The sequence below is a fragment of the Heteronotia binoei genome, chromosome 15 (genome assembly GCF_032191835.1).
Source record: "Heteronotia binoei isolate CCM8104 ecotype False Entrance Well chromosome 15, APGP_CSIRO_Hbin_v1, whole genome shotgun sequence".
NCBI lineage: Eukaryota > Metazoa > Chordata > Lepidosauria > Squamata > Gekkonidae > Heteronotia > Heteronotia binoei.
Genome location: NC_083237.1, coordinates 12677349 through 12747287, shown reverse-complemented (window position 1 = coordinate 12747287; position 69939 = coordinate 12677349). Strand labels below are relative to the sequence as shown.

The 69939-nt window shown below is 51.4% G+C and overlaps 3 protein-coding genes across 3 annotated transcripts; 2 read left to right on the top strand and 1 right to left on the bottom strand.

Annotated features, from left to right (window-relative positions):
* Nucleotides 1–4174: 4174 nt before the first annotated feature.
* On the bottom strand, nt 4175–5194 carry LOC132583066 (ovarian cancer G-protein coupled receptor 1-like). Its single transcript, XM_060254732.1, has one exon. It carries the CDS (start codon nt 5192–5194, stop codon nt 4175–4177), a length of 1020 nt encoding a protein of 339 aa, XP_060110715.1.
* A 17905-nt stretch (nt 5195–23099) lies between these two features.
* LOC132583065 (protein fantom-like) lies at nt 23100–36566 on the top strand. Its single transcript, XM_060254731.1, has 4 exons — nt 23100–23127; nt 24408–24546; nt 27971–28278; nt 36444–36566. The coding sequence occupies exons 1-4, from the start codon at nt 23100–23102 to the stop codon at nt 36545–36547; spliced, it is 579 nt and encodes a 192-aa protein (XP_060110714.1). The 3' UTR covers nt 36548–36566.
* Nucleotides 36567–38042: 1476 nt separating this feature from the next.
* On the top strand, nt 38043–64372 carry RPGRIP1 (RPGR interacting protein 1). Its single transcript, XM_060254730.1, is given in 16 exon segments — nt 38043–38190; nt 40808–40913; nt 42838–42861; nt 43949–44095; nt 47150–47223; nt 47663–47793; nt 49785–49957; nt 51647–51817; nt 52990–53107; nt 55978–56180; nt 56182–56283; nt 56285–56429; nt 56850–56998; nt 58676–59009; nt 60556–60737; nt 64118–64372. Coding segments are annotated over 16 exon segments (2409 nt in total). The 5' UTR covers nt 38043–38095.
* The last annotated feature ends 5567 nt before the right edge of the window (nt 64373–69939 follow it).

The window sequence follows — 69939 nt, the reverse complement described above, 5'->3', positions numbered from 1 at the left end:
CACCAAGGCTGATCAGGAGTGTGAAATAGAGGCAGAGATTGTTGGGGTTGCATCTGAAACATCTGGACAATTTGTGAGTAGGGTGTCAGTATCAAAGAGTTACAGGTGAAATACAGGGGGGAGGATGGATTTCTGGGTAAATTTAGGGCAGGGCTACAAAATGGAGGGTTGAGAGCCAGTTTGGTGTAGTGGTTAAGTGCGTGGACTCTTATTTGGGAGAACCGGATTTGATTTCCCACTCCTCCATTTGCAATTGCTGGAATGGTCTTGGGTCAGCCATAACTCTTGCAGGAATTGTCCTTGAAAGGGCAGCTGCTGTGAGAGCTCTCTCAGCCCCACTTACCTCACAGCGTGTCGGTTATAAGGGAGGAAGGTAAAGGAGATTTTAAGCTGCTCTGAGACTCTGATTCAGAGAGAAGGGTGGGGTATAAATCTATAGTCTTCTCTTCTTCCTCCTCCAAAGTGATGCTCAAGGACCCCATTTTCCAAAACTCTGCTGAAGTCCACCATTCCCAGCACTCATCCAAGACAATATCCCGGACCCAGGTGAGAAAAAGAACATAATAACATAAGAGAAGTCATGTTGGAACAGGCCAATGGCCCATCCAGTCCAACACTCTGTGTCACAAAGTGGCCAATATATGTGTGTATGTGTGTGTCTGATGCTGTATGGGAGTCTTCACAGTCCCAAGACCGGATAGATGGTAGGTAGATAGATAGATAGATAGATAGATAGATAGATAGATAGATAGATAGATAGATAGATAGATAGATAGATAGATAGATAGATAGATAGATAGATAGATAATCCATCTTGCTCATGCAAGGAACTTTCTGTAAGATCACCTGAAGAAGCCACAAAATGACTTAACTTGCAAGTTGAGGCCATTTCAACAGCAGTGGATTTACTTGTGAGTAAGCAAGTCAGCCTGTCAGTTGTGGACTTAGGGTTGCCAACCTCCAGGTGGTGGCTGGAGATCTCATAAGAACGTAAGGAGAGGAGAAGGAAGAGATTGGATTTATACCCTTCCCTTCCCTCGGAGTCTCAGAGTGGCTTACAAACTCCTTCCCTTCCTCTCCCCACAACAGACACCCTGTGAGGTAGGCGGGGCTGAGAGAGCTCTGCCAGAACTGCTCCTGAGAGAACAGCTCTGAGAGGACTGTGACTGACCCACGGTCACCCAGCAGCTGCATGTGGAGGCTTGGGGAATCAAACCCACTTCTCCAGACTAGAGTCTGCCCCTCATAACCACTACAGCACACTGGTTGTCAGCTAGATCAGACCAATGGTCCATCTAGTCCAGCATTCTGTCTCACGCAATGGCCAACCAGTTCCTCTGGAGGGCCAACAGCAGGGCATAGAGACCGAGGCCTTCCTTTGATGTTGCCTCCTGGCTCTGGGATTCAGAGATGCAGTGCCTCTAAATGTGGAGAACATCTCTGAGAAGATCAGAAAAGAGCTGCTGGATCAGACCAGCACCCTGTCTCACACAGTGGCCAACCAGTGCCTCTGGAGGACCAACAACAGGGCATAGAGACCAAGGCCTTGCTTTGACGTTGCCTCCTGGCTCTGGGATTCAGAGGTTCCCCTCAGTCACCATGGCGAGTAGCCATGGATAGACTTTATCTCCATGAATCAATCTGGTCCCCTTTTAAAGCTGTTTATTCCATCCCCCACTGTTAGAACTTATCCCCAAGCGATGAAGATCAGGTCACCTAGAGAAAATGGCTGCTTTGGAAGGTGGAATCTCTGGCATTATACCCATTGAAATCCCTCCCCCCCCCCATGTCTCCTCAGGCTGCACCCCCCCAGATCTCCAGGTACTTCTCAATCTTAACTGTGGCTGCCTGGTCCTGGCCTGAAAATTATTGCATTCTGGTGGGTCACGGTAAGGTTCCAAACTGTGGGTTCAGAAATTCCTGGAGACTGACAAATGGAGCTTTGAAAGGGACCTCAGCAGGAGATAATGCCACAGAGTCCCCCTTCCAAAACAGCCATTTTCCTCCGGAGGAGCTGTTCTCCATCATATGCAGACGATCAATTATAATTCCAAGTGATCTCCAGGCCTCATCTGGAGGTTAAGTAACAGGAAAAAGGGGTGAACACAGTAAATGGGATAGGCAATAGAAGTTAAACAACTACTGTGACAGTAAACAAAGAATATAATAACCAATTAAAAAGACTCTCATATATTTTAATGCTCAACATTGTAAAATTTACAAACCTCATATCATAATAAATATTCATTCATATGTTTCATATTATAAATTAGGCATACTTCATATTCCAATAGAGGTCCAATATTAACATTTCCATATTGCAAAAAAGTCATGTTTCGTATTGTAAATCAGGCACGCTTCATGTTGTTAAAGAAGTCCAATGTTAACATATCCATATTGCAAAAAAGGTCAATAAGGATATGTTAATATTGGAATTCTTTAACAACATGAAGCGTGCCTGACTTACAATACGAAACATGACTTTTTTGCAATATGGAAAGGTTAATATTGGACCTCTATTGGAATATGAAGTATGCCTAATTTATAATATGAAATATATGAATGAATATTTATTATGATATGAAGTTTGTAAATTTTAAAATGCGGAGCATTAAAATATATGAGAGTCTTTTTAATTGGTTATTATATTCTTTGTTTACCATCACAGTAGTTGTTTAAGTTCTATTGCCTATCCCACCTGGAGGTTGGCAACCAGGGTATGACCCCCCCACGCTTGCTGTAGGATGCCCATTCTAAAAAAAACAAGCCGAAGCGCCAACGGTCTCCCATTCCACCTCCGAGAGAGCACAGTGTGCCAATCTTCCCTAGTCGACTGGTCAAGTCAACTTCCTGTACGTCTGAACTCCTTTTTACAAGAAGTTTGATACTCGCTGTATATTATTGTTTCACCATTATTGTTATAAATATAGCACGGTTAATTGGTCACTATAATCTATTGGTTGTTTTTTTTTTATATTGTCCTGTGGTGACCTCTCTCTATTTTTTCCCACCTGGAGGTTGGCAACCGGGTATGACCCCACACTTGCTGTAGGATGCCTATTCTTAAAAACCAAGCTGAAGCACCAATGGTCTCCCATTCCACCTCCGAGAGAGCACAGTGTGCAAACTTCCCTAGAAGCATTCTCCTGGGCCAACAGGAAAGAAGAGAAAGCAATATCTGTTCCCTCAGCTATTCCCACACACAAAAACACGAACCTTGAACTTTTAGCTATTTTACTAACAATAGTCTCTTTTACTCACACACCCTCTCACTCAGAGGCATTCAGGTGAGACTGAAAAAGTGTCCCATTTATGTCTCCAGTAATTTCCCTCTCTGGGTTCAATGGTAAACTGAAAAGTCCCAGATTCTCCAGCCTTTCCTCATAAGGAAAGGGGCAGATGCACTGTTGACTTTTTCCCAGCTCTGCAATATTGGTTTTGACAGATGGTGACTACGGTTGCCAATCCCCAGGTGGGGGCAGGGGATCTCTCAGTTTGGAAGCCCTCCCCCTGCTTCAGGGTGATCAGAAAGCGGGGGGGGGGGGAAATATCTGCTGGGCACTCCATTATTCCCTATGGAGACAGATTCCCAGAGGGTGTAATGGAAAACTGATCTGCTGGTATCTGGGGCTCTAGGGGGGGCTGTTGTTTTTTAGGTAAAGGCATCAAATTTGCAGAATAGCATCCAATGCCTCTCTTCAAAACACCCTCCAAGTTTCAAAAAGATTGGACTTGGGAGTCCAATTCTATGAGCCTTGAAAGAACGTGCCCCTGTCCTTTATTTCCAATGGAGGGAAGGCTTTTAAAAAGGTGTGCAGTCCCTTTAAATGTGACCGCCAGAACTTCCTTTGGAGTTCAACTATGCTTGCCACAACCTGGCTCCACCCCCAAAGTCTCCTGGCTCCTCCTCCAAAGTCTCCTGGCTCCACCACAAAGTTTCCTGGCTCCAGCCCCAAAATCTCCTGGCTCCACTCCAAAGTCCCCAGATATTTCTCGAATTGGACCTGGCAACCCTAACGGTGGCTGGAGCCAAGCATGAGATTCTAAATCAGGCCACACCACAGCTTTTGAGGCTGCATCATACATGCAGGAATGGTCAGAGCTGGTCCAGCAGGAGCATCTGTTTCACAAAGCTCAAAGTTGAGTGGAGAGGATTAATCATGCACACCCAGAGTCAATAGGTAATTTCTTGTGACTCAAGGTGGTCATGCGCCCCTTCCGTGGCTGTCTGTGGAGGGAGATTCCGCTCTTCCAACCGGTATGAGCTTCCTGTCTTCTGACCCTTGAACCGAAAGAGACCTTTGAGGTCATCCCGGATGTCTTTGAGGAGCAGGCCATAAAGAAGGGGATCAAAGATGTTGCTCAAAGTGGCCAGACACAAAGTTATGTTTGTGTAGTTGAAGATGGAGCTCTCAAACGGGCATATCTCTCCGTCTGTCAGCCTCAGTTCCCAGAAGAACTTGTAATAAGAAGTCACTTGGTAAGGAACGCAGGTGAAGAAAAAGGAGGCGACGATGAGGGAGATGAAAACATAGATCTGCTTTTTGGCTCGCTTCTCCAGAGACTCCACCTTTCGGAGCTCAAATAGAACCCTGAAGTAGAAGAAGCCCATGAGGACGCAAGGGAGAAAGAAGGAGAGGCTCATGGTGGCCAGCTTGAAGTGCGCGTAGAGCGTTTCCACATGGGTGCCGTCCAGACAGCTCTTATGCCAAACTTCTGACTGATCGGTCTCCAGGAGGACGCCAACGACACATAAAACAGCCACCACAAGCCAAGTGGTGACGCTCAACGCGATGGTGCTCGCCATGCTCTGCAGCCTATGGAAACTGAGAGGGTGGATAAGACCGAAGTACCGTTCCATGGCGATGAGGCACAAGAAGGCGTTCTTGGCATAGAAGTTGGTGCGGAAGGCCAGCCGGACGGCCAGGCATGCCGCCACGCCCAGGTCCCACACGTGATCATTGCAACTGAAGTAGATCCAGAAGGGGAGCGTCGAGATCTGCAAGAGGTTGGCCAAGGTCAGGTTCAGGATGTAGACGGAGAGGACGACGGATCTCTTCATCTGGGAGATTAAGGCCCAGAAGGCCAGGCAGTTCAGGGGCAGCCCGGCAGCGATCACTAGGCAGTAAGCAGGGGTTTTGAAATATTTGGTGGTGTTGTAAGCCAAGGGACAGGAAAGGTTGTTGAGAGTCATGGCGGGGACGAGGTTTTAGAAGTGGGGATGAGGTCTTAGAAGCGAGGATGAGGTCTTAGAAGTGGGGATGAGGTCTTAGAAGCGGGGATAAGGTCTTAGAAGCGGGGATGAGGTCTTTGAAGCGGGGATGAGGTCTTAGAAGCGGGGATGAAGTCTTAGAAGCTTCCCCGCAATGTCCTCTTCTTCGTCTTCACTTTCCACATCTTATTGCCATCGCAAAGAGGGCAGAGGTTATTCGGAATGGCTGGACTTTGAACGTGTCTGTGGCAAGTGAAGGGGAAAATAGGACGTGCTCAGGAGACAGTAAATCCCTTGATTCTACTTCCCTCATTTAGCAGAGATGGCTCACCCCTTCTAATCGAAATCGGCTTTTCATTTTTTTTTAAAAGGGTCTTGTCTAGACCTGAAGGGAAACAATAGCAGAATGGATGAAGCAAGTGTCAGAGTTTGAGTACGCTGTATGTATTTTCCCCTACCTACCTACCTACACAAAACTCAGCACAATAATGAGCATTGTTGAAATAGGGAAGGAGTGTGGTTTTCAAATAAATTTTTCCAGTGTGGCTTTTACAGAGGTTTCCTCTATAGGGGTGTGAAAAGAGAGAGGCGAAGAGAAGGGTTAAAGTAGCAGACTTGGAGTAGGCGGACCTGGATTCAAATCCTCCACTCAGAGCCAAACTAGTTTGGGAAGGTAGGGTTGCCAAGTCCTTCTGCTGCTGCGGCGGGGGACTTGTTCTTCACACGTGCAAGGCACGGGGGGGGGGGGGGGGGCACGATGACGTCACCCGGAAGTGATGTCATCACAATGGGGACATTGCTCGGGAACGCTCTAGGTCTTGCACTAAAGACTCTGTGGTACTTTAGAGTTGTTGGCTTGAGTCCGAGAACATATGAACATATGAAGCTGTCTTATACTGAATCAGACCCTCAGTCCATGAAAGTCAGTATTGTCTACTCAGACTGGAAGTGGCTCTCCAGGGTCTCAGGCTGAGGGTTTTTCACACCTACTTGCCCGGACCCTTTTTAGTTGGAGATGCCGGGGATTGAACCTGAGACCTTCTGCTTACCAAGCAGATGCTCTACCACTGAGCCACCGTCCCTCCCACATATGAAACTGCCTTCTACTGAATCAGACCCTGGGTCCATCAAAGTCTACTCAGACTGGCAGCAGCTCTCCAGGGTCTCAAGCTGAGGTTTTCCATACCTATGTGCCTGGACCCTTTTTAGTCGGAGATGCTGGGCATTGAACCTGGGACCGTCTGCTTACCATGCAGATGCTCTACCACCGAGCCACTGTCCCTACTCAGACTGGCAGCAGCTCTCCAGGGTCTCAAGCTGCGGTTTTTCACACCTACTTGCCTGGACCCTTTTTAGTTGGAGATGCCAGGGATTGAACCTGGGACCTTCTGCTTACCAAGCAGATGCTCTACCACTGAGCCACCATCCCTCCTGTTGCAATGGCATCACTTCTGGGTGATGTCATTGTGCCGACAGGGCTCTTCAGAGGTGGGGATTCCCCTGGAGGTCTGCTCCTTCAATGCCAGTGGGTTGGGGCCCTCCTGGGCAGGGGACCCCCCACCCTTGGCGGGAGCTTGGCAGCCCTATGGGGAGGGGAGGGGGCCTCAGCATGGTACAATACCATAAAGTCCACGCTTCAAAGGAGCCATTTTCTCCAGGGGAGCTGATCTCTGCCAGCTGGAGTTCAGTTGTAAAAGCGGGAGATCTCCAGGCACCACCTGGAGGCTGGCAACCCTACTCTGGAGAAAATGCTGCCCTCCCCTGGCTCCACCCCCACGTCCCCAGGAATTTTCCCACCTGGAGCTGGCAACACAGAGCTCTGATTCCAAACAGGATCCCCTTGGGTTTTTTTAAACAGGCATTCCCTGTAGCTGCCTTGCGCCCGAACTGCATGTTTCTTCCATTTAAAAACAAAAAAGCCAACATCTTTTGCAAAGGCAGCCCCTGGGATTGCTTATGAAGAAAGAGAAAAGCACGGGGTAACCGGAAAATTTCCTCCACAACCATTTTCTCACTGGAAAATACCTTCGAGTTGCTTTCACTTCTGTATTCATAGAATCCTAGAGTTGGAAGGGACCTGCAGGGTCATCTAGTCCAACCCCCTGCAGGACGCAGGAAACTCACAAGCGCCTCCCCCTAAATTCACAGGATCTTCATTGCTGTCAGGTGGCCATCTAGCCTCTGTTGAAACACCTCCAAGGAAGGAGAGCCCACCACCTCCCGAGAAAGCCTGTTCCACTGAAAAATCGCTCTAATGGTCAGGAGAGCCAGTTTGGTGTAGTAGTTAAGTGTGCGGACTCTTATCTGGGAGAACTGGGTTTGATTCCCCACTCCTCCACTTGCACCTGCTGAGATGGCCTTGGGTCAGCCATAGCTCTGGCAGAGGTTGTCCTTGAAAGGGCAGCTGCTGTGAGAGCCCTCTCCAGCCCCACCCACCTCACAGGGTGTCTGTTGTGGGGGAGGGAGGGAAAGGAGATTGTGAGCTGCTCTGAGACTCTTCGGAGTGGAGAGAGGGATATAAATCCAATATCATTATCAAGTTCTTCCTCATGTTGAGCCGGAAACTCTTGATTTAATTTCAACCCATTGGTTCTGGTCCTACCTTCCAGGGCCACAGAAAACAATTCCACATATGATAGCGCTTCAAGTACTTGAAGATGGTGATCCTATCACCTCTCTCATCCTATCTGAAGACCAAGTCCTATGAGGAAAGGTTGAAGGAGCTGGGCTAAACATGCCCAGCTCCTTCAACCTTTCCTCATAGGACTTGGTCTTCAGACCCCTCACCATCTTTGTCACCCTCTTCTGGACTCAGTTCAGCTTGTCTATATCCTTCTTAAAATGTGGTGCCCAAAACTGAACACAATACTCCAGGTGAGGTCTTCCCAGAGTAAAGTAAAGCGATACCATCGCATCACATGATCTGGACGCTAGACTTCTGTTGATACAGCCCAAAACTGCATTTGCCTCTTCTTTCTACTCCCCCACCCCACAAAAAGAGTAAAGGCCAGGGGTCGTTTTGTAGAAAAACAGGTGGTGGAGCTCATTAGCATAACTCATTAGCATATGCCACCCACCCACCAGTCCAAAGCAACCTGATGCAAGAAAGGAGAGCTCCAGGCGAGCAAGGCCTGCTTGGGCTGGCTAGAGATCCAGCCAGCCCAAGCAGGTCTCGCTCGCCTGGGGCTCTCCTTGGCCGCCCCCACCCCAGTCAAAAGGCCAGCAAGCCACCCACTGCCCAAAATCAGATAAGAAGTGGTGAAAGGGTGGAGTCGGCTTCTCCAGGGGTTAATGAGGGCTGCTGGGGGCGTGGCAAAGCTCCTAGTGGCTGGCTGGCTGCCCGCTCTCCTAATCCAGGGATTGTTATGCAGCTGCACCTACTATTCCATGGACAAGGGAGGTGGGAAGGAGGAGGTGGAACCCTCAGAAAGGTGCAGGAGGTGTGCTCCTGTGAGCTCCTGCTGAATTTAAGGCCTGGTAAAGGCACTTTGTCCATGGGGTCGCAAAGAGTCGGAATCGACTGTGCGACTGAACAGCAACAAATGAAAAAAGGCAGTTAACAGATGGGGGGTTTTTTCCCCCCCTAGAGGAGAAAATAACTGGGGAGGAAAAGGTTACTATCCTTCTCATGCAATCCTGGAGGGCACACTTGCAAAAGCAAGTTAAAAATAAGCCCAGATGAAACTAATACCCCGCTGAGTTCACCTTTGTGGTTAAATGAGCAGGGGCTGTTCTGCCTCTGGCTCTGAGCTCCCTGGAGGAAGGATGTGGTCAAACAGTAATGCTAAAAATCATCACGTCTGCATGCACCACCTCAGAATGCAGGGATCCTCCTCGGCTCTGCTCTGAAGACGTCTCTGCAGCACAGAAGACCGTCTTCCCTGCCTTAGATTGCACCAGGGACGCCAGACAGACCAGGGGCGCCCAAATGGCTTTGCATGATATTTCACTGCAGTTGATATTTGCATGGGATGATAGTACTTTGCGTGCACGTCGAGGTTTGGAGCTCATCCATGATGCTGATGAGCACGGGCTTCCAGTTGGTCCAGGGAAAGACGCTTTACTCGTGCTCAAAGATGCCCTGTTCTCTGAATCTTGACCAGGGGTGGCCAAACTGCAGCTTGGGAGCCACGTGTGGCTCTTCCACACATATTGTGCGACTCTTGAAGTCCCCCCCACCCCGTTTGCCAGCTTGGAGAAGACGACTCCACTACTTCATCCTCACAACAAGCCTGGGAGATGGGCTAGGCTGAGAGAGTATGACTGCCCCGAGCTGACCCATTTGGGCGCCCCTGGTCTGTCTGGTGTTTCTGGGGCAATCTAAGGCAGGAAAGATGGTCTTCCTTGCTGCAGAGACGTCTTCAGAGCAGAGCCGAGGAGGATCCCTGCATTCTGCATTCCTGAGGAGGATCCCTGCATTCTGAGGTGGTGCATGTGGGCATGATGATTTTTAGCATTACTGTTTGACCACAGGATGCAGAACAGACATTCATATGAACATATGAAGCTGCCGTATACTGAATCAGACCTTTGGTCCATCAAAGTCAGTATTGTCTTCTCAGACTGGCAGCGGCTCTCCAGGGTCTCAAGCTGAGGTTTTTCACACCTATTTGCCTGGACCCTTTTTTGGAGATGCCGGGGATTGAACCTGGGACCTTCTGCTTCCCAAGCAGATGCTCTACCACTGAGCCACAGCCCCATTCATGGCTCTCCAGGGTCTCAAGCTGAGGTTTTTCACACCTATTTGCCTGGACCCTTTTTTGGAGATGCCAGGGATTGAACCTGGGACCTTCTGCTTCCCAAGCAGATGCTCTACCACTGAGCCACCGTCCCATCCCCTAAAACTGGGTCTTTCAGATTCTATTCCAAGGGTGGCCACGTTTGATTACTGTAAGAGCTACAAGGAAGGAACGAAGGAAGGCAAATAGATGAAAGTGGAGGAGAGGTGGTAAGAAAGCAACTTTAACTTTAAATGCCTTCTCGAAACCATTGGCTGGTTTGGCTTGGAGAAGTGATTTCAAGAGAGAATTGCCTTCTCCAAGCCAGCTGATGGGGTGTCGGGGGGGGGGGGGGGGCTTTGAGAGCCACAATATATGTGTGAAAGAGCCAAATTGTGGCTCTGGAGCTGCAGTTTGGCTACCCTTGCCCTGATGATACTTTCTTTTTCTTTTTTTCCAAGTCAAGAAGACAAAAAAAAAATTGTCATCAGGAACTATGGCTCAGTGGTACAGCATTTACCTCGCACAAGGGAAGGTCCCAGGTTCAGCCACTGCTATCTCCAGTTAAAAAATGAACAGGTGGCAAGTGAGACAAAAGGCTTCCGTCGAAGACCTTGGAAAGCTATTACCAGCCAGAGGAGACGGCTGTCACCTTGATTAGACCACTGATCCGACTTGGTACAAGGCAGCTTCGTATGTATCGCTGATTTGGCTTTGAAAAAATAGCAATAATAAATGAACTCACCTCCTTGCCGTCCCAAGAGATCAGTTTCCTACCAGTATGCTTCCTTTCGACGCATCTCCCTCAGCAACTGGGGTTTTATGACCCTGGCTGGTAGCTGCGTGCAAATAGCTCTAGCCTCAGTTAAGATGTAACCACAAAGTCTGATGCGAGTGGGAGAAAGAAGAACTAAGCGTCAAGAACTGCCGATTGAGTCTCACGCGCGGCTAGGGATCATTTTCTCTGTGTCCTCGTTGAAACTGTTATTCCAGGGCCACCTTTCTTTCCAGGCATCTTTTTGAAAGCATTGCAAGGTTTATTTCTGTTGGAGCCAGTGGGTGGGGGTGAGAGGGCTCTCACAGAATCTGCCCATTCAAGGACAACTCCTGCGGGAGCTATGGCTGACCCAAGGCCATTCCAGCAGCTGCAGGTGGAGGAGTGGGGAATCAAACCCGGATCTCCCAGATAAGAGTCTCCCCTTTCAAGGACAACCTCTGCCAGAGCTATGGCTGACCCAAGGCCATTCCAGCAGCTGCAGGTGGAGGACTGGGGAATCAAACCCGGATCTCCCAGATAAGAGTCTCCCCTTTCAAGGACAACCTCTGCCAGAGCTATGGCTGACCCAAGGCCATTCCAGCAGCTGCAGGTGGAGGACTGGGGAATCAAACCCGGATCTCCCAGATAAGAGTCTCCCCTTTCAAGGACAACCTCTGCCAGAGCTATGGCTGACCCTAGGCCATCCCAGCAGCTGCAGGTGGAGGAGTGGGGAATCAAACCTGGATCTCCCAGATAAGAGTCTCCCCTTTCAAGGACAACCTCTGCCAGAGCTATGGCTGACCCAAGGCCATTCCAGCAGCTGCAGGTGGAGGAGTGGGGAATCAAACCCGGATCTCCCAGATAAGAGTCTCCCCTTTCAAGGACAACCTCTGCCAGAGCTATGGCTGACCCAAGGCCATTCCAGCAGCTGCAGGTGGAGGAGTGGGGAATCAAACCCGGATCTCCCAGATAAGAGTCTTCCCTTTCAAGGACAACCTCTGCCAGAGCTATGGCTGACCCAAGGCCATTCCAGCAGCTTCAGGTGGAGGAGTGGGGAATCAAACCCGGATCTCCCAGATAAGAGTCTTCCCTTTCAAGGACAACCTCTGCCAGAGCTATGGCTGACCCAAGGCCATCCCAGCAGCTGCAAGTGGAGGACTGGGGAATCAAACCCGGTGGGGAATTCAAACCCGGTTCTCACCACTACACCAAACTGGGTCTCCAGGTGCTAGGGTCATTGTTCAAAAACTACCCATTCACCCCTTAAGTATATTCTGTCCAGGAAAGTAAAGGACCAGGCCCGTTGCTAACCAGGGGCCCACGGGGCCTGGCCTCCTGACAGGTTTTTTTTTGGGGGGGGGCCTCACCCCCAGGCTGCCCCTCTCTTCTGTGCAATTTAAATTGGGTGGGAGGGGCACCTAGGAGCAGTCACTGCCCCTCCCATGCCATTTAAAGGGCCCACAAACCAGCTGATTGGTGGGGTCCAAATAGCATGGGACCCGTGACAGGAGCAGTCCCCAGCCTCCAGTATTAGTTAAATGGCCCCCTTCCCCTGCACCCCCCCCCCTATTTTCCCCTTCCCTCATGGCTCCTAGCTACGGGGCTGTAAAGGACGGGCAGGTTTCAAACATCAGGATTGCTCAGTGGACGTTAGCTCTGACTAATGGGGGGGTGGGGGGGTTTCCAGAAAGAACAGAACGAACCCCCTGCCCCCTATGGGCTCATTGTTACCGGGGAAGAGCATGAGTGTCTGTTGCCTATTGTGCAGCACACTCCATGGCCAGTAACTGGTGGAGTGACCCTAACAGAAGCCAAGCACAAGGGTCTCATATGCTGGCCTGGTTCTGTGACGGCTCCTCCTACCATGTTGGTGTCTCAGCTGGGAATTCCCTTACAGGGGGGATTTTGCGCTGATGAAGCACCGAGTGCTTTCCCTATGGCCGAAACTGGGAATGAATTGCTAGCTTCCCATTCAAGGGAGTCCTTCTTCTCGATATTCTAATGAGCTTATACGGCCGGGGGGGATTACAGAAGGATTTCAGCTTCCTTTCCAGGCAGGCTCTAACGTGACTCACCTAGGCAGAACCAGCAAGGCGGCTTTGAGAGTTTATGTCAAAGGGAAAGAAGAAGGCAGAAGCAAAGGGGTAGGCTAGGAAGACCGGACCGAGCGCAAACCGTCTAGGGAAGCGTGACCCCAGACTCCCTTCTCAAGTTCCTGAGTGAGTGGAGAAGATTACAGCATTGCAGGGGGGGTTGGGAGGGGACTGTGCAATGCGGGAGGAAGTTTTGCTTCATTGGGGAAGTTTAGATGCTTTGAAATGCATATATTGTTGCATTTTGAAATGTGGGCCTTTGGTGCGATTTAAACCCGGCCTGCAGAATTTGCAGCCCAGGCGTTTCAGTGCAGCTCAGCCGTTCTGCACTGTGGTTTCCCACAACGACAGCTCTGTCTTTGCAAGCTGAAGGCAGGAAGACAGTAATATGGTTTGCGTGGACAGGCTGCATTAGGGTTGCCAATCCCCAGGTGGGGGCAGGGGATCCCCTGGTTTGGAAGCCCTCTCCCCGCTTCAGGGTCATCAGAAAGTGGGGGGAGGGGAGGGAAATGTCTGCTGGGAACTCTGTTATTCCCTATGGAGATTTATTCCCATAAAAAATCATGGAGAATTGATCTGTGGGTATCTGGGGCTCTGGGGGTGCTGTTTTTTGGGGGGGGTAGAGGCACCAAATTTTCAGTATAGCATCTAGTGCCTCTCCTCAAACTACCCACCAAGTTTCAAAAAGATTGGACCAGGGGGTCCAATTCTATGAGCCCCGAAATATCCTTAATTATTTCCTATGGAAGGAAGGAATTGAAAAGGTGTGCTGTCCCTTTAAATGTGATGGCCAGAACTCCCTTTGGAGTTCAATTATGCTTGTCACAGCCTTGATCTTGGCTCCACCCCTAATGTCTCCTGGCTCCACCCCAAAGTCCCTGGCTCCACCCCCAAAGTCCCCAGATATTTCTTGAATTGGACTTGGCAACCCTAGGATGCATTGTGCTTGTGGGCTGAGGCGGTAACACAAGAGCAAATAACTGGGTGATATCTTGATCAGGGTTCTCTGAGTTATGCCTTCTGGTGCTGGGCATCGTTTGGATGAAGTGCCCAGGAATGGCCCCGCCACTAGGCAAACTAGGTGATTGTCTAGGGTGCCGTCGTTCTGGGGGGCACTGAATTGGGCGCCTCTTCATGTGACTCGGTAACATTATCAGTACGGGACTGGGGAGGGGGCGGGGAGAGTGCCAGAAGTTAGCCTTGCCTTCAGAGAGTCTAAGGCCAGCCTTGGAACTACCTAGGAGTGACTAAGCTCAGATTTGCAGCCCTTGTTTGTTTGGTAAAGCGGGGGGGGGGGGGGGGGGGCGGGGAGATTGCAGCAGATCTCTGGGGTGTGGAGTGGTGATAGGGTTGCCAAGTCCAATTCAAGAAATATCTGGGAACTTTGAGGGTGGAGCCAGGAGATTTTGGGGGTGGAGCCAGGAGCAAGGTTGTGACAAGTATAATTGAACTCTAAAGGGAGTTCTGGCCATCACATCTAAAGGGACCGCACACCTTTTAAATGTCTTCCCTCCATTGGAAATACTGAAGGATAGGGGCACCTTCTTTGGGGGACTTATAGAATTGGGCCCCCTGGTCCAATCTTTTTCAAACTTGGAGGGAATTTTGGGGAGAGGCACTGGATGCTATGCTGTAAATTTGGTGCCTCTACCTCAAACAGCAACCCCCCACAGAGCCCCAGATACCCGCAAATCAATTCTCCATTTTACCCTATGGGAATTGGTCTCCATAGGGAATAATGGAGTGCCCAGCAGACATTCCTCCTCCTCGTGCTTTCTGATGACCCTGAAGTGGGGGGAGGGCCTCCAAACCAGGGGATCCCCTGCCCCCACCTGGGGATTGGCCACTCTAGGTGGTGATAGGAAGAATATGTCCCGTCAAAGATGCTCACCACAAAGATTTGAATGTATTTTTCTGCTTTCTTTCGCATTCTATCCACTCTTCTTCCAGTGAGCTCTCCCTGCTCTGTTTTATCTTCTTGCAGCAAGCCTCCAAACTGGCCATCCTGGGCTGAATCAAGATCTTGGCTTTCTGGATCACTAACTCCCATTGTTTCTGTTGCCCATGCCAAAAGCTTTGAAAACGGTCCTTGGTCTCTTCTTATCTAGTTTGGCAGATAGCCAAGGAACAATGCAAATGTTATTGAATAACAGTTATTCTGAGGTACAAAGCTAAATCACATTGGCAATGCAAATGTTCTTTTGTTAGCTTATGACTTGGCTTTCTGTACAGCAGAAGTTCTCAGCTGCTTTGAGCCTGTGGGTGCCTTTGGAATTCTGATACTAGGCTGTGGTGGGACCAATCACAAAATGGCTGCCACACAGGAGGCAGAGCCAAACACAGAATTGTCAGTAGGGCTGCCAAGTTCCCAGGCTAGGCAGGGTTTCCCCCGCTCTGGAGGTTCCCAACCTGCCAGCCCACATTGAGCTGGCGGGAAGCATCCTCCCCCAACATTGCTGGCACTAAGTTGTGTGCCAGCCACTCTAGGAGCTTCAGGGAAAACTCTATGGTTTCCCCGGACGCTCTAGCAATTTGGGAGGGAAAACTTTATGGCACAGTAGCCGCAGCCTGCAGTGGACTTGGCAACCCTAATTGTCAGAGAGCAAAGTTCTTGATAACTCTGATCAGTGTTCCCTCTAAGCTGAGTTAGTGTGAGCTAGCGCACAGGTTTTTTAGCCTCCCGCTCATCCAATTCTGCCTTAGCTGAGGAAAAATGGCCCCAGAGCAAAACTAATTCATGCAGCAGCTCACAACTTGAATGCCAGCAGCTCGCGAAGTAGAATTTTTGCTCACAAGACCCCACAGCTTTGAGGGAGCATTGATTCTGATAGTCCCTCTTCAGCATTGGAGGCAGACATCTCTGTTGAACGGGATGCCTTTTAAGCTGCACAGCCAAACAGAAACCCTGCTGGGCAAAAGCCTCACCCACTTTCTAAAGGTGTTTGGTGGGAGCCAGGAAATATTTCCAAAGGCATCATGGCATCCACCGGGGACCCTGCCGTAGAGTTACCCTTCCGTTTCCGTTCTTCCTCGATGAAGAATCCTGTGTCAATCAAAAAGCTTGGAGACTCCAAGCCCAACCTTCATTCATTTCACGGAAAGGATTGTGTTAGTTGCCCTGCATCTGATGGAACTGTCATGCCCTGCCCTTCACATCTGCCATGTCCTTCAGCAAAACTGAGCTCTGTAGTCTGAAAATCAATTGGAATTCCAGGGGATTTCCAGGTGCCACCTGGAGGTTGGCGACCTTAGCACGGGAACCAAACGGGCACAAGGGAAAAGGAGGCGGATGTGTCAAGAGGAAGCCCCCATGCAGGAGCTGGGGTGGGAAGAGGCCTGCCTCTTCAACAACCTCTGTGGACAATTGATTCAGACAGATGGCAACGGATTAGCAGAGAAGCAAATCCGGCAGTTGCTCTCGCGGCTCTGCGGGAGCAGGAAGATCAAAACCTCCAGGCCACAAGAGAGGGAGGGGGAACGGGCGATGAGGCCAAGGGAAGCGTGGGAGAGATACAGCTGCAGGCCTTTAAGTTTCCAGCGCAGCACCCGGCTGCAGAGAGGCCTTCCAGAATCTGTAGCACAAGCTCAGTGGGTCTGCAGGTGTCCTCTTAAAATTCTGCAGGCTGGAGTGGATAACATGGCCCCAGCGCAGACTAGTTTTTTGGATTGCACAGTGAATCCTGGGACAGGGGGAGGGAGGGAGGAAGGAAGGAAGGAAGGAGGGAGGGAGGGAGGGAGGAAGGAAGGAGGGAGAGAAGGAAGGAGGGAGGGAGGAAGGGAGGGAGGGAGGCATGGAAGGAAGGAAGGAGGGAGGAAAGGAGGGAGGGAGGGAGGGAAGGAGGGAGGGTAGGAGGGAGAGAGGGAAGGAAGGAAGGAGGGAGGGTAGGAGGGAGGGAAGGAAGGAGGGAGGGAGGGAGGAAAGGAAAGAAGGAAGGAGGGAGGGAGGGAAGGAAGGAAGGAAGGAAGGAAGGAGGGAGGGTAGGAGGGAGAGAGGGAAAGAAGGAAGGGGGGAGGGTAGGAGGGAGGAAGGAAGGAAGGAAGGAAGGAGGAAGGGAGGAAGGAAGGAGGGAGAGAAGGAAGGAGGGAGGGAGGCAGGGAAGGAAGGAGGGAGGAAAGGAAGAAAGGAAGGAGGGAGGGAGGGTAGGAGGGAGAGAGGGAAGGAAGGAAGGAGGGAGGGTAGGAGGGAGGGAAGGAAGGAAGGAAGGAGGGAGGGAGAAAAGGAAAGAAGGAAGGGAAGGAGGGAGGGAAGGAAGGAAGGAAGGAGGGAGGGAGGGAGAGAGGGAAAGAAGGAAGGAGGGAGGGTAGGAGGGAGGAAGGAAGGAGGAAGGAAGGAGGGAGAGAAGGAAGGAGGGAGGGAGGCAGGGAAGGAAGGAACGAGGGAGGAAGGAAGGAGGGAGGAAAGGAAGAAAGGAAGGAGGGAGGGTAGGAGGGAGAGAGGGAAAGAAGGAAGGAGGGAGGGTAGGAGGGAGGAAGGAAGGAGGGAGAGAAGGAAGGGAGGGAGGCAGGGAAGGAAGGAGGGAGGAAAGGAAGGAGGGAGGGAGGGTAGGAGGGAGGGAGGAAGGAAGGAGGGAGAGAAGGAAGGAGGGAGGGTAGGAGGGAGGGAAGGAAGGAAGGAGGGAGGAAGGAAGGAGGGAGAGAAGGAAGGAAGGAGGGAGGGAGAGAGGGAGGGAGGGAGGAAGAGAGGGAGGGAGGCAGGGAAGGAAGGAAGGAGGGAGGAAAGGAAGAAAGGAGGGAAGGAGGGAGGGTAGGAGGGAGAGAGGGAAGGAGGGAGGGAGAAAAGGAAAGAAGGAAGGAAGGGAAGGAGGGAGGGAGGGAAGGAAGGAGGGAGGGAGGGGGTGGGAGGGTAGGAGGGAGAGAGGGAAAGAAGGAAGGAGGGAGGGTAGGAAGGAGGAAGGGAGGGAGGAAGGAAGGAGGGAGGGAGAGAGGGAGGGAGGGAGGCAGGGAAGGAAGGAAGGAGGGAGGAAAGGAAGAAAGGAAGGAGGGAGGGAGGGTAGGAGGGAGAGAGGGAAGGAAGGAAAGAAAGAAAGAAGGAGGGAGGGTAGGAGGGAGGGAAGGAAGGAAGGAGGGAGGGTAGGAGGGAGGGAAGGAAGGAAGGGAGGGGAGGGAAGGAGGGAGGGAAGGAAGGAAGGGAGGGAGGGTAGGAGGGAGAGAGGGAAAGAAGGAAGGAGGGAGGGTAGGAGGGAAGGAAGGAAGGAGGGAGGGAGGAAGGAGGGAGAGAAGGAAGGAAGGAGGGAGAGAGGGAGGGAGGAAGGAAGGGATGGGAGGGAGGCAGGAGAAGGAAGGAAGAGGGAGGAAAGGAAGAAAGGAAGGAAGGAGGGATGGGTAGGAGGAGAGAGGGAAGGAAGGAAGGAGAGGAGGAGGGTAGGAGGGAGAGAGGGAAGGAAGGAAGGAGGGAGGGTAGGAGGGAGGGAGGAAAGAAGGAAGGAGGAAATGAAAGAAGGTGTGAGGGAAGGAAGGAGGAAGGGGAGGAAGGGAAGGAAGGGATGGAAGGAGGGAGGGGTAGGGAGGGAGGGAAGGAAGGAGGGAGGGAGGGGAAGGAGGAAGGAAGGAAGGGAGGAAAGGATGGAAGGAGGGAAGGAGAAGGAAGTAGGGAGGAAGGAAGGAGGGATGGAAGGAGGGAGGGAAGGAAGGGAGGTAAGGGAGGGAGGAAGGGAGGGAGGCAGGAAGGAAGGGATGGAGGGAGGAAGAGGAAGGAAGGAAGGAAGGAAGGAAGTCCAGGGTCACTCAGGGCAGCCCTAGACTGTCTGTCACCCCCAGGCAAGGCTAACTTCTGGTGGCCCCCCCCCCCCTGCACTGATAGCATCACCCAGTCACATAGGGGGTGCCCAATTTGGCACTCCAGAAGGCCGGCAACCGTAGGCAATCACCTAGTTTGGCCTAAGTGGCAAGGCCAATCCCAGGGATCCCTGCCCAAGAGGACAGGTGATGGCAAACCCAGCACTCTTCATCTCTTGCCCTTAAAAGCCTCTGGGGTCGCCATAAATCAGCTGGGCCTTGAGAAGCTCTTTCACCATCAGACAATTCGTGTTTCTGAAGGTCATGTGATCAGTGAATTGGCCAAGGACAGCTGTGAGACTGCAGCAACACCAACACAAGCCTCTTCACCCTTCAAATGGACCACTGCTGAGCAGTGTTCCCTCTAAGCTGAGTCGGTGTGAGCTAGCTCCAGTTTTTTAGCCTCCAGTTCACATTTTTGTCTGAGCTCAGGAAATAACGGCCCCAAGGCAAAGTAATTGATGCAGCAGCTCACAACTTTCATGCCAGTAAACTCATGAAGTAGAATTTTTTAAAATACCTTTTTGTTATTATGTTCTTTTATAATATAGGAATGCAAAAGATAGATAGATCAACATTTACAATGTAAGAGTAAAAAAAAGCAGAATAACACAAAAATACATCATGATATCTATCTTCACATACCACTAAGGATAATTCTCATCTTTAAACAATGCCAGAGCATGTTGAAAAAACGTTAAAAATATAAAAAGTCGTCGATAACAGGAATTACTCGAAATAATCTCATTCTCTACAAGATATCATACAACAGGAAGTCAAACAGATTGGAAGGATTTTTGATAACTCTCTAGATGGGACATAATAGGAAAGGAAAGGTCCCCTGTGCAAGAACCAGTCGTTTCCGACTCTGGGGTGACGTTGCTTTCACAACGTTTTCACGGCAGACTTTTTACAGGGTGGTTTGCCATTGCCTTCCCCGGTCTTTTACTCTTCCCCCCCAGCAAACTGGGTACTCATTTGACTGACCTCGGAAGGATGGAAGGCTGAGTTCAACTTTGGGGCCGGCTACCTGAATCCAGCTTCCGCCGGAATGGAACTCAGGACATGAGCAGAGAGTTCAGACCTCAGTACTGCAGTATTGCTGCTTTACCACTCTGTGCCACGAGGCTGGTGGGACACTGTAGACTTGTTATTCTACAATGAATGAAATGGTCCCAAAGTGTATAATGCCACATTTGTAGGGCAGGGGCCCTTTTATCCCCTCATTTAGTTGCTATATCAGTTTTAGCAATGGCAAGCAGATTCGCAATTAGAAGAGAAGAAGATATTGGATTTATATCCTGTCCTCCACTCCGAATCTCAGAGTCTCAGAGCAGCTCACAATTTCCTTTCCCTCCTCACCCCACAATAGACACCCTGTGAGGCAGGAGCGGTTGAGAGAGCTTTCCCAGAAGCTGCCCTTTCAAGGATGGAGTCTCAGAGTGGCCTACAATCTCCTTTCTCTTCCTCCCCCAACAATAGACACCCTGTGAGGCAGGTGGGGTTGAGAGAGCTTTCCCAGAAGCTGCCCTTTCAAGGATGGAGTCTCAGAGCGGCCTACAATCTCCTTTCTCATCGTCCCCCAAAACAGACACCCCGTGAGGTGGGTGGGGCTGAGAGAGTTTTCCCAGAAGCTGCCCTTGCAAGGACGGCGTCTCAAAGCGGCCTACAATCTTCTTTCTCTTCCTCCTCCACAACAGACACCCTGTGAGGTGGGTGGGGCTGAGAGAGCTCTCCCAGAAGCTGCCCTTTCAAGGACAGCTGCTATGAGAGCTATGGCTGACCCAAGGCCATTCCAGCAGCTGCAAGTGTAGGAGTGGGGGAATCAAACCCAGTTCTCCCAGATAAGAATCTGCACACTTAACCACTACACCAAACTGGCTCTTTTAGGACCTTTTGAGTCATATTACAAGGTGAGGACAGCAAAGTGTCTCCAGCAACAGTCACGATGGTGTCCAGTAATCAACTGGATTTGCTTGAAGTAGAGTTTTTGCTCACAGGACGCCACAGCTTAGAGGGAGCATTTCCTCTGAGTCTCATCCTCTGGAAATCTCTTCTTCTTTCCAGGCCCCGGCTCCTTCATGCCGCCATGTCACTGCTTTTGCTGGATGAGACAGCAGGAGACTTCCCGGTCCAGGACACTAGCCAGAAGCCCTCGGTGATAGCAGCCATACAAGGTGAAGATTGGGGCCATCAAGGGGTGGTTTTTTAGTGCAGCAGCTACAGCCAGGAGGCTAGCTGTTGAATTGGCATTGGACAAATACGAATAATCAGATGTGCATCTTGGATTTTTATGGTTGGAAAACGTATGGAATTGTTTTTATTGCATATTTTGGGTTTTTTTTTATATTTCGATGTGGCTTTTAACTGTTGTTAGCCGCCCCGAGCCCATTAGGGAAGGGCGGGATACAGGCCCCGTAGCTAGGGGCCATTAAGGGGAGGGGGCCATGGAGAGCCTCAGGGGGAGGGGGGCCATTTAAATCATGCAGGAGGGTGATGTCTACTCCTGCCACCCATCCCCTGCTATTTGGACCCCACCAATCAGCTGATTTGTGGGCCCTCTCAATGGCGTGGGAGGGGCAGCGGCTGCTTCTGGGTTGCCCCTCCCACCCAATTTAAATTGCGCAGAAGAGAGGGGCAGCCTGGGGCTGAGGGGGGTCCCCAAACTGTCAGGGAGCCAGGCCCCGTGGGCCCCAGGTTAGCTACGGGCCTGGCAGGATATAAGTTTGATAAATTAAATGAATAAATTGCCAACCTCCTGACAGGGCAAACCCTAGACAAAAAGCACCATGTAATGACTTATCATTTGTGTGTTACTGTCAAAATACATTGGGACTGGAAGAATCATTGGGATTGGAAGGATTGCACTTGATTCTTAAAAGCTGACTGTACGGTAAATTGTTTCTAATACGGATGGGACGGGACAATTCATAATGTAACGATAAGTTACAATCGGTAGGCTTGTACTCTCTGACTCCCAGTCGACCATACCCACAATTACAGGGCTTTTTTTGTAGCAGGAACTCCTTTGCATATTAGGCCATACACCCCTGATGTAGTCAGTCCTCCTGGCTTAATATGCAAAGGAGTTCCTGCTACAAAAAAAGCCCTGGCCACAAAAATAAATTGTGGTGTCCCAACAATTGACGTGTTTCCACATCAGATACCTTTCACTCATTTAAGAAGAAATTTCAGAAGCGAGCGGCAGCTGAATGATTATATTGATATATTTAAGGTGGTCAAGTGTGTATTAGTCGTATTTTGACAATAACTTGCAAATTATTACTCGGTGTTTTGTCAAGTGTTGCTCAACCTGCACCCCATGGTTTCTTGTTCCTGTCGGTTTTACCTCCAGTGGAGCCTGGAGTTCTTCCCAATGGACAACTGATCTCTGGATAGGGTCGCCAAGTCCTCTTCATCCCCCAGCGGGGGGACAGTCGTGCACGTGCTGCGCACCACGTGACAAAATGATGTTGGCCAGAAGTAATGTCATCAAAATGGCGGCACCCGTGCGGGGGCTGCTCTAGGCGTTTCCAGGAAAACTCTATGTTTTCCCAGACGCTCTAGCCATTTGGGGAGGTAAAAACTCTATGTCTCCTATTGCGCCATAGAGTTTTACCTCCCAAATGGCTAGAGTGTCTGGGAAAACCATAGAGTTTTTCCTGGAAACGCCTAGAGCGGGCCCACCTGGGCGCCGCCATTTTGATGACATCACTTCTGGGTGACGTCATCACGCCAGTGACGCGGAGGGAAGTTTCCCCCCGCCAGCCCAATGTGGGCCGGTGGGTTGAGAACCTTCTGGGCGGGAGATCTTCCCCGCCCGGATCTCTGGACTAGAGAGATTAGTTCTCCTGGAGGAAATGGATGCTTTGGAGGGTGAATTCCATGGCATTGCAACCCCACTGACGATGTGGAATCTGCACAACACTAATGACATTCAATGAGCCATCTAGAAATCCTATTTACGTGGCACTCGGATGTGTCTCTGAGGTTCCTTGCTGCTTGTGTTTTTTAAAATGAAAATATGTGATAATGCAGGGATGACAGATGCGTGCTACCTGATAGTTTTTGCACCCATAAAGAAGCAACCATGAATGTGGCCATTTTGTATGGCATGAAGGTTAATCCTAGTCTGCATCTTTCCCCCCTTTAGATGTATCGTCTTCTGCTCGCTTTCTTGTCAAAGCCCCTCCTCTGAAGGCCTCAATGAAGAGGTTGAGCGTTGTTGGAAACTACACGGCAGCCATTTTGTGATTGTACCCCGCCCCCCACACACACACACTCTGTGTCAGAATTCCAAAGAGGTCTCTGCAGGCTCAGAAAGTGTTGTGTGTGAGGACTCAAGCGAGGACTTTGCATTGAACCCACTCTATTATAGAAAGCCTGGGGTCCCCAATAGAGATTAACAGGGAAGAGGCAGTTTTTAGAGGGACACCTGTTAGCCAGCAGTGATTACAACGGGATAGCCATGTTAATCTCTTATTACAAAATAAAATTTAAAAAGTCCAGTGGCATCTCAAAGACTAGTTTCAATACAAGCTTTCATGAGGCACAGCTCAGTTCCTCAGATACGTAAAGGGGAGCTCTCACTGGGGATTTTTTCTTTATGGGGAAGACTACATAATGGGCGGAGGAGAGAGAAGGAGCTGAGACTTAGAATTGGTATGAATTCTGTCACAACTTCTCTTGAGTGGTAAATGTTGTATGTAAGGGAGGAAAGGAGGTGGATTTATGACAGGATTCAAACCAAATCTATCTCCTTTCTTCCATCATCTATCTATCTATCTATCTATCTATCCTATCTATCTATCTATCTATCTATCTATCTATCTATCTATCTATCTATCTATCTATCTATCATCTATCTGTCTGTCTGTCATTATCCATCCATCTACTTGTCATCCATCCGTCCATCCATCCAGCCATCTCTCTCTCTCTATCATTATCCATCCATCTACTTGTCGTCCGTCCGTCCGTCCGTCTGTCTCCGTCCGTCTGTCTGTCTATCTGTCTGTCTGTCTGTCGTTATCCATCCATCTACTTGTCATCCACCGTCCATCCATCCAGCCATCTCTCTCTCTCTATCATTATCCATCCATCTACTTGCCGTCCGTCCGTCTGTCTGTCTGTCTATCTGTCTGTCTATCTATCTATCATCTATCTATCATCTATCTGTCTGTCTGTCATTATCCATCCATCTACTTGTCATCCATCCGTCCGTCCATCCATCCAGCCATCTCTCTCTCTATATCATTATCCATCCATCTACTTGTCGTCCGTCTGTCTGTCTGTCTGTCTGTCTGTCTGTCTGTCTATCTATCTATCTATCTATCTATCTATCTATCTATCTATCTATCTATCTATCTATCTATCTATCTATCTATCTATCTATCTCCTTTTCCCTCTCCCCACCCCCCACAAACCGGACTTGGCACAGCTAACCGTATATAAAATACACCGATAAAAACAATACAAAACGTAAACATTTTGGGTGGGGTTTTTTTTTTGGGGGGGGGGGGGGGTTGCAAGGAGACTACTCCCCAAAGCCAACAACCACAGCTAACATGCAAAACTGGAAACTGAAACAAGAACTCCACCCAGTAGGACCAAACTGAATCACACAGATATTGGGGGTGGGGGTGGGGGGTGAGCAGACTGTTCCACTGCAAATACAATAGATCTCCCACAGGGAGGAGAGCAGTATCTCCAGACTTAAACTACAGAGCCATAGCTTAGCCCTCTGCAAGTCTACAACCGCAGCTGCTGAAAGTCCCAAGCACCTTCCAAAGTCGCAGTTCCCACTGAGGATTCCAGAGGCCCTCTGCGGCATAACACTCCTTCCTTCTCCCCAGAGTCAGTGCCTCTAGCAAGGACGCGGCGTCAGGTAAGCCGGGTGGGCCGGATAGAACTGGAAGACGGGTTTCTGCGACTTCATGATGAAAACCTACTGCTCAAGGAGTTTGCCCAGAAGCAGGAGGACAGGATCAAGAGGTATGCAGGCTGGCAAGGCTTTTTGTTTTTCTTACATCCCAGTTTTCTTTCATCCTGGTCAGCATCTCTCCTTCATCAGGGCAAAGGACAGCGCAAAATAACAAACTCGGACAAAGAGCAGCGTGCCACATTTGGGCGCAAGTTAAACCCTACCCATATCTCCAGGACTTCTGAGACGCAGCAAGCCCCACAGTGGATGGGAGAGGGTGCCCCCTGACTTTTCAGAAAGCCCTCCGGACTTGTAAAATCCTGGCTGCGGCCCTGGGGCCAGGTCTCTGAAATCCATTTTGCATTTTAACTGAAGTCCTGGAGATATGGGTAGGGTTTAACTTGAGCCCAAATTTGGCACGCTGCTCTTTGTCCGAGTTTGTTATTTTGTGCTGTCCTTTGCTCATGAAATGATTAGGTGTCTGTTCAGAGAACTATGTTCATTCTTCCAACGGATGGAAATGAATGTTTGAAAGCATTTATCCAGGGCAAAGCCCTAGAACTAGTTTGACGTTCAGTGTTGGAATCTGTGAAAGAGCAGTAAACAAGGATGCCTCTGAACACGTGCAGAACAGATATCTCTTATGCTAAATAACAAGAACTTGCCCCTGACTCCCCCATAGTTTGCAGGAATCCTTTGTCACATAATAGCTCAAGACCACTATCAGCTTGCTACCGCTTACTGAATGGTGTATAAAAGTGGTGGCCAAACTCGCTTAACGTAAGAGCCACATAGAATAAACATCAGACGTTTGAGAGTCACAAGATGGAAGGAAGGAAGGAAGGAAGGAAGGAAGGAAGGAAGGAAGGAAGGAAGGAAGGAAGGAAGGAAGGAAGGAAGGAAAATAGATGGGGGGGGAGGAGGATGGACGGAGAAGTGGAAAGAAATCAACTTCAACTTTAAATGCATTCTCCAAGTCACCAGCTGGCTTGGCTTGGAGAAGTGATTTAAAGAGACAAAGGCCTCCTCCAAGCCGGCTACAGGGACGTCAGGGGCTTTGAAAGCCACACAATATATGTGAAAGAGCCACATGGGGCTCCCAAGCCACAGTTTGGCCATCCCTGATGTATAATATATTCAGTCCTGATCTATGAAACTAGATATTGTATTGTAGTAAAGACTGAAGGATCCTGAGCCGAATAGGCTACCCCTGTCTAATAAGATCTGGGAAGTTAAGCAGTGTTGGCCTTGGTCAGTATTTAGATGGGAAACCACCAAGAAAGTCCAGGGTTGCTATGCAAAGGCGGGCAGTAGTAAACTCCCTCTGTTATTCTCGTCTTGAAAACTCTATGAGGTCGCTAAAAATTAGCTGTGACTTGACTGGACTTTCCCCAACCTCAGAACAAAAGGAGCTGATGTTTCTATTTAAAAGTCTCAGTTAAGTTAGAATTCACTCTGCATTCTTCCTCTAGGTGCTGATAATATCTCCCCCCCGCCCCCCCCCCCCGGCACCTTTAAGACCAACAAAGTTTAATTTCCATGCATATGAACACTTCATCAATGTGCATGCACATGAAAGCTTAAACCAAGAAATAAACTTTGTTGCTTTTAAAGGTGCCACTGGATTTATTCTATTGCTTTAGTCCCAGGGTGGCCAAACTTGCCTAACGTAAGAGTCACATAGAATAAGCATCAGATGTTTGAGAGCCACAAGATGCGAACGTCAGACATTTGAGAGCCGCAAGAAAGGAAGGAAAAGTGGAAAGAAAGTAATAGATTGGAGGGAGGGAGAAGTGGAAAGAGAGCAACTTTAACTTTAAATACATTCTCCAAGTCCCTGGCTGGTTTGGCTTGGAGGAGTGATTTAAAGTGACAGATGCCTTCTCTAAGCCAACCAACAGAGAAGCAGGGGCTTCAAGAGCCACACAATACGTGTGAAAGAGCCACATGTGGGTCCCGAGCCAAAGTTTGTCCACCCTGCTTTATACCAACTTGGCTACTCACCTGACTCTATTCCCAGCCTTCCTGCCTTTTTCTTTTCTGGTATGCTGAATCCAAGAGCGCTGCAGTGACACCTAGTGTCAGAAGTCAAGAACTGCACTGCAGTATTAGAAGACAAAAAGAGCAGGGGAAACTAATTTTTTAAATCACAAAGGCAGGGCTTTTTTGGGGCAGGAACACACAGGAGCAGAGCTCCACCTGGGCTCACTAGCGCTCCAGCTGGCATGCTGGGGAAGGCATGGGGGAGATCCCGCTGGGCTTTTTCTTCCAAAAAAAAAAAAAAAGCCATTCGCAAAAGGTATTGTATTATTAGAAAAAGCACACATAACCCAGCGACTACAGAAAAGACAGCATGACAGAAAATGACCTGCCCACAAAAATATGGGAATGATAGAGACATATCTTCTCAGTTTGATCATACCTGGTTCTTTCTGTGTATACGATGGGTCTCCTGTCTTTGAGACCCATTGCCATCTCTCTTCTGAATCTTCTTATGCAAGGCTGTCCAGAACTTGATGCAAACTCCCAAAGCAGATTTGAGGGGAACGTCCACATTCAGACTCACGAAGCCTCTGAATCCCAGAGCCAGGAGGCAATATCAGGGGGAGGCCTTAGCCTCTATGTCCTGTTATTGGCCCTCCAGAGGAACTGGTTGGCTGCTGTGTGGGACAGGATGATGGATTAGATGGACCACTAGTCTGATCCAGTAGGGCTATTCTGATATTCTTACAAGAAGCCTTGGCTTCTATGACCTATTGTTGGACCTCCAGAGGAACTGACTGGTATCACTTTGCTCTGGTAAGACCTCACTTAGAGTAATGTGTTCAGTTTGGGCACCACATTTTAAGAAGGATATAGACAAGCTGGAATGGGTCCAGAGGAGGGCGACGAAGATGGTGAGGGGTCTGGAGACCAAGTCCTGTGAAGAAAGGTTGAAGGAGATGGGCATGTTTAGCCTGGAGAGGAGGCAGCTGAGAGGTGATAGGATCACCATCTCCAAGTACTTGAAGGGCTGTCACCTAGAGGATGGGGTGGAATTGTTTTCTGTGGCCCCAGAACCAATGGGTTGACATTAAATCAGAAGAGTTTCTGTCTCAAAATTAGGAAGAACTTCCTGACTGTTAGAATGGATCGTCAGTGGAACAGTCTTCCTCAAGAGGTGGTGGGCTCTCCTTCCTTGAAGGATTTTAAACAGAGGCTAGATGGCCATCTGACAGCAATGTGGATCCTGTGAATTTAGGGGGAAGTATTTGTGAGTTTCCTGCATTGTGCAGGGGGTTGGACTAGATGACTCTGGAGGTCTATTCCAACTCTGTGATTCTATTATTCTACTGTGTGGGACGGGACGCTGGACTAGATAGAAAGCTGCTCTGATTCCAACATGGCTCTTCAGACAGTCAAGCTGAGACTGAGTCAAGGTGACTCAAGCAGTCCTGCTTCTTCCCAAGAAAGCAGACTCTTATCTCAAATTTCTTGCTCCTCACCCCACCCCAGGCTGGGCACCAAACTGTCAAGACTCAACCACGAGAGAGCACGAGCTGGTGGGAGACCTGGGACTTGGATCCGGAGCTCTAGCCGGAACCTGGACCTGGAGGAGGACTTGGAGGACACACAGGAGCGAGTCCGAGAGCTCGAGAGGCGCAACGAAGGGCTGAGGAACCGCCTGCACTTCTACAAACAGCAATTGCAACTTCAGGGCTGCGGCCGCCACTGCCCCTACGGCTACGTTTCTCCTAGGGTCGACACAGGACTCAGGCGAATGCACACAACGGCCGGGCGAGTGCCGGAGAGACTCCGCAAAGGTGAGAAGGATCTGAGGATGCCACCTGTTGGTAGGAATGTTCTGGGCTGAGAAGGGTTCCCGCTTAGGGTGGCCAGCCTCCAGGCGAGCAACCAGTAGGATCAAAAACGATGGAATAATCACTATGGAGAGCCAGTTTGGTGTAGTGGTTAAGTATGCGGACTCCTATCTGGGAGAACCGGGTTTGATTCCCCACTCCTCCACTTGCACCTGCTGGCATGGCCTTGGGTCAGCCATAGCTCTGGCAGAGGTTGTCCTTGAAATGGCAGGTGCTGTGAGAGCCCTCTCCAGCCCCACCCACCTCACAGGGTGTCTGTTGTGGGGGAGGAAGGGAAAGGAGATTGTGAGCCGCTCTGAGACTCTTTGGAGTGGAGGGCGGGATATAAATCCAATATCTTCATCTACCACACGGGGAGTCTGTTGTGGGGGAGGAAGGTAAAGGAGATTGTGAGCCACTCTGAGACCCTTCAGAGTGGAGGGCAGGATATAAATCCAATATCTTCATCTACCTCACAGGGTGTCTGTTGTGGGGGAGGAAGGGAAAGGAGATTGTGAGCCGCTCTGAGACTCTTTGGAGTGGAGGGCGGGATATAAATCCAATATCTTCATCTACCTCACAGGGTGTCTGTTGTGGGGGAGGAAGGGAAAGGAGATTGTGAGCCGCTCTGAGACTCTTTGGAGTGGAGGGCGGGATATAAATCCAATATCTTCATCTACCTCACAGGGTGTCTGTTGTGGGGGAGCAAGGGAAAGGAGATTGTGAGCCGCTCTGAGAGTCTTCAGAGTGGAGGGCGGGATATAAATCCAATATCTTCATCTACCTCACAGGGTGTCTGTTGTGGGGGAGGAAGGGAAAGGAGATTGTGAGCCGCTCTGAGACTCTTTGGAGTGGAGGGCGGGATATAAATCCAATATCTTCATCTACCACACAGGGAGTCTGTTGTGGGGGAGGAAGGTAAAGGAGATTGTGAGCCACTCTGAGACTCTTCAGAGTGGAGGGCAGGATATAAATCCAATATCTTCATCTACCTCACAGGGTGTCTGTTGTGGGGGAGGAAGGTAAAGGAGATTGTGAGCCGCTCTGAGACTCTTTGGAGTGGAGGGCGGGATATAAATCCAATATCTTCATCTACCTCACAGGGTGTCTGTTGTGGGGGAGGAAGGGAAAGGAGATTGTGAGCCGCTCTGAGACTCTTTGGAGTGGAGGGCGGGATATAAATCCAATATCTTCATCTACCTCACAGGGTGTCTGTTGTGGGGGAGGAAGGGAAAGGAGATTGTGAGCCGCTCTGAGACTCTTTGAAGTGGAGGGCGGGATATAAATCCAATATCTTCTTCTTCTTCTTAACCAAAATTTGTAACAAAATTAGTAGCAGAATTTACATAAGATTTACATGAAGTGAACGATAAACTTGTTGTTCGCTTCATATAAATCATACCTCAGTTCATAAAGAGTCTAGACTTTATTGTTCACATCATATAAGTCTTATGTAAACGTTGCTAGTAATTTTCGTTTTGTTTTGTTATAAATTTTGGTCAGCTACTATTCCATGGATTTTGATCCTTCTGGTTGCTAACCTGTTCCATGGATCTCCTTTGGCTTGCAACCTCCCAGTGAGTCTTGACGCTTGTCCGGAATTAGAATTGATCTCCAAAGTGAAGGACCTTGCACTGTCTCTTAGCCTCAGACTTCCGAAGGAGACTACAGGGAGTCAGAGAGAGAGAAGTGGGTTCAGGACCATAATCATCCTTTCCTTCTACTGCTCTGATACTATCCCTTTGATGTGTAGATCCCTTTGATGCTACCCCTTTGATATGTAGATGCTACTCTTTTGATGTGTAGATTGCTACTCTCAGGGGATTTTCCTTCCCTCCAGCCTGACACCTTTTCTCCACCCTATGCCACACTTCTCCATCTTGGCCCCAGGTGGGCAGGTCATGTTTCCTGCATCTCTGTCCATCTTAGACCAAATTAGAATCCTGTGTCTCAATCGTTTAAAGCAGGGGTGTCAAACATGCGGCCTGGGGGCCTAATCAGGCCCTTGAAAGGCTCCTATCAGCCCCCGAGCAACTGGCTGTCATCTGTTTCCGCGCGCCGCCGGAAACAGGAAGTGACGTCACTTCCGGTGACATCATTTCCCCCCGCGTCACCTGCCGGAAACGGGAAGTGACATCACTTCCTGTGACATCATTTCCCCCAAATGACATCATTTCCCCCAAATGCCACTGCCGGAAACAGGAAGTGACTTCACAGCACTTCCTGTGACGTCCCCAAAAATCCCCCAAATATCACCGCCGGAAACAATTTTGTTCTCAAATCCTGTATATACTTCATCAGTATATGGGATAAGGCACTTTCTCAACTGTGCTGCATAATGCAGCCTATTTATTTTGTCCTGTTGGCTCTGTTGGCTCTATCTGCGCCACCTTCATCACTTTCGGGGTGTGGATCCCCCAGTGGGGTGGTCTCCCGACTCCCTCCGCCGACTGTTTCTGATAGCCCTGCGCCCCCTCTTTCATTTGATATGTGTCCCGTGCGGGTGCCACCCTCCCGCCGGGAGATGCCGCAAAATGAGCCCCCTTGAGGCTTATGGCGGCAGGGCTCGGGGGAAGCGAGCTAGACTGCTGTTCTTTTGAGGGGTTATAGAGTGTTTCGAGCCCGTCCCTGTGGCATCGGTCCCATCGTTGTGGGACCCAGGGGGCCGGCGCAGCGGCACGCCGAAGCAGCCTGTCACTAATAACACCGGTCGAGATGCAGGACAGGAACCTGGAAGTGACCGACAGGCTGCTTCAGCGTGCCGCTGCGCCGGCCCCCTGGGCCCCACAATGATGGGACCGATGCCACAGGGACGGGCTCGAAACACTCTATAACCCCTCAAAAGAACAGCAGTCTAGCTCGCTTCCCCTGAGCCCTGCCGCCATAAGCCTCAAGGGGGCTCATTTTGCGGCATCTCCCGGCGGGAGGGTGGCACCCGCACGGGACACATATCAAATGAAAGAGGGGGCGCAGGGCTATCAGAAACAGCCAGCGGAGGGAGTCGGGAGACCACTCCACTGGGGGAGCCACACCCCGAAAGTGATGAAGGTGGCGCAGATAGAGCCAACAGGACAAAATAAATAGGCTGCATTATGCAGCACAGTTGAGAAAGTGCCTTATCCCATATACTGATGAAGTAAATACAGGATCTGAGAACAAAATTGCACTAGAAGACACAAACACAAAGCTCCCTTACACTGAATCAGTGCTTGGGTCCACCAAAGTCAGTATTGTCTACTCCAGTCACAAACACAAAGCTCCCTTACACTGAATCAGTGCTTGGGTCCAGCAAAGTCAGTATTGTCACAAAAGAGAAGCCCTGTTGGATCAGGCCAGTGGCCCATCCAGTCCAACACTCTGCGTCACATAACAACATAAGAGAAGCCCTGTTGGATCAGGCCAGTGGCCCATCCAGTCCAACACTCTGCGTCACATAAGAACATAAGAGAAGCCCTGTTGGATCAGGCCAGTGGCCCATCCAGTCCAACACTCTGCGTCACATAAGAACATAAGAGAAGCCCTGTTGGATCAGGCCAGTGGCCCCTCCAGTCCAACACTCTGCGTCACATAAGAACATAAGAGAAGCCATATTGGATCAGGCCAGTGGCCCATCCAGTCCAACACTCTGGGTCACATAAGAACATAAGAGAAGCCCTGTTGGATCAGGCCAGTGGCCCATCCAGTCCAACACTCTGGGTCACATAAGAACATAAGAGAAGCCCTGTTGGATCAGGCCAGTGGCCCATCCAGTCCAACACTCTGCGTCACATAAGAACATAAGAGAAGCCCTGTTGGATCAGGCCAGTGGCCCATCCAGTCCAACACTCTGGGTCACATAAGAACATAAGAGAAGCCCTGTTGGATCAGGCCAGTGGCCCCTCCAGTCCAACACTCTGCGTCACATAAGAACATAAGGAGGGAGGGAGGGAGGGAGGGAAGGAAGGAAGGAAGGAAGGAAGGAAGGAAGGAAGGAAGGAAGGAAGGAAGGAAGGAAGGAAGGAAGGAAGGAAGGAAGGAAGGAAGGAAGGAAGGAAGGAAGAAAGGAAGGAAGGAAGGAGGGAAGGAAGGAAGGAAGGAAGAAAGGAAGAAAGGAAGGAGGGAAGGAAGAAAGGAAGAAAGGAGGGAGGGAAGGAAGGAAGGAAGGAAGGAAGGAAGGAAGGAAGGAAGGAAGGAAGGAAGGAAGGAAGGAAGGAAGGAAGAAAGGAGGGAGGGAAGGAAGGAAGGCCACCCCCTCCCGCCAGCCCCCCCCCGGCCCCCTTACCTGCGGCTAGTCCGGCGGCGGCGGCGAGTCCGGCAGCGGCGGCGGCGGCGGAGAGGCCTTTCCGACGCCCCCCCCGGGCGGAGGAGAACGGGGGGGGGATGCTAGAGGCCCGGGAGGGCGTCGGAAAGGCCCGCGGTGGTCGCTGGAGGGCCTCCAGCGACCCCCGCGGGCCTTTCCGACGCCCTCCCGGGCGGGGAAGGACGGGGGGTGGGGGTTGCGAGGCCCGGGAAGCCTCGGGAAGGCCCGCGGGGGTCGCTGGAGGGCCTCCAGCGACCCCCGCGGGCCTTTCCGACGCCCTCCCGGGCGGGGAAGGACGGGGGGTGGGCGTTCCGAGGCCCGGGAAGCCTCGGAAAGGCCCGCGGGGGTCGCTGGAGGGCCTCCAGCGACCCCCGCGGGCCTTTCCGACGCCCTCCCGGGCGGGGAAGGACGGGGGGGGTGGGGGTTGCGAGGCCCGGGAAGGCCCGCGGGGGTCGCTGGAGGGCCTCCAGCGACCCCCGCGGGCCTTTCCGACGCCCTCCCGGGCGGGGAAGGACGGGGGGTGGGGGTTGCGAGGCCCGGGAAGCCTCGGGAAGGCCCGCGGGGGTCGCTGGAGGGCCTCCAGCGACCCCCGCGGGCCTTTCCGACGCCCTCCCGGGCGGGGAAGGACGGGGGGTGGGCGTTCCGAGGCCCGGGAAGCCTCGGAAAGGCCCGCGGGGGTCGCTGGAGGGCCTCCAGCGACCCCCGCGGGCCTTTCCGACGCCCTCCCGGGCGGGGAAGAACGGGGGGGTGGGGGTTGCGAGGCCCGGGAAGGCCCGCGGGGGTCGCTGGAGGGCCTCCAGCGACCCCCGCGGGCCTTTCCGACGCCCTCCCGGGCGGGGAAGGACGGGGGGTGGGGGTTGCGAGGCCCGGGAAGCCTCGGGAAGGCCCGCGGGAGGGCCTCCAGCGACCCCCGCGGGCCTTTCCGACGCCCTCCCGGGCGGGGAAGGACGGGGGGTGGGCGTTCCGAGGCACGGGAAGCCTCGGAAAGGCCCGCGGGGGTCGCTGGAGGGCCTCCAGCGACCCCCGCGGGCCTTTCCGACGCCCTCCCGGGCGGGGAAGGACGGGGGGGTGGGGGTTGCGAGGCCCGGGAAGCCTCGGGAAGGCCCGCGGGGGTCGCTGGAGGGCCTCCAGCGACCCCCGCGGGCCTTTCCGACGCCCTCCCGGGCGGGGAAGGACGGGGGGTGGGGGTTGCGAGGCCCGGGAAGCCTCGGGAAGGCCCGCGGGGGTCGCTGGAGGGCCTCCAGCGACCCCCGCGGGCCTTTCCGACGCGCTCCTGGGCGGGGAAGGACGGGGGGGTGGGGGTTGCGAGGCCCGGGAAGCCTCGGGAAGGCCCGCGGGGGTCGCTGGAGGGCCTCCAGCGACCCCCGCGGGCCTTTCCGACGCCCTCCCGGGCGGGGAAGGACGAAGGGTGGGGGTTGCGAGGCCCGGGAAGCCTCGGGAAGGCCCGCGGGGGTTGCTGGAGGGCCTCCAGCGACCCCCGCGGGCCTTTCCGACGCCCTCCCGGGCGGGGAAGGACGGGGGGTGGGCGTTCCGAGGCCCGGGAAGCCTCGGAATGGCCCGCGGGGGTCGCTGGAGGGCCTCCAGCGACCCCCGCGGGCCTTTCCGACGCCCTCCCGGGCGGGGAAGGAGGGGGGGTGGGGGTTGCGAGGCCCGGGAAGCCTCGGGAAGGCCCGCGGGGGTCGCTGGAGGGCCTCCAGCGACCCCCGCGGGCCTTTCCGACGCCCTCCCGGGCGGGGAAGGACGGGGGTGGGGGTTGCGAGGCCCGGGAAGCCTCGGGAAGGCCCGCGGGGGTCGCTGGAGGGCCTCCAGCGACCCCCGCGGGCCTTTCCGACGCCCTCCCGGGCGGGGAAGGACGGGGAGTGGGGGTTGCGAGGCTCGGGAAGCCTCGGGAAGGCCCGCGGGGGTCGCTGGAGGGCCTCCAGCGACCCCCGCGGGCCTTTCCGACGCCCTCCCGGGCGGGGAAGGACGGGGGGGGTGGGGGTTGCGAGGCCCGGGAAGCCTCGGGAAGGCCCGCGGGGGTCGCTGGAGGGCCTCCAGCGACCCCCGCGGGCCTTTCCGACGCCCTCCCGGGCGGGGAAGGACGGGGGGTGGGGGTTGCGAGGCCCGGGAAGCCTCGGGAAGGCCCGCGGGGGTCGCTGGAGGGCCTCCAGCGACCCCCGCGGGCCTTTCCGACGCCCTCCCGGGCCTCCGCCGCCACCGCCGGGCCCCGTGCGCGGGCGGGGAAAGCGGCGAGGGAGGGAGGGAGCGTCCCTGCGCGTGCGCAGAGCGATCTGCGCACGCGCAGGGTCGCTCCCTCCCTCACTCGCCGCCTTCCCCGCCCGGGCGCGCGGCCCCCGGCTCTCTGGCTGGCTAAACCGGGACCTCTTAATGGTCCCGGTATACCCAGCCCGGGAGCCGGGAATTGGGGGCCAGAACCGGGAAAGTCCCGGGAGACCGGGACGGTCTGGCCACCCTATTTGGATTTGATATTGATTACAGAGTATTGATATATATATATATATATTGGCTTTAGTTGCTTTACATTTTCAGTACGGAGAGAAGTTTGCTGGTGTGGTAATCTATGAGACCGTGTCAGGCCGGGCCGTGGGTGTCATAAAATGTAATGGCAGGTAGTGGAGACATAAACTTTATAAAGGACGCAGATGAGCACAATTAAAGATTTTTTTAAAAAAAAAAACCCTTTAAATCAAACATGCTTAAAAGGTTAGCGCTCTTGCAGTATTTTATTTAACAGTCTCTGATAACTGAAGGAAGCACAAGAGAGGGGAAAGGAAGCAGACTTCCTTGCGGGCCTGATAGGAGCCCTTCGGGGGCCTGATTTGGCCCCCTGGCCGCATGTTTGACATCCCTGCTATAGATCATCCCATGTTATTTAGTGAGCAATGGACTGTACCTCCAAGATCTTCGGATCAGGCCTATCTTGATCATAAACCAGCTTTCTGTGGAATCCTGGATGATCTCTTTTCTGTTGACAGATGCCAATCCAGTAATGATAAGAGATTTGGGACGATAGTGATGTCTCTAAGGTGCTACCAACTTGGGTTTAGAATTTTTTAAAAATGCTTTCTCTACCAATTGTGTACGAATATTGTAATATTTGGTTTTGTTATGCATTTCATTCTGGGGTTTTTTTCTCCTGTACCAGTCATCTTAGGCTTAAGCAAGGCTTTTTGGGTAGAGAAAGCCCAGCAGGAGCTCATTTGCATATTAGGCTTAGGACTGCCAAGCCCCCAGTCCAGGTGGGGGGAACCTCCCCCGATGTCACTGGCATGATAACATCATCCGGACGTTACATCATTGCACCATTGCTGTTGCACGGCGGGCACTCTAAGCGTTTCCAGGAAAACTCTATGGTTTTCCCAGATGCTCTAGCCATTTGGGAGGGAAAACTCTATGGTACAATAGGTACCATAGAGTTTTTCCCTCCAAAATCGCTAGAGCATCCAGGAAAACCATAGAGTTTTCCCGGAAAAGCCTAGAGCAGCTCGTGAGCGATGTCACCAGCGTGATGACATCACTTCCAGGTGACATCACTGCATCGCATGTGCACGAAAGTTCCCCGCTGGAAACCCTAATTAGACTGCATGCCCTGACATCACCATTGTTTCACACAGGGAGTTTCTTTGTAGAAAGAGCCCAGCAGGAGCTCATTTGCATATTAAGCCACACCCCCTGATGCCAAGCCAGCTAGGACTGCATTCCTGCTCAAAAAGAGACATGGGGTCAAAAGAGCTTACTCGTAAAACAAAAGGAAGGAACACCAGCTGGGATGTCAAGGCAAGATAGGTTGTGGGGGAAGGGTTTAATGGCATCCAGCTTTTCATCCCTTGTCGTTGTTGCTGTTCGTCAGGAATGCGGGTGCAAGGACCAGAAGTTCGGTCGACCCACACAGCCCCTCCCAGATATGGGGATCGTATAGCGGAATCATCCGGAGCAGAGACAGAAAGACTGTGAGTCTTGTCAGTCCACCCCGCAGTCGAGGGGGGGGGGGGGGATGCACAAATTTATTTATATATTCCCTTATATTATATATAGTCCATCTTTTTAACTAGGACTCAGGGCAGATTACACAAAGTGAGTTAACATGATCAACAGAATGGGACAGTCAATAAACAATGACAAAGGGTTAGAATGAATACTCACTGTATGACATTGTGTGTAGTATAGACAAGAAAGCCTAAGATCGTCCGGCAGCCGAAGGCGCTAGCTCTTTTAGCGTCATCCACCACTATGTGGCGAGCAGGACTTGTTTTTAAGGCAAGAGATATTTCCGAGGTGGTTTGCCATTGCCTGCCTCTGCATTGCACCCCTGGTATTGCTTGAAGACCACCCGTCAAAATTCTAGCCCAGGCAGACCCTGCTTAGCTTCTGGGATCTGATGAGATCGGGCTAGTCTGGGCCATCCAGGTTAGAGCAAGCCCATCAGAAATGCAAACCAACCAACCAACTCTGAACTGAAGCAAAGGGACCGTCTTAGGGACCGTCTCTTCCCATATGCTCCCCAGAGAGTGCTGTGATCCGGCACTCGAAATCTGCTTGTAATCCCCGGGCCGAAGGAGGCCCGGCTGAAGTCAACTAGGGACAGGGCCTTCTCAATCACAGCCCCTTGCTGGTAGAACCAGCTACCGGAAGAGGTCAGGGCCCTGCGGGACTTTGGACAGTTCCGCAGGGCCTGTAAGACAGTCCTCTTCCGGTTGGCTTATAACTGACCGGCATTGAAATATTCTGAAGGAAGACAATAAGATAGCATACTGACATTGATTGATACATTGTTATATTGGTTGTTTTAATTATGTAAATTATTATTGTATTTTAATTTTTAAACCTTATTGTTAGAATTATTATGTTGTGAGCCGCCCTGAGCCCGCCTCGGTGGGGTAGGGTGGGATATAAATGAAATGAAATGAAAGTGTAAGTATTAACATGACGTATCAAATCTGGGGTGTCAAACTCATTTGTTATAAGGGCTGGATCTGACATAAATGAAACCTTGTCGGGCTGGGCCATGTGTGTCGTAAAATGTAATGCCAGGTAGCAGAGATATAAGCTTAATAGAGGACACAGACAAACACAAAGACTTTAAAAAAAAACGCCCTAAAACAAAACATGCTCAAAGTTTTAGCACTCTTGCAATATTGTGTTCAGTATCAAAGAAAGCTCTCCTTCCCCCTCCTTCCTCCCCAAGGAAGGAGCCTCGGCCAGTGGAGAAAAATAGAGGCTTTCCTCTGTAGCTTCCGTGCAGTTGAGAAATCCAGGCAAAGCAAACTGTGGAAGGAGCAAGAGGGAGGGAGAAGAAGCAGACTGGGTCGTGAGCCTGACAGGAGCCCTCCGGGGGCCTGATCCGGCCCATGGGCCACATGTTTGACACCTCTGGGTTAGAGGGAACACTGGCCATATCCTACTATTTTCTCCTCACATCTCTCACGTCAGCCCCAAAGCTTAAATTTGTTCACTTTGAGCTTCTTTTTCAGAACCCACAGCCTAATCCTGGCAGAGCTGGAAATGGACTCTGAAACGCCAAGTTCTGTGCAGGGCAGAGAGACCGATCCGGAAAGCAACTGGTCTCTGCAGCGGTACCATGAAGCCCAAGCACGCAGGTACGACAGCTTTATTTGCCTTGAGCTTGATGTTTTGGGGCTAGAAGGACAGAGCTCAGCTTAGCTAAAATCAGAGCTTTCGTGGGGGTGGGGAGCAGGAACGCACAAGAATACCATTTCAGCTCGCTTGGCATCTGGGGGGTGTGGCTGAATATGCAAATGAGTTCCTCCTGGGCTTTCTCCACAGAAAAGTCCTGTGGGAAACAACGGTGCCATCAGGGGTGTGGCCTAATATGCAAATCAGTTCCTGCTGGTTTTGTTTTTTTGTTTTACAAAAAAAGCACTGGCTAAAATCTGCCCTGACCTGGCTAGCCCAGACTTTCCTGATCTTGTCGGATCTCAGAAGCCTAAGCGGCGTCAGCCCTGGTTAGGACTTGGATGGAGACCACCAAGGAAGTCTAGGGTTGTTACACAAAGAACGGCAGCGGCAAATCACCTATGTTCATCTCTTGCCTTTAAAAAAAAGTCCATGAGAGGTCACCATAAATTGACGGTGACCAGGAGCCAAAAAGAAAAGTCTTTTCTGGTTGTCATGCTCAGTGGTACATCCTGTAGTCTTCTAAATATGCACAATGACCATGTCATAAGAACATGAGAGGCCATGTTGGATCAGGCCAATGGCCCATCCAGTCCAACACTCTGTGTCACATAAGAGAAGCCATGTTGGATCAGGCCAATGGCCCATCCAGTCCAACACTCTGTGTCACATAAGAACATAAGAGACGCCATGTTGGATCAGGCCAACTGCCCATCCAGTCCAACACTCTGTGTCACATAAGAACATAAGAGAAGCCCTGTTGGATCAGGCCAGTGGCCCATCCAGTCCAACACTCTGTGTCACATAAGAACATAAGAGAAACCATGTTGGATCAGGCCAATGGCCCATCCAGTCCAACACTCTGGGTCATACAGTGGCTAAAATAAACCCCAGGTGCCATCAGGAGTCCCATCAGTGGGGCCAGGGCACTAGAAGTTCTCCCACTGTTGCCCACCCCCCATAGGGTTGCCAATCCCCAGGTGGGGGCAGGGGATCCCCCGGTTTGGAGACCCTCCCCCCGCTTCAGGGTCGTCAGAAAGCGGGGGGAGGGGAGGGAAATGTCTGCTGGGAACTCTATTATTCCCTATGGAGATTTATTCCCATAGAAAATCTTGGAGAATTGATCCGCAAGTATCTGGGGCTCTTGGGGGGCTGTTTTTTGGGTAGAGGCACCGAATTTTCAGTATAGCATCTCGTGCCTCTCCCCAAAATACCCCCCAAGTTTCAAAATGATTGGACCGGGGGTCCAATTCTATAAGCCCCAAAAGAAGGTGCCCCTATCCTTCATTATTTCCTATGGAAGGAAGGCATTGAAAAGGTGTGCCGTCCCTTTAAATGTGATGGCCAGAACTCCCCTTGGAGTTCAATTATGCTTGTCACAGCCTTGATCTTGGCTCCACCCTTAATGTCCTGTCTCCACCCCCAAAGTCTCCAAACTCCACCCCCAAAGTCCCCAGATATTTCTTGAATTGGACTTGGCAACCCTAACCCCCCAGCACCAAGAATACTTGCCCCAGACAGAGAGTTCCAGCAATACGCTGTGGCTAATAGCCACCAATGGACTTCTGCTCCATGTGTTTATCCATGTCATCAGATCAGGCTGCACCATGTAGTTTCCTGCTTTGGTACCCACAATCAAGGTGCATTTTTAGGGTACCAGCTTGTGCATAAATATGCACATTATCTTGTTCACACAAAATGGCAACTGCATATAGTGAAAAAGTTATCCCCCGCACTTACGTACAGTCGACTAAAACAGTTAAAATGGACCGTTTCAGTCACCCTTAATCAGGGGTCATTTTGTAGAAAAATAGGCGGCAGAGCTCATTAGCATAACTCATTAGCATATGGTGCTCCTCCCCCCAGCCAAAAGCAACCCAATGCAAGAAAGGAGAGCCCCGGGTGAGTGAGGCCTGCTTGGGCTGACTAGAGATCCAGCCAGCCCAAGCAGGCCTTGCTCACCTGGGGCTTTCCTTGGCCACACTTTTCCCAGTCCAAAAGCCAGCAAGCCACCTGCCACCCAAAATCATATAAGAAGTGGAGAAAGGGTGGGGCAGGCTTCTCCAGGGGTTAATGAAGGCTCCTGGGGGCGTGGCAAAGCCTCTGGTGGCTGGCTGGCTGCCCACTCTCCTAATCTAGGGATTGTTATGCAGCTGCACCTACTACTCAATGGGCAAGGTGGGTGGGGAGGAAGAGGGAGAAGCCTCAGAAAGGTTCAGGAGCTGTGCTCCTGTGAGCTCCTGCTGAATCTGAGGCCTGCCCTTAACTCCTATCCTGTTGCCATTGGGGGAGTTTAGTCCAGGAGGATCTTTGGATCAGGTTAAAATCTGGATGTCAGTCCTAGCTTGGAGATGATGAAACGCAAACCTTAGTTAAGAAAAAAAAGAATGGGAAGATTCTCAGTTCAAGAAAGAAAACACGAGCCGGTAGAATCTGCTTGAAGGCATCTTGAGCCACAGTGTTGATCTCCGTTTTAACCTTAAAGCTCTCCATTGTTGCTAGCCAGTAGGTTCGCATGGAGGCCTAGCGTCATGGCCTGCCCCTGTATCTACCAACTCCTCTGTTTCGCTCAACTCCTAGATCTGCCATCCAAGACAACGTAGAACTCATCCGGCTGCAGAAGCTACTGAGGGTGAAGAATTCAGAACTGGCAACCGCTAAAGCCCAGATGACCGGCCTGCGGGAAGTGAGACCTGCCGTCTTTTCTCTGAGTCCTTTCTACTCTCAATATTTATTATTTACTTCTCATTTACCTCATTTACACCCCTACATTTCTCCCCAACGGAGATGCAAAGTGACTTATATCGTTCTCCTCTCCTCCGCTTTATCCTCACGCAACAATCAGGGCCTTTTTTTGGGGGGGGGGGTAGCAGGAGCTTTTTTGCATATTAGGCCACCCCCCCCCCTCTGATGTAGTCAATCCTCCAAGAGTTTACAGGGCTCTTCGTACAGGGCCTACTGTAAGCTCTTGGATATTAGCCACCACAGGGGCCTAATATGCAAAGCAGTTCCTGTTATAAAAAAGAATTGCAGATTTACACCCCGCCCTTCTCTCTGAATCAGAGACTCAGAGCGGCTTACAATCTCCTATATCTTCTCCCCCCACAACAGACACCTTGTGAGGTAGGTGGGGCTGAGAGAGCTCTGACAGAAGCTGCCCTTTCAAGGACAACCTCTGCCAGAGCTATGGCTCACCCAAGGCCATTCCAGCAGCTGCGAGTGGAAGAGCAGGAAATCGAACCCGGTTCTCCCAGATAAGAGTCCATGCACTTAACTACTACACCAAACTTGCCCTGACAACAACCCTGCAAAGTAGAGTGAGTGTTCCCTCTATGTCTGAGCTCACAGTTTTTTAGCCCCTCTCACACATTTTTGCCTTAGCTCAGGTAGGATGGTCCTAGAGCGAACTGATTTATGCAGTAGCTCACAGCTTTAATGCCAGTAGCTCACAAAGTAGATTTTTTCTCACAAGACTCCACAGCTTAGAGGGAGTATTGGGTAAAATGTGTGTGTGACTGGCTCAAGATTACCCAGGCAGCTTCCTCAGCAGAGCGGGGATTTGAACCCAATTCTGTCCACAGTTGTAGTCCTGCAGTCGAACCACTTCAGCTTACTGGCTGCTATCACACTGTCCTGTGCTTCATCCCGATCTAGAAGAACACCCGACACGAGGCAATATTCACCTCAGACGTCCGGTTTGATTCCATTGCTCATAATATCGGATAAGATATAGAAAATCAGGAGATTGGGAAGAACTTTTTTCAGGAAGTTCACGTATTGCTTGATTGCAGAAAATCAGAAGTAAAATTAAAATTAACTTGACATCCGGATTAACTTGATTGAAGAGCCCATACCACAGTGGAAGACTGAAACAACCTGGGGTCTTCGTATGGACTTGGGCTGAAATATACAGCTTTGGACTCAATTATTATATTGCCTAGTGTCGGGTGTTTTTCTATATCTTTTTTAAACTATCACCGTGCAATTGTTTTGTATTACTACTATGCTTAACCCTGACATCTTCCATTCTAATATTTTGCTTCTCCACCCCTGACCTGTTCTCCTCCAGTTTGGAGGAGAGCCAGTTTGGTGTAGTGGTTAAGTGTGTGGGTTTTTATCTGGGAGAACTGGGTTTGATTCCCCACACCTTGCAGCTGCTGGAATGGCTTTGGGTCAACCACAGCTCTCGTAGGAGTTGTCCTTGAAATGGCAGCTGCTGTGAGAGCCCTCTCAGCCCCACCCACCTCACAGGGTGTCTGTTGTGGGGAAAGAAGATAAGGGAGATTGTGAGCCACTCTGAGTCTCTGATTCAGAGAGAAGGGCGGGGTATAAATCTGCAATTCTTCTTCTTCTTCTCCATGCCCCCCTGCATAGATTTCCCATTTTTGATGTTCCATAAAAGCTAAATGCTACCAGTAGTAATAGCCAAGAAATCTCGCTCCCCATAAATCTGTGGACATAATAATTTTTCTAGTAGCAAACTGATCTTTTGTGAATTAAGTACTCTGCATTTTCCAAGCCAGGGCCCTGGGATATCCATGGAGAAAAAATATATCTTCCTTCCCCACTGCACACCTATTAATTCAGAACTTTGTTTTCTTTACCTGCAGACTTACGAGACTCATCTCCACCAGGTAAATATTCTAGTGCAGAGAGTTGCCAGCTTCAGGTTCTGGAATTCTTGTATATTAGCTGCAGGGAATAGATGGAACTCTCTGTCTGGGGCACTGATGCTCTGTATTCTTGGTGCTTGGGGGGGCACAGTGGGAGGGCTTCTGGTGTCCTGGCCCCATCGGTGGACGTCCTGATGGCATCTGGGTTTTGTTGGCCACTGTGTGACATAGAGTGTTGGACTGGATGGGCCATTGGTCTGATCCAACATGGCTTGTCTTCTGTTCTTGTGTCTGGGGCAGTGATGCTCTGTATTCTGGGTGCCTGGCGGGGATAACAGTGGGAGGGTTTCTAGTGTCTTGGCCCCACCAGTGGACCTTCTGATGACACCTGGGTTTTGTGGCCATTGTGTGACACAGAGTGTTGGGCTGGATGGGCCATTGGTCTGATCCAACATGGCTTCTCTTATGTTTTTGTGTCTGGGGCAGTGATGCTCTGTATTCTTGGTGCTTGGGGGGCACAGTGGGGGGGCTTCTAGTGTCCTGGCACCACCGGTAGACATCCTGATGGCACCTGGGTTTTGTTTGCCACTGTGTGACACAGAGTGTTGGACTGGATGGGCCATTGGCCTGATCCAACGTGGCCTCTCTTATGTTCTTATGTGACACAGAGTGTTGGACTGGATGGGCCATTGGCCTAATCCAACATGGCTTGTCTTCTGTTCTTGTGTCTGGGGCAGTGATGCTCTGTATTCTGGGTGCCTGGCGGGGATAACAGTGGGAGGGTTTCTAGTGTCTTGGCCCCACCAGTGGACCTTCTGATGACACCTGGGTTTTGTGGCCATTGTGTGACACAGAGTGTTGGGCTGGATGGGCCATTGGCCTGATCCAAGATGGCTTTTCTTATGTTCTTGGAGGTGTTAGAGCCTGAGGAGGGGATAAAGTTCAGCTGGGATATGGTGCCAGTATCACCCACCCTCCAAACAGCCATTTTCTCCAGTGAGCCATAAATACAGCAGATCTCAGGATGGCCCTACTATGGGAACTGAACCAGGTCTCCTGGGCCAATGCGGAGGCTCTACATCTCAGGAATCTTTCCTTTCCCCTGCAGAACCAAGAGACCCTGAAGACAGCCAGCGAGGCCTTGCTGGCTCAGGTGGAAGAGATGAGCGGCCGACTCAAGAAAGAGACCCAGAAGGTGATGGCCCTGGAGAGCCAGCTGGAGGGCCTTTTGCCGTTGCAGGGGACGCTAGAAGAGGTAAAGGGTCTTCGGGGTTCATCCCAAAGCAGTGCTGCTCACACTTTATGGCTTCCTTCCTTCCCCCCACCCAAAAGTTGACCTTCTGGGAACCTGCCTGCCAAATGGTGATCAGCAGCAGCAGTCCCGGGCCAAGTGCAACCAGACCTAAATTCAGACGTCCCACCCAGGGTGCTGAGCAAAGGTGTCGGAGTCTGGAACTTGGACCTGAAGGGCTGTAAGCAAGATCTGCTCCTCCATGCAGGGCTTTTTTTGAGCAGGAACGCAGTTCTGGCTGCTTTGGAATCAGGGGGTGTGGCCTAATATGCAAATGAGTCCCTGCTGGGCTTTTCCTACAAAAAACCCCGTGTGAAGGTAGTGGTGTCATCAGGGGGTGTGGTCTAATATGCAAATGAGTCCCTGCTGGGCTTTTCCTACAAAAAGCTCAGTGTGAAGGCAGTGGTGTTGTCAGGGGGTGTGGCCTAATATGCAAATGAGTCCCTGCTGGGCTTTTCCTACAAAAAGCTCCATGTGAAGGCAGTGGTGATGTCAGGGGGTGTGGCCTAATATGCAAATGAGCCCCTGCTGGACTTTTCCTACAAAAAACCCGTGTGAAGGCAGTGGTGTTGTCAGGGGGTGTGGCCTAATATGCAAATGAGTCCCTGCTGGGCTTTTCCTACAAAAAGCTCCGTGTGAAGGCAGTGGTGATGTCAGGGGGTGTGGCCTAATATGCAAATGAGCCCCTGCTGGACTTTTCCTACCAAAAGCCCCGTGTGAAGGCAGTGGTGTTTTCAGGGGGTGTGGCCTAATATGCAAATGAGTCCCTGCTGGGCTTTTCCAACAAAAAGCCCCATGTGAAGGCAATGTTTTGGAGGCCCTTTCTCTGCTTCAGGGTCATCAGAAAGCAGGGAGGGGAGGGAGAAATGCCTGCTGGGCACTCCATTATTCCCTATGGAGACCAATTCCCATGGGATATAACAGAGATTTTATCTGCAGGTTATCTGGGGCTGTTTTTTGAGGTGGAAACACCACATTTGCAGCATAGCATCCAGTGCCTCTCCTCAAAGCACCCTCCAAGTTTCAAAAAGAGTGGCCCAGGGGGTCCAATTCTATGAGCCCCAAAAGAAGGTGCCCCTGTCCTTCATTCTTTCCAATGGAGGGAAGGCATTTAAAAAGGTGTGCGGTCCCTTTAAATTTGATGGCCCAAACTCCCTTTGGCGTTCAGTTATGCTTGTCACAACCTGGCTTCTGGCTCCACCCCCAATCTCTCCTGGCTCCACCCCCAAAGTCCCCAGATATTTCTTGAATTGGACCAGGCAACCCTACTCAGGCTTTAGAGGAGGACTATGGACAGCCTTAGAGAAAGATTAGTCAGGAGCCTGTGCGCCCCTTCCTTTTCACTCCTCTGCTACTATACCTTTGACATGTAGATTGATGCTCTTGGAATCTTCCTTCCTTGTATTGGACACCTTCTCACTCTCTTTCTTCTCTGTCTTGTCCTCGGCAGCTCCATCTGCCCTAGTTAATTAGATTCAAGGCTTTTTTGTAGAAAAAAGACCCAGCAGGAACTCATTTGCATATTAGGCCCCACCCCCCACATCACCATTGTCTCACACAAGGTTTCTTTGTAGCAAAAGCCCAGCAGGAACTCATTTGCATATTAGGCCACGCCTCCCTGGTGACAACCCAACTGCGTTCTTATGTGTTCCTGCTCAAGAAAAGCCCTGATTAGATTAGAACCCTATCTCTAGTCTATCCTGGCTAGAATGGAGTTCCTTATCATAAAGGACCCTTGATAGTTTACTAAGATAAAAAGGCTCCATGTGTGACTTCATTTCCTTAGCTGCACCCGCCTCATTGAGTAATTTCACTGTGCCTTGAGCAACCTGCTAATATCCCATCAAAGGTATCTGAGATCTGAGCATCGCAGGCTTAGTTTGGTGTAGAACCAGTTTGGTGTGGTGTTGAAGTGTGCGGACTCTTATCTGGGAGAACCAGGTTTGATTCCCCACTCCTCCGCTTGCACCTGCTAGTATGGCCTTGGGTCAGCCATATCTCTGGCAGAGGTCGTCCTTGAAACGGCAGCTGCTGTGAGAGCCCTCTGCAGCCCCACCCACCTCACAGGGTGTCTGTTGTGGGGGAGGAAGGGAAAGGAGATTGTGAGCCGCTCTGAGACTCTTCAGAGTGGAGGGTGGGATATTAATCCAATATCATCATCATCTTCTTCTTCTTAGGTAGCTTAGTAGATTCTCTGTTCACCTGGGACCCCTGACAACAATTGCAGGGGGAAAACTGAGCACAAGAAAAATAGCTCAGCATGAAATCAGGGCTGGATTAACAATCAGGGCAAGTAGACACTGGCCCATGGGCCTCCATGCCTTTAGGGGCCTCAAGCCATCTCCCCCCCTCCCTTCCGCCAGCTTGCAGCCCTCGCAGCCTGCACGCACGGCCAGCAACTGAGCTGCTCTTTGCTCGACTTGCCTGGTGCGGCTGCTGCTGGCGTTGTCCCCAAATTTGCTTCTCTCTGCCTCTCCCCCACAGCTTTGTCAGAGGGGATTTTGAGAAGGGGCCTGCAGGCTGCAGCAGGGGCTGCAGGCAGGGCTGGCGCTAAGCATCCTGCCGCTAGAGCCAGACCCCTGCGCTGTGCCCCCCCACCCTCCCAGCTCCCTCATATTTTTTTTTGCGCGCGCCACAATGATGTCACTATGTGAAGTCATTGTGAAGCTGCTTTCCCTCTTCACTATACTCTTTGGAGGTTTCCTTGGAGGTTTCCAAAGAACTTTAGATTGACTATCCAGGAGTAACACCTTGCTCAGAAACGGAATCCTGTCTCATGGGGAGGGGTGGTGGCTAAATGGTGGTGCATCTGCTTGGTATGCAGAAGGTCCCAGGTTCAATCCCCGGCATCTCCACTTAAAAGGATCAGGTAGGAAGTGATAGGAAGACTTCTACCTGAGACCCCGAAGACCTGCTGCCAGTCTGAGTAGACGATACAGACCTTGATGGAGTGGAGGGCGGGATATAAATCCAATATCTTCTTCTTTTTCTTCATGTGTTCATGTGTACCCTTTTCAGTTTCGGGTGAGAGTCCGGGACCTGCAGAAGGAGCGAGACTTGCTTAAGGAAGATTATGACAAACTGCTGGAGAGGTAAGGAAAGGTTGGGAGACATGAACGGCAAAGGTGGCCTCTAGGGTTGACAGCCTCCAGGTGAGGCCTGGAGATCTCCTGCTTTTACAGCTGATCTCCAGCAGGCAGAGATCAGCTCCCCTGGAGAGAATGGCTGCTCCATTTGTCTTCCCTCAAAGACCGCCATCTTGCATTCTTCATGCTAGTCAACAATGAGCGATACGATTGGAAGAAACATCAGTTTTGTGACTGGAAGAAAGGACTGTGAGGGAAGTGGCCTTGTTGGTACCTGGAGAATGTATTCAGGAGTTGTAAGGAAAATGCCTGTTTGACCATGTTTTGAGGTGGTAGGAAATGGTTATTCTGGCTCTAGAAGATACTCTTTGCAATGCTGCCCCTTCAGTTAGGAGTTTAAGTGGTAAATCACGATAGGGATCCATTCCTTGCTCTGTCTCTTCAGCTGCATCAACACTGCCCGGCAAAACCTGGACATGGTGCCTCAGAAGGACAGTGTTCCTCCTTTGGAAGAACAGCTTAGCTGGGTGATGATGGAGAAGAAGCAGCTGCAGGAACAGCTGGAAGAGGAAAGAGGTGAGAGGGGGAGAGGGGCAGGTTGCAGGAGTGGTTTGCAGTGGCTCTGTGTAGGAGGAGGAGTGGACTCTGTGACAAACAGAGTGTTTTTAGTGTCAGCTTATGACCTGGGTTTAACCTGTATCTCTGCCATGAAGCTCCCGGTGTGATTGTAGGCTGGTTGCGCACTTTCAACCTAACCTACTTCACAAAATGGCAAGGATAAAACAGAGAGTGGAGAGGTGTGTATATTGGGGTCCCCAAACTTTTAGAGCCTGCAGGCACCTCTGAAATTCTGACACGGCATGGTGGGGCAGAGCCAAAAAATGGCTGTCACAAAATAGCTGTGCAAGGGGGGGTGAAGATAGACGTGCAATGGCTGCTGCAGCTTACTTTCAGTCACATTAGGGTTGCCAAGTCCAATTCAAGAAATATCTGGGGACGTTGGGGGTGGAGCCAGGAGACATTGGGGGTGGAGCCAGGAGCAAAGTTGTGACAAGCATAATTGAACTCCAAAGGGAGCTCTGGCCATCACATTTAAAGAGACCGCACACCTTTTCAGCACCTTCCCTCCTTTGGAAATAATGAAGGACAGGGGCACCTTATTTTGGAGCCCCCTGGTCCAATCATTTTGAAACGTGGAGAGTGCTTTGAGGAGAGGCACTGGATGCCACGCTGCAAATTTGGTGCCTCTACCTCAAAACACAGCCCTCCCAGAGCCCCAGATATCTGCAGATCAATTCTCTATTATACCCTATGGCAGAGTTTCCCAAACTCCCCCCGTCCCCCGGTAGCCCAGTTCTTTCCTTATCGTCTGGTCAGAGGATGCTCAGGGAGCCATACAGACACTGCTTGCTGGCTTGGAGCTCTCCCCATCCTTCTCTGATGTTTCCGAACATCAGAAAGGGACGGGGGAGGGCTTCCGACCAGCACGCAGTCTCAGTATTGCTCCCTGAGGACGATCAGGAAGAGATACAGACACTGCGCACCAGCCAGGAGCTTTCCCTGCCCTCTCTGATGTTTCCGAGCTTCAGAGAGGGACAAGGGAGGGCTTCTGGCCAGTGTACAGTCTCTATAGAGCTCTCTGAGTGCTACATGCAGTGGCGGCATGGGGGGGCAGGGGCTGGAATGCAGCGCGGCATGCAGCGCTGAAAATAAATAGAGAGGGGAGGGGCTGTTGGGCCGTCCCTGGTGACCTGGTATTGAGGCTTCTGTGTCCCGGTACCGAGTCACGACCCTGCAAATGGGAAACGCTGCCCTTTGGGAATCGGTCTTCAGTGGGAATAACGGAGTGTGCAGCAGGCATTCCCCCCCCCCCCCCACCGCTCTCTGATGACCCTGAAGTAGGGTTGCCAAGTCCAATTGAAGAAATATCTGGGGACTTTGGAAGTGGAGCCAGGAGACATTAGGGGTGGAGCCAAGATCAGGGCTGTGACAAGCATAATTGAACTCCAAGGGGAGTTCTGGCCATCACATTTAAAGGGACGGCAAACTTTTTCAATGCCTTCATTCCCTAGCAAATAATGAAGAATAGGGGCACCTTCTTTTGGGGCTCATAGAATTGGACCCCCTAGTCCAATCGTTTTGAAACTTAGGGGATATTTTGGGGAGAGGCACTAGATGCTGTACTGAAAATTTGATGCCTCTACCTCAAAAAACAGCTCCCCCAGAGCCCCAGATACCTGCAGATCAATTCTCCATGGTTTTCTATGGGAATAAATCTCCATAGGGAATAACAGAGTTCCCAGCAGACATTTCCCTCCCCTCCCCCCCGCTTTCTGACGACCCTGAAGTGGGGGGAGGGTCTCCAAACTGGGGGATCCCCTGACCCCACGTGGGAATTGGCAGCCCCAGTAAGTACTCTAACCTGGGAAGCCACAGCCAAAAATGGACATTACAGAGGCTGAGCCGCATTTGCTTTGGTTGAGGGAAGAGAATCATGAGGCCCCCGGAAAACATACCAAGCGGCAAGTTCTTGTGATTCAGCCCGGCCCCCTGTCTCCTCCCACAAGCTCGGAACGAGGAACTGAAGCAGGAAGTGAAACAGCAGCTGGAACTGGCTCAGGAAACCAAAGAGGCCAAGGAAGTCGATTCCTCCCACGAGAAGGCGGCCATCTTGGAAAACCAAAGTGCGCAGCGAGAGCCTCAATCGAATCCTGTCCAGATGGGACCCGGAAGAAACCAGGTTTAGTAACGGGAGCAAATACTTGAGGGAAGCGAACCTCTGGTGGTGGGGGCAGGTAAAGTGTGGCTAGGAGCCTTGTGTTCGACAAGAGAATTTGGGAGCTGGGAAAGCTGGAGATGTAGGGTTGCCATCTCTGGGTTGGGGAATACCTGGAGATTTGGGGCTGGCATCTAGGGAGGGCAGAATTTGGGGAGGAGAGGGACTTCAGTGGGGTATAATGACACAGAGTCTATCATTCAAAGCAGCCATTTTTTTCCGGGGGAAAGGATTTCTGTCTGGAAATCAGTTGTAATTCTGGGACAACTCCAGCCCCCACCTGGGGATTGGCAACCCCAAGGGAAGGAAATGGGAAAGGACAGCCGGTGATAGGAAAGACCTTTTCTCTGCCTGAGACCCAAGAGACCCCGTGCTAGCTGCAATACTGAGTTAGATAGACTTAGGGTTGCCAAGTCCTCTTCATCCCCTGGCGGGGGGACATTTGTTTGTGCGAAACGACGTCGCCTGGAAGTGACATCAACAAAATGGCAGCGCCCATGCAGGGCCGCTCTAGGCGTTTTCAGGGAAACTCTATGGTTTTTCCGGACGCTCTAGCCATTTGGGAGATTAAATCTCTATGGTACCTATTGTGCCATAGAGTTTTACCTCCCAAATGGCTACAGCATCCGGGGAAAACCATCGAGTTTTCCCGGAAACGCCTAGAGTAGCCCCACATAGGCACCACCATTTTGATAACATCACTTCCGGGTGACATCATCGCGCCAGCAACATGGGGAGGTTCCTCCTGCCGGCCCAATGTGGGCCGGCGGGTTGAGAACCTCCCCAGCGGGAGATTCCCGCCCAGACCGGGGGCTTGGCAGCCCTAGATAGACTGGTATGGGCTGACTCATTATCAGGATGTTTTTGGACAAAGAGGAAGATGGGGGAAACAAAGTAGGAGTCCAGTCGCACCTTTGAGACCAACAAAGTTTTATTCAGAATGTAAGCTTTTGTATGCCAGCACACTTCATCAGACAATGGAATGGGGAACAATGAGCAGATCTACATATAGCTGGTGGGCAGGGGTTAAGAATGCAAAGTGGTATGAAACTTTGCATTCGTAACTGCTGCTCACCAGCTATATGTAATTCTGCTCACTGTACCCCTTCCCATTAGAACGGATAAAAGGACGTACTTCTTCACCCAAAGGGTGATTAACACATAGAATTCACTGCCACAGTGCTACAAGCATAACAAGCTTCAGGAGGGGATTGGATAAACATATGGAGCAGAGGTCCATCAGTGGCTGTTAGCTAACGCATATTGTTGGAACTCTCTGTCTGGGGCAAGTGATACTCTGTATTCTTGGTGTTTGGGGGGTGGGCAACGGTGTGAGGGCTTCTAGTGTCCTGGTCCCACTGATGGACCTCCTGATGGCACCTGGGTTTTTTGGCCCCTGTGTGACACAGAGTGTTGGGCTAGATGGGCCATTGGCCTGATCCAGCATGGCTTCCCTTATGTTCTCTTATGTTCTTACTCCTAGTTAACATGGCCTGAATGAATTAAAGCAGGCAACAGCAGACAGAAGCAACAGAACAACAAATCTTTGGTCAGAACAGGAGCCTATCGTCCAAAGGGGTGCATTTGTTGGGTTTCTGTTTGCTGATGCGTTTTGTCCTGTTCTCCTCTCCCATCATGGTTTTCCTCTTGCAGCAGCTCCCGTACATGGAGTTTCTGTCAAAAGAGACAGATCTAGATGAGGCCCAACGCAGCCTAAAGCGCAAGCTCCATGAGACTGAAGCGGCCCACGCGGAGACTATACTGGAGTTAGAGAAGACCCGGGACATGCTTATCTTGCAGCACCGCATCAACCGGGACTACCAGGTAAAATGAGGAGAGTGAGCTATCCAGCAAGCAGTTGGCTCAGAGGGTTCTGGAGGACTCAATTTGTGGACAAGCAGAATATTAATTGGACAGCAGAGGGACCTACCAGTCACCTTCTTGTCAGGCAAACAAATTTCTCTCCAGAATTCAATTAGGTGAAAACCAGTCTGTGAGTTTGCAGTTGAAGCTGATTCTGCACAGGGCCGATTGGCTAGTATCCATGCCATCATCAAGAAACCTACCTTCGCCCTTTCTCCACAGCAGTTTGGCAAATTGTTTGGGATAGATTGTGCTGTTTCTTTAAAGGCAATGAATGAACATTTGATGATATGAAGTAGATAAAAGAGAAGGAATGATTGGTGGATCAGCACAGGGATATACGCCTCTGAAGTCAGGAGAAAGCTTAGCTCACCCTAGACTTAGTTTTACTGTTGCTCTTACATTATATTCGTTCTAAGAGGCATTTTTGAAGGGATCAGCTGGGGAAGGAGATGGATAAGTGAGACTTCCCGGATCGGTGCCGGGAAAGTAAGTTTAGGCAGAACCAGGTCTTGAAAAATACTCCCTCTAAGCTGTGGAGTCTTGTGAGCAAAATTTTTACTTTGTGAACTACTAGCTTTAAAATTGTGAGCTACTGCATAAATTAGCTTGCTGTGGGGCCATTTTTCTGGAGCTAAAACAAAAATGTGTGAGCTGGAGGCTAAAAAACTGTGAGCTAGCTTACACTAACTCATCTTAGAGGGAACACTGGCCATCAGGAGGTTCATCAGTGGGGCCAGGACACTAGAAGCCCTCCCACTGCACCCCCTCAAGCACCCAGAATACAGAGCATCACTGCCCTAGAGAGTTCCATCAATATCCTGTGGCTAATAGCCACTGATGGACCTCTGCTCTAGATGTTTATAAGAACATATGGGAAGCCATGTTGAATCAGGCCAATGGCCCATCCAGTCCAACACTCTGTGTTGCACAGTGGCCAAAAAGCCCAGGTGCCATCAGGAGGTCCATCAGCAGGGCCAGGACACTCGAAGTCCTCCCACTGTGCCCCCCCCCCCCCCCGCAAAACACCAGGAATACAGAGTGTCACTGCCCCAGACAGAGAGTTCCAACCATACGCTGTGGCTAATAGCCACTGAGGGACCTCAGCCTGACTTGACCCTACTCTTTCCAAGGCAGAGCTGGATGCGGTGGTGCTGAGGGCTGAGCAGGAGAAGAAGGCCCACGAGGAGAAGGAGCAGAGCATGGCCCGACTCCTGGACCTGCGGAGCGCTCGCATCCGCCAACTCGAAGGTCTGTTTTCATTGTTCAAGGTGTTGGTATTGACCTTTAAAGCCCTTTGTGGTCAGGGGCCTGCCTATCTACGGGACCGCCTTTCTCCGCATGTTCCCCAGCGAGCTCTGCATTCAGGGACACAAAATCTACTGCCCATCCCTGGACCAAAGGAGGCCAGATTATACTCCACAAGGGCTAGGGCCTTCTCGGTGGCAGCACCAGGAACGTGCTCCCGGAGGCTATAAGGGCCCTGCGGGATCTTTCTGCCTTCCGCAGGGCTCGCAAGACAGAACTGTTCCGACAGGCATTTCACATCTGACCTGGGAGAAGACTGCCACCCCACATCTTTAAAGAGCCTCTACATGGGGCTGCCCTTGTACCAAACACGGAGACTTCAGGTAGTCCAGAACGCGGCGGCCAGGCTGCTGGAGGGACTACCACGGTGGGAGCCTGCGCGGCCTGGGCTGCGGAATCTGCATTGGCTGCCGGTTGTATACCGTGTTCGCTATAAGGTGCTGGTTATCACCTTTAAAGCCCTATATGGCCGAGGACCTGCCTACCTAAAGGACCGCCTCTCCCCATATGTGCCCCAGAGAGCACTGAGGTCTAGTTCTCAGAACTTACTAACAATCCCTGGGCCAAGAGAAGTTAGGTTGAAGGCTACTAGGGAGCAGGCCTTCTCGGTGATAGCCCCTCGTTGGTGGAACGACCTTCCAGAGATGGTGCGAGCCCTGCGGGACCTGAACCAATTCCGCAGGGCTTGCAAAACATTTCTTTTCCAGCTGGCTTTCGAGATAGAACCTGATTAACTTAACGAGCGGACATCTAGCCATCTTGTGTACATTATGATTACAGCATTTTAGCACCTATTTTATATGTTTTACCTATTTTAAATAACTTATTTGTAATTGATATATTTAAATTGTTATGTTGTTTTATGTGAATCATGGGACTCTCATGTCTGTTATGTTGTTTTATGTGAATCATGGGACTCCCATGTCTGTTAGCCGCCCTGAGCCCGCCTGGCGGGGAGGGCGGGATATAAAAATAAAATATTATTATTATTATTATTACTATCTGATCACCAGCAGGAAAAGAATCGGCCTATACTGAAGACAGCACCATAGAGCAGGGGTGGCCAACGGTAGCTCTCCAGATGTTTGTTACCTACAGCTCCCATCAGCCCCAGCCAGCATGGCCAGTGGCCGGGGCTGATGGGAGTTGTAGGCAAAAAAACATCTGGAGAGCTGCCGTTGGCCACTCCTGCCATAGAATGTTTTTTTTTTTGAATGTTTTAATTGTAATTGTATTGTATTGGTTTTTAAATTGTAAGTGCAGATATCTAAATTGATTGTGAGCCGCCCTGACTCCGCTTGCGGAGAGGGCGAGATAGAAATTTAAGGTAAATAAATAAATTGTCGACACCCCTCTTTCTCCCCGATGAGGGCCCAAATAATTCCCCCTCTCCTCCATTTTATCCTCACAACAACACTGTGAGGTAGGTCACGCTGAGATTTTGTGACAGGCCTAAGGTCACCCAGCGAGCCTCCATGGCAGAGCAGGGAACTTCCCAGACCCTGGGCCCATTAGGACAGGGTTGTCAAAATCATGAGGGCCAGATCTGACATAAATGAGACCTCGTTGGGCTGGGCCATGTGTATCGTAAAACGCAATGACAGGTAGCAGAGATATAAACTTTATAAAGCACACAGACAAACACCATTAAAGATTTTTTGTTAAAAAAAACCTTAAAATAAAACATGCTTAAAACATGACCACACATTGGTCTTCTTTGTATCTCTCCTGTGTCATTCCTGTGTGAACTGGGTAAAGGAAGCTCTGGCTCTTTCCTTCCTTCCCCCAGCGACCAGGAGGGGAGGAGCCTCAGCCAATAGAAGGAAGGGAAGCTTGGCTCAGTAGTTCTGCTGTGCGATTGAGAGAGCCTGACAAAGCAAGCTCTATCTCCCTCCCTTCCTCCCCAAGGGAGGAGCCTCAGCCAATGAAGAAAATAGAGGTTTTGCTCTGTAGCTCCTGTGTGATTTGAGCAATCCTTGCAAAGCAAGGTGTGATGCATAGGGTTTCCAATCCTCACGTGGGGGCAGTTTGGAGGCCCTCCCACCGCTTCAGGGTCATCAGAAAGCGTGGGGGGGGAGGGAATGTTTGCTGGGCACTGCATTATTCCCTGTGGAGAACGATTCCCTTAGGGAATAATGGAGAATTGATCTGTTGGAATCTGGGGTCCGGGGGGGGGGGGTATTTTTTTGAGATAGAAGCACCAAACTTTCAGCATAGCATCCAGTGCTTCTCCCCAAAGAACCCTCCAAGTTTTAAAACGATTGGACCAGAGGGTACAGTTCTACGAGCCCCCAAAGAAGGTGTTCCTATCCTTCATTATTTCCAATGGAGGGAAGGCCTTTCAAAGGTGTGAGGTCCCTTTCAATGTGATGGCCAGAACTCCCTTTGGAATTCAATTATGCTTATCACAACCTTGCTCCTGGCTCCACCCCCAATGTCTCCTGGCTCCACCCCCAAAGGTCCCCAGTTATTTCTTGAATTGGACTTGGCAACCCTAGTGATGCAGAAGGAAGCAAGAGAAAGGGAGAAGGAAGCAGATGACAACCAGCTGCTTGGGGGCCTGATTCGGCCCCTGGACTGCATGTTTGACACCCCTGTGTTAGGATATCTGGAACAGTTAATCCTGTTCCCAGAACTAGTTCAGCAGTGTGCTTTAAGCTACACAAGAGCATCTTTGCGCCAGGTAGCCAAGCTTAGTCACAAAGCTACGCAGAGCCACTTGCCAGTCCATTGCACAGGGGTCCACGTGGCTGCTCTCCAGGTAGGGCTCAGAGGAATGGGCCTTCACGGCTCTTCCCCTCTCCTCCCTCCAGCACAGTTGAAGGATGTGGCCTATGGGACCAGGAGGCTCCCATTTCTACCCGACGAGGGCGACGTGACTACGGACCCTGACCGGACGAGCCCACGTCTGCAACTTGGCGAGAACCTCCTGGAGCTGCATATCTCCGGCGCGGTGCTGTCGGCCGAGCTGCTCCGTCTGCTGGGGGACCCGGAGCCCTCCACCTTTTGCACTTATTGCCTTTTACGACTTCGAGACCCACTCCACGCCCCTGGCGCGTGGCCCTCGGCCCCGCTACGGCTTCACTTCCCAGTATGTGGTGCGGGCGGAGCCTTTGTTCCCTGCAGTACTTGCAAGGGGCCGCCGCCCGCCTGGACCTCCACCTCGCTTCGGCTGTGGACCACACCACCCTGGCTTCCTGCTGGCTGCGTTTCGGAGAAGTCCTGGGGAGCGGGGAACAGGTGCACGCCACAGCTGTGCTACACGGTGAGAATCGCTTCGCCCCGCCGGGTTGTCAACTCTGGGTTGAGAAATTCCTGAAGATTTGGGGACGGAGTCTTGGAGGGTAGGGTTTGGGGAGGAGAAGAAGAAGATGATGATATTGGATTTGGATTTATACCCCGCCCACAACCTTGCTGCTGGCTCCACCCCCAGTGTCTCCTGGCTCCGCCCCCAAAGTCCTCAGATATTTCATGAATTGGACTTGGCAACCCTTAGCCTTCGGTGCATGCTGCGCTCGAGAGGACCCATTTGTGGTTCATGGCAGAGCCATCAACAAACCTAACCATGTTTCCACCTTTCCTCGCCTCCTTTGCGTCTCTTGGTTCCACGCTCCCCTTCCTACCTCCACATCCTGACATCCCGGCTTGCCCAATTCCCACCACACCTTCGCCTGCGTCCCTGTAGGTCCCAACGGCGAGGACTACGGCCTTCTGGAGTACTGGGTGAGGCTTCGTTTTCCGATCGAGCAGATCCTGAGGCTGCACCGCCAGCAGACCAAAGCCTTGGGTTACCTGTCTGCGGGAGTGCGACGGGCTCCTGTCACCCAAGAGAGGGTGAGGAAAGGGGAGCATGGGCCAAGTGAGAACTTATTTGCACATGTAGTGCTCTTCTCCTTACGGGGTCGTGGAATGAGTTCCTGCTGGGCTTTTTCTATGGAAAAAAAAGCACCCTGTTAACCTCACTGAGACTTAGGCTTGCCAATCCCCAGGTCCCAGCGGGGGTTCTTCCGCTTTCCCAGGCTCCTTCCCGCCACCAGTCAGCTGGCCAGCAGGGGAAGCCCCGCCCCCAGAGGGCCATGTGCGTTTCCAGCTCTGGAGGCTTCAGTCTCTACTTGAGAAAGGCTTCTTCTTGGGATGGGGTGTCTGTGTTACTTTGAAGAAGTTGGCAGCAACTCGTGAGTAGAGAGGCCAAGCCCTCTCTTCAGAGTCACCAGAAACGGGGGTGGGGTGGGGGTGGGGAAACATCTGCTGAGCACTTCATTATTCCCTTTGTAGAGATCGATTCTCATAGGGTATAATGGGGAATTGATCTGGGGGTTTCGGGGGCTCTGGGGGAGCTATTTTTTGAGGTAGAGGCACCAAATTTTCAGTATAGTATCTAGTGTCTCTCTCTAAAGTACCTCCCAAGTTTCAAAACGATTGGACCAGAGGGTCCAATTCTATGAGCCCCCAAAGAAGGTGCCCCTATCCTTCATTATTTCCTATGGAAGGAAGGTGTGCTGTCCCTTTAAATGTGATGGCCAGAACTCCCTTGGAGTTCAATTATACTTGTCACACCCTTGTTCCTGGCTCCGCCCCCAGAGTCTCCTGGCTCCATCCCCAAAGTCCCCAGATATTTCTTGAATTGGACTTGGCAACCCTACTGAGACTAGCCTTCCACCACTTAAAGGAAACCTTCTTACCTTTTGCAGCTTCCATTACTTTGATTCCCCACTCCTCCACTTGCACCTGCTGGAATGGCCTTGGGTCAGCCATAGCTCTGGCAGAGGTTGTCCTTGAAAGGGCAGCTGCTGTGAGAGCCCTCTCCAGCCCCACCCACCTCACAGGGTGTCTGTTGTGGGGGAGGAAGGTAAAGGAGATTGTGAGCCGCTCTGAGACTCTTCGGAGTGGAGGGCGGGATATAAATCCAATATCTTCTTCTTCTTCAATATCTTCTTTGTTTGTTAACCATGCAGGCCTTTTTCTATACCTATTTCTGTGCCTTTCCTAACCTGTGGAATATATTTTATCTGAGTGTCTAGGATTGTAGTTTAGTCTCCAAGCCTCCCCAAGGGTTTTGACCCTTTTTACCTTTCCTTTCAGTTTCCTCTTCATATGCCCCCTCATCTCAGAGGAGTTACCCCTTTTCAAGTTTAAAAGTGGTTGTGCTGGTCTTTTGGGGGCAGCTCCCTATTTGTACAAACGTTGACGTCAATAACATTATAGTCACTGTTCACAAGCAGTGCAATCACTTGTACATCTCTCACCAGGTCTTGGGCATTACTTAGGACTTTTCTAAGTAGAAAGGGTGTGAGGGAATCTTCCTGTTATACGACGCCCCTCACTTTTTGTGGATATTCACAAAACCCTAAACGCCAAATTCCCTGTGTATTTCTTCACAAGTTCGACAGGATGCTGGTCTCTCATTGTCTGTTTGGGCATCCCCCTTAAATCAGCGAGTCTCGGGGCTTGGACCACAACCGTGGTTTTCTCAACTGTGCTTAACCCCGGCACCTCCCTTTCCCACCTCAGGTTATGGGCCCAGGTTGGAATGAGTTCAGCGTGCGGATTGAAGGCTGCGCCGGCCTGCGCAGCCGCTGGCTCGGCTCCCAGCCCAGCCCCTACGCCATGTATCAGTTCTTCACCTTCCCAGATCATGACACCGTCATCGTCCCTTCCAGCAACAACCCCCACTTCGGAGACCTGCGCAGCTTCCCTCTGAGGGTCACGCCGGAGCTGCACTATTACTTGCTCCGGGAGAGCTTGTGGGTGTATGTGTTTGACGACGAAGAAATCGAACCTGGGAATTACCTGGGCAAAGCTCAGATCCCACTATTGCCGCTAGCACATGGACGCAGTGTCACAGGTGAGACGTGTAGATCTTCCGTTCCCAATATATCTGTGTATACCAAGTTGCCTAGGCCTTTGTGTCCTCCATCTCTACCTTTGTTGCTGTGGGCCAGCCTCCTCACAAATGGCAGCTGTCTGTTTTCTGCTTGGCTATACTCGTACTGCCCATCCTCTACAGGGCTGGCCCTAGACTGACACCTAGGCAAGGCTGATTTCTGGCACACACACACCCTCCACTGCACTGATAGCATCAACGATTCACATGGAGGATGCCCAATTTGGCACCGTCAGAAGGCCGACTCTCTAGGCAATTGCCTAGTTTGCCTAGTGGCAGGGCCCGCCCTGGTCCTCTAAGGAGAACAGTGCAGCGTGCATGGTTCTGCCTTTCTCGTTTTATCTTCCCAACAACCCTGTGAAGTTGGTTAGGCTGATAGCAGAAGTGACTGGCCCAAGGTCACCCAGCCAGGATTCAAAACTCAGGAGAGCCAGTTTGGTGTAGTGGTTAAGTGTGCGGACTCTTATCTGGGAGAACCTATTCCCCACTCCTCCACTTGCACCTGCTAGCATGGCCTTGGGTCAGCCATAGCTCTGGCAGAGGTTGTCCTTGAAAGGGCAGCTGCTGTGAGAGCCCTCTCCAGCCCCACCCACCTCACAGGGTGTCTGTTGTGTGGGGGGGGGGAAGGGAAAGGAGATTGTGAGCCGCTCTGAGACTCTTCGGAGTGGAGGGCGGGATATAAATCCAATATCTTCTTCTTCTACTCATTTTACCAACCTCGGAAGGATGGGAGACTGAGTCAACCTTGAGCTGGCTACCTAAACCCAGCTTCTGCCGGGATCGAACTCAGGTCATGAGCAGAGCTTTGGACTGCAGTACCGCAGCTGACCACTCTGCACCTTGGGGCCTCATACTTTTTAAATTACTTTCTCCTATATGGCCACAGTGGCAGGATGAAGATTTTCATCCGTCAGCTTTATGTTTTGGTTATTTTCCCATTTTTTGTGGGGAAACATATTACGAAGTTTGTCAAATCTTAGAGTTCAGCAAAATTCTCACAGGAGGTTTGAACAATGGAGCCCAGAGGCGACTATTGGGGGTGGGGGGTGGGGGGGAAGAAAGAGCACAATAAAAATTTAGAGGTTCTGGAGCTCTGCTCCTGTGACCTCCTGCCCAAAATGAGGCCTGCCCTAGGGTGACCAGAAGTTGGCATTTTCAGTCACCTCATAATAACAGCTAGGTGAGCCAAGCCCATCCTGAATTCCACCACTGCCCACATCAGAAGAAGAAATTGGATTTATATCCCACTCTATACTCTCAGAGCTGTCACAATCTCCTTTACCTTCCTCCCCAACAGACACCCTGTGAGTGAGGTAGGTGGGGCTGAGAGAGCTCTTACAGCCGCTGCCCTTTTAAAGACAACTCTGCGAGAGCTATGGCTGACCCAAGGCCATTCCAGCAGCGGCAAGCGGAGGAGTGGGGAATCAAACCCAGTTCTCCCAGATAAGAGTGCGCACACTTAACCACTACATCAACCCCTTCCGCTTCTCGTTCTCCTCTTCCCCAGGAGACTTTGTGCTCACAGACCCGACGGGGAAGGCCAGCGGTTCCATCAGCCTGAGCCTGGAGTGGAAGCTTCTTTATGCGCCCCCGGAGGATTCCCTGCGGAAGGCAGCCTTGGATCGCGAGGCCCATCAGCGGTCTTTGGAGCTGCAAATTGAGAAGGAACGAGCTGCACTGCAGAGCTCGGTAAGAAAGCTCAAGGTTAGGATCCGTCCTCAGATTTTGTGTTGTTCTGGGCACAGGCCTTTTCAGACAGTTTCAAGAGAGGATTGGATCAGCATATGGAGCAGAGGTCCATCAGTGGCTATTAGCCACAGTGTATTGATGGAACTCTCTGTCCAGGGCAGTGATGCTCTGTATTCTTGGTGCTTGGGAGGGGCAACAGTGGGAGGTCTTCTGGTGTCCTGGCCCTGCTGATGGACCTCCTGATAGCACCTGGGTTGTTGTTTTTTTTGCCACTGTGTGACACAGAGTGTTGGACTGGATGGGCCATTGGCCTGATCCAACATGGCTTCTCTTATGTGACACAGAGTGTTGGACTGGATGGGCCATTGGCCTGACCCTACATGGCTTCTCTTATGTTCTTATGGGAACAGAGAAAACTGGTGGAGTAGATGACAGCTAAGCCAATGTGTCCTACAGCTAATCCTAGTGGACTTGTCTTCTTAGCTCTGGTACAGTTTTTTACTTTGTAAATCCTTAATGCTCAGGGGTCCTTTTGTAGAAAAAGAGGTGCCAGAGCTCATTAGCACAACTCATTTGCATGACTCACTTGCATCTGCCGCACACCCCTGACATCACCAGAAGGGGTACTAAATGATATCAGCTCAGCATCTACCTTAAAATACTTCTTGAATTATAATTGTCCTAATAAAACCCCGCGGAAGAGCCCCTTGGCGCAGAGTGGTAAAGCTGCAGGACTGCGGTTTGAAATCTCTGCTCACGACCTGAATTCGATTCTGGCTGAAGCTGGATTCAGGTAGCTGGCTCCAGGTAGACTCAGCCTTCCATCCTTCTGAGGTCAGTCAAATGAATCCCCAGCTTGCTGGGGGCAAAGTGTAGATGACTGGGGAAGGCAATGGCAAACCACCCCGTCAAAAGTCTGCCGTGAAAACGTCGTGATGCGATGCCACCCCAGAGTCGAAAATGACTGGTGCTTGCACAGGGGACCTTTCCTTTTTCCCCATCATGCTTTTTAAATTACTTTCTCCTGTGTGGCAACAGTGTTATGATGAAGATTTTCATCTGTCTGCTTTAAATGTTTTGGTTAGTTTCCCCTTTTTTGCGGGGGGGGGGGGGGGAATTAGCAAGTTTGTCAAATCTTACGAGTTCATCAAAATTCTCACAGGGGGCTTGAACAAGGGAGGCCAGAAGCTCGACTGTTTATGTTCCTGCACACATCTTCAGAGAGAGGAGGGGACAGAGGGAGGAGGGAAAGAAAGAGCCGGGGGGGGGGGGGAGAGAGAGAGAGAGAGAGGGAGGGAGGGGGGTAAGAAAGAAAGAGCACAATAACATTTAGACGTTCCAGAGCTCTGTTCCTGTGAGCTCCTGCCCAAAATGAAACCCGATTTTGCTGTCTGGTTTTTGGGGCTATAATATAGCGTAGGTGTGGCCAGCGGTAGCTCTCGAGACGTTTTTGCCTACAACTCCCATCACCCCCAGCCATTGGCCATGTGGCTGGGGCTGATGGGAGTTGTAGGCAAAAACATCTGGAGAGCTGCCATTGGCCACCCCTGATATAGCGGGTTTGATACAGGGAAGAGGCGAGGTGATAGTGAACGTCAGCTCTTTATTAGGTACAGCATAAGGTGGACGGCCCTTTAAGACCGGGGAACTGGGCCGCGGGGCCAACTATATATAACTCAGGGTTCCCGTGCAAGCACGGTGTTGGGCCATTCAAACCAGCAGGCGAGCCGTGATTGGTGCGAGCCGTGATTGGTGATTGGTGCAGGGATTCGGATCCTGCTGCCCATTGTTGCCAAGTCCCCAAGCTCCGTTCGTTCGTATGGCTCCAACGAGCCCGGCAGGAACACCCATTTCAGTCCTCACTAGAGTCCACATGCACAACAGGGGCAAAAGACAATCTCAGGTGGTTTGACGTTGCCCACCCCTGCGTGGTGACGCGTGACCCTATTAGAAGGAACGGGCTGAGCACCGCCTCATAGAACTGGCACAGACAGACTTCCGAGGCGGCAGCGCAGCTAGAAAGACGGAGCGGTCAGGACCCTTTTCACAACGCTTGCCAGCCTCCCTCTCTAACATGAGACCTCCCAGCACCCCTGTTCTAGGGTTGCCAATCCCCAGGTGGGGGCAGGGGATCCCCCGGTTTGGAGGCCATCCCCCCGCTTCAGGGTCATCAGAAAGCGGGGGGAGGGGAGGGAAATATCTGCTGGGAACTCTATTATTCCCTATGGAGATTTATTCCCATAGAAAATCATGGAAAATTGATCTGTGGGTATCTGGGGCTCTGGGGGGCTGTTTTTTGGGGTAGAGGCACCAAATTTTCAGTATAGCATCTAGTGCCTCTCCCCAAAATGCCCCCCAAGTTTTAAAAAGATTGGACCAGGGGGTCCAATTCTGTGAGCCCCAAAAGAATGTGCCCCTATCCATTATTTCCTATGGAAGGAAGGAATTGAAAAGGTGTGCCGTCCCTTTAAATGTGATGGCCAGAACTCCCTTTGGAGTTCAATGATGCTTGTCACAGCCTTGATCTTGGCTCCACCCCTAATGTCTCCTAGCACCACCCCCAAAGTCTCCTGGTTCCACCCCCAAAGTCCCCAGATATTTCTTGAACTGGACTTGGCAACCCTACATAGAACTGGCACAGACAGACTTCCGAGGGGGCAGTACAGCTAGAAAGACAGAGAGGTCAGGACCCTTTTCACAACGCTTGCCAGCGTCCCTCTCTAACATGAGACCTCCCGGCACCCCTGTTCGTTGCTGGGGGAAACAAGGGAGTGGCATGCCAGCATTTCTCAGTGGCAACCGGAAGCAACACCATAGCATAGATGCTGGCCAGGCACCAACTTACCAGGACCAGTTGGTGTAGCGGTTAACTGCACGGACTCTTGTCTTGGGAGAACCGGGTTGGATCCCCCACTCCTCCACTTGCAGCTGCTGGAGTGACCTTGGGTCAGTCATAACTCTCTCAGAGCCGTTCTCTCCAGAACAGTTTCTGTCAGAGCTCTCTCAGTCCTACCTACCTCACAGGCAGTGTTCCCTCTAAGCTGAGTTAGCATGTGCTAGCTCACAGATTTTTAGCCTCCAGCTCACACATTTTTGGCTTAGCTCAGGAAGGAAGACCTCAGAACACAATCATTTATGCTGTAGCTCACCACTTTAATGCCAGTAGCTCACAGCTTTTATATCAGGAGCTCACAAAGTAGAATTTTTGCTCACAAGTCTTTGCAGCTTAGAGGGAACGTTGCTCACAGGGAGTCTGTTGTGGGGGATGGGGAAGGAAAGGAAAGGAGATTGTAAGCTTGAGACCCCTTCAGGTTGCGGAGGGCAGGGGATCAATCCAATCTCATCTTTCTCTTCTTCTCTCTTACCTTGCTTTTGGGCAGGGCGGGGCCTCTGCTCCGGTGCTGCACAAACCAGCTCCCAGCCCCACCACTCCTTTGCGCTCCCAGCACCAGAGGAAGAAGCCACGTCTCAGCTTGCCAGAGCCTGAGAGGCACCTTCAGAAACACGTGGAGCTGGAAAACGGAACCAGAAGAGCAGCTCAAGTGAGTTCAGCGACAGAAGCCAGAAGAGGCGGAGGAAAGGAAGCTGTGCACAGCGCCATCCAGAAGGTGAGAGGGAAGGCCCAGGCTTATTAGATCTTAACAGCTGGGCCACTCATGTTTTAAGCATCTTATCCAGGGGTCTCCGAGATGGTGCCCACCAACATGTTTCTTGTCTCCTAGCAACCCCGCCCCGGAGTCGTGGGGGTCTGCCACCTACTTGCGAGTAGGCGGCAGGTGTGGGGCTACTCACGAGTAGGTGGCATGCACAGGGCTACTTGTGAGTAGGTGACTCAGAGGCAGAGCTGTGCTGCCCAGGGCGAGTAGCCCCGCGCCTGTCGCCTGTTCGCAAGTAGCCCCACGCCTGCCTCCTCCCCATTTCCTGGATGGGAAGGAAGTGGGGAGGAGACAGCAGCGGCAGCCGCCCTTTCAGGACACTGGTCTCCTGCGCAACGCCTGGTTTTACCCACCAATCAGCTGATCGGCAGATAGCCGAGAGCCCACTAGACTGCCCTTCCAGGCATTGAAATAGACCTGGGATGGGGAAGGAAGGAGGAGGCTGGGGAGCGGGCAAACTAGGCGTTTGCCTAGAGGGGAGGAGGGGAAGGCTGAATTCGGCGCCCCTGCTTTGCGGGAGCCCTAGGCATAGTTTGCCTAGCAGGGGAACCGGCCCTGCCTATCAAGTGTTTTTGAGAAAGTGGGCAGAGTCATGTAGGGCTTTTTGCCTGGCAAGCCTGCTTAGCCATCATCGATCTGATAAGCTTGAGGCCTTCCCCTGATAAGACCATCAGAAGAACCCTGCGGGATCAAACCAGTAATCCATCTAGTCCATCATCCCGTCTCTCACAGGCCAACCAGTTCCATTGGGGGGCCAACAACAGAGCATAGAGGCTAAGGCCCTCGCCCAATAGGACCATCAGAAGAGCCCTGCTGGATCAGACCAGTGGATCAGACCATCTAGTCCAGCCGGGGACGTCTCACAGGGACACTCTAGGACTTGTGCTACAAACTCTGTGGTACCATAAAGTTTTATGTGGTACCAGGGGAGGGACGGTGGCTAAGTGGTAGAGCATCTGCTTGGGAAGCAGAAGGTCCCAGGTTCAATCCCTGGCATCTCCAAAAAAAGGGTCCAGGCAAATAGGTGTGAAAAACCTCAGCTTGAGACCCTGGAGAGCCGCTGCCAGTCTGAGAAGACAATACTGACTTTGATGGACCAAGGGTCTGATTCAGTAGAAGGCAGCTTCATATGTTCATATGTTTATTCCTGTGGTACCATAGAGCTTTACTGTAAATCCTGGAGCGTTTCCTGTGTGACACTCTAGGAATCGCAGTAAAACTCTATGGTACCGTAGAGTTTTTAGAGCAAACCCTAGAGTGCCCCCATACAACCTCCACAGCGTGATGACATCACTTCTGGCTGATGGCATTGCACCCTGCATGCAAAGAGCATGCAATGAACAGGTCCCCCGCTGCTAGGCTTGCCAATCCCCAGGTCCCAGCGGTGGTTGTTCCGCTTTCCCAGGCTCCTTCCCACCCCCAGAGGAACATGTGCCTTTCCACCTCCGGAGGCTTCAGTCTTTGGTTGAAAGGCTTCCTCTTGGGATGGGGTGTCTGTGTTACTTTGAAGAAGTTGGCAGCAACTCATGAGTAAAGAGGCCAAGCCCTCACTTCAGAGTCGCCAGAAAATGGGGTGTGGGGGGGAGGGAAACGTCTGCTGAGCACTTCATTATTCCCTATGTGGAGATCGATTCTCATAGGGTATAATGGGGAATTGATCTGGAGGTTTTGGGGGCTCTGGGGGAGCTGTTTTTTGAGTTAGAGGCACCAAATTTTCAGTATTGTATCTAGTGCCTATCTCCAAAGTACCCCCCAAGTTTCAAAATGATTGGACCAGGGGGTCCAATTCTGTGAGGCCCAAAAGAAGGTGCCCCTATCCTTCATTATTTCCTATGGAAGGAAGACATTTAAAAAGGTGTGCTGTCCCTTTAAAATGTGATGGCCAGAACTCCCTTGGAGTTCAATGATGCTTGTCACACCCTTGTTCCTGGCTCCACCCCCAATGTCTCCTGGCTCCACCCCCAAAGTCCCCAGATATTTCTTGAATTGGACTTGGCAACCCTAGGACTGAAGAAAATGGGGTTAAAAATCCCCCCCCCCCCCAGTCATGAAGCAGCTCAGTGGGTTCCCCTAGGTCAGGAACACTTTCTCTGTTATCCTAACCTCCCTTGCCACATTGTCATGAGGATAACTTGGAGAATGACACACACACTGCCCTCTATTGCTTGCCAAAAGGCAGGGATAACAATGTGATTTGTAGGAGAGACGCTCGCTCGGTTCTTCAACACAAGCAAAGCATACAGATTCTCATAGGGTATAATGGGGAATTGATCTGGAGGTTTCGGGGGCTCTGGGGGAGCTGTTTTTTGAGGTAGAGGCACCAAATTTTCAGCATAGTATCCAGTGCCTCTCCCCAAAGTACCCCCCAAGTTTCAAAATGACTGGACCAGGGGGTCCAATTCTATGAGCCCCAAAAGAAGGTGATTTGTAGGATTGACGCTCGCTCGGTTCTTCAACGCACACAAAGCATACAGATTAGGATGCTCCAGTTGCCTTCGCTTGTCTTGCATCCACAATTTTGGCTTCCATTTGTGCTGGAGAAGCTGCCTCGCCCCCAGCCGGTCTGCTGTTCTTCTCCCCTGACCAAGCCAGCATTTATGTCCCAGCAGGTGGTTCTGGAAAAGCTCAAAGAGGAGGAAGAAGAAACGCCACCGGCTGTTGCAGAAGAGAGCTGGCCAGCAAGGTCCCAGGATTCAGAAGCCGAATCAAGGGCACCCTCGGAAGCAGAAGCCGAATCAAGGGCACCCGCAGAAGCAGCCGCACCGAAGGACGCTGGTAGGAGTCAAAGGGCCAGCACGGTACCCGGTGACTAGGGCAGGCAGAGTTTCTTTGTCAAAGGCAAGAGAAAGAAGAGCAGGGGAAGATAAGAAGGGTATGCACAGGCCTAATGGTGGGCAGGAGCTCACAGGAGCGGAGTCCCAGACGCTCTAAATCAGGGGTGGTCAAACTGTGGCTCTTTCACACAGATTGTGTGGCTCTCAAGGCCCCCACCACCCTGTTGGGCAGCTTGGAGAAGGCATTTGTCTCTTTAAATCACTTCTCCAAGCTTGAAAAATGCTTTTAAAGTTAAAAGTTGCTTCCTTTCCACCTTTCTCTCCCACATCTATTCGCCTTCCTTCCTGCCTGCCGGCCTGCTCTCAGACATCTGACATTCATGCCTTGCAGCTCTCAAACATCTGACTTTGTTCTATGTCACTCTTATGTTAAGCAAGTTTGGCCTCTCCTGGTCTAAATTTTATTATGCTCTTTCTTTCTTCCCCCACCCCTCGGTCAGGGCTCATGACACCCCCCCCCCCCAAAAAAAACCACCCTTGCTTCTGGGCTCAATTCTTCAAACCCCCTGTAAGAATTTTGCTGAACTCTACGATTTGACAAACTTTCTAATTCCCACCCACCCACCCCCCCAATGAAAAAAAGGGGGAAATAACCAAATCATATAAAGCAGACAGGTGGAAATCTTCCTCATGCCACTGTGGCCACAGAGGAGAAAATAATTTAAAAAGTGTGATGGGAGTAAGGTTTGGTTAGGACAGTTCTAATTCCAGAAGCATTTCAAGGTAGATGCTGAGCTAATATGATTTAGTACACCGTCCAGTGATGTCAGGGGTGTGTGGCATATGCAAATGTGTGGTGCTCATGAGCTCCGGCACCTCTTTTTCTACAAAACGACCCCTGGGTATGCATAACACAGCTGGTGAGCATCAGACACGAGACAGAAACATCCCTATTTAAAGAGTCTAGCCACAAAGTCTGTGCGGCAGAGAAAAGAGCACGTTATGCATATCTGAAACCCCTTTTGTGGAGAGTCAGTTTGGTGCAGTGGTTAAGTGTGTGGACTCTTATCTGGGAGAACCAGGTTTGATTCTCCCCTCCTCCACTTGCACCTGCTAGCATGGCCTTGGCTCAGCCATAGCTCTGGCAGAGGTTGTCCTTGAAAAGGCAGCTGCTGTGAGAGTCCTCACAGGGTGTCTGTTGTGGGGGAGGAAGAGAAAGGAGATTGTGAGCCGCTCTGAGACTCTTTGGAGTGGAGGGCGGGATATAAATCCAATATCTTCATCTACCTCACAGGGTGTCTGTTGTGGGGGAGGAAGGTAAAGGAGATTGTGAGCCGCTCTGAGACTCTTCGGAGTGGAGGGCGGGATATAAATCCAATATCTTCATCTACCTCACAGGGTGTCTGTTGTGGAGGAGGAAGGGAAAGTAGATTGTGAGCCGCTCTGAGACTCTTCGGAGTGGAGGGCGGGATATAAATCCAATATCATCTTCTAAGCTTCTGTGGACCACAGCTTGTCTTCTACAGCGACTGAATTGAGAAAGCTTAATGCGGCTAAGGGGAGAAGGGAACTTCTTGGGTCACGGTTGCTCTTTCTTTGCCCACAGCCTCAGAGGAAGCAGAAAGTGCCAGCGACGCTCCGACCACCGAGAGTGATGAAGTCGTGGTGGCAACATCTGGGGTGCAGGAGCCTCCAGAGCTGGTAAGTAGAAAGTCATACGAACCTCAGGAGAGACCTGCTGGATCAGCTCGATAGACCATCTGGTCCAGCATCCTGTCTCCCACAGTGGCCAACCAGTTCCTGTGGAGGACCAACGAGAAGACACGGAGGCTGGGATTTTCATAAGAACCTCAGAGGAACCCTGGTGCATCGAAGCAGCTACAAGCTTGGAAAGCTTCAAGAGAGGGGATTGGATAAATGCATGGAGCAGAGGTCCATCAGTGGCTCCTAGCCACAAGATATAGAGGGAACACTACATCTTGGGTAGTGATGCTCTGTATTCTTGGTGCTTGGGGGACCACAGTGGGAGGGCTTCTAATGTCCTGCACCCACTGGTGGACCTCCTGAAGGCATCTGGGTTTGGCCGTGTGACACAGAGTGTTGGGCTGGGTGGGCCATTGGCCTGATCCTACATGGCTTCTCTTATGTTCTCATGTCTGGGGCAGAGATGCTCTGTATTCTTGATGCTTGGGGGCCACAGTGGGAGGAGTTCTGGCCCTGCTGGTGGACCTCCTGATGGCACCTGGGTTTGGCCGCTGTGTGACACAGAGTGTTGGGCTGGGTGGGCCATTGGCCTGATCCTACATGGCTTCTCATATGTTCTCATGTCTGGGGCAGGGATCTGTATTCTTGATGCTGGGAGGCCACAGTGGGAGGATTTCTGGAGTTCTGACCCCGCTGGTGGACCTCCTGATGGCACCTGGGTTTTTTGGCCGCTGTGTGACAGAGAGTGTTCAGCTGGATAGTCCATTGGCCTGATCCAACGTGGCTTCTCTTGTGTTCTCAACCAAATTGCCCTTCCTCCCTAAAGCTTCAGCTGAGCCTCTTTTGAACAGGGGACTCTGTTTTCTACTCCTTAGCGGTTTTTAGACAGAATTCGCGTGGAGGTGGTTTCTCTGAGCCTACACCCAGACAGCGAGCCAGTTGCCAACAAGGGCATCCAGCAACTCTATGTGGAGTACCGCTTCCCTGGAGTGCCGCTGGAAGAAACAGAGACCCCCTTCTCGTTAAGGAAGCCTCTCGGAGGCCAGGAGATCTACTTCCACTTCAGCA

Coding starts and splice junctions, on each gene's coding strand:
- LOC132583066 (XM_060254732.1), bottom strand. CDS start 5,194: ATGACTCTCAACAACCTTTCCTGTCCCTTGGCTTACAACACCACCAAA.
- LOC132583065 (XM_060254731.1), top strand. CDS start 23,100: ATGAGGCACAGCTCAGTTCCTCAGATAC. Junction 23,128..24,407: donor CAGCTCAGTTCCTCAGATAC/GTAAAGGGGAGC, acceptor CCTTCTCCCCAG/AGTCAGTGCCTCTAGCAAGG. Junction 24,547..27,970: donor CAGGAGGACAGGATCAAGAG/GTATGCAGGCTG, acceptor ACCCCACCCCAG/GCTGGGCACCAAACTGTCAA.